Source organism: Dipodomys spectabilis, unplaced genomic scaffold, assembly GCF_019054845.1.
Source record: "Dipodomys spectabilis isolate Male_0828 unplaced genomic scaffold, ASM1905484v1 ptg000394l, whole genome shotgun sequence".
Classification (NCBI taxonomy): Eukaryota; Metazoa; Chordata; class Mammalia; order Rodentia; family Heteromyidae; genus Dipodomys; species Dipodomys spectabilis.
Window position 1 is genome coordinate 1,009,076 of NW_024871071.1, and position 72,089 is coordinate 1,081,164.

The 72,089-nt window shown below is 44.1% G+C and overlaps 1 protein-coding gene across 2 annotated transcripts; it reads right to left on the reverse strand.

Annotated features, from left to right (window-relative positions):
* Positions 1-3,674: 3,674 nt before the first annotated feature.
* On the reverse strand, positions 3,675-42,634 carry Gpt2 (glutamic--pyruvic transaminase 2). 2 transcript variants are annotated; one of them, XM_042667376.1, is made up of 12 exons: positions 42,557-42,634; positions 42,035-42,298; positions 30,711-30,800; positions 28,515-28,623; positions 26,888-27,021; positions 23,513-23,756; positions 18,261-18,340; positions 16,374-16,510; positions 13,355-13,529; positions 11,243-11,398; positions 8,965-9,077; positions 3,675-6,006 (listed from the first exon to the last, which is right to left on the reverse strand). In XM_042667376.1, exons 2-12 carry the CDS (start codon positions 42,275-42,277, stop codon positions 5,916-5,918), a joined length of 1,572 nt encoding a protein of 523 aa, XP_042523310.1. In that variant the 5' UTR covers positions 42,278-42,298; positions 42,557-42,634; the 3' UTR covers positions 3,675-5,915. The 2 variants fall into 2 exon arrangements, with proteins under 2 accessions (XP_042523310.1, XP_042523309.1); XM_042667375.1 differs by having other exon boundaries at positions 42,533-42,622.
* Between the last annotated feature and the right edge of the window lie 29,455 nt (positions 42,635-72,089).

A 72,089-nucleotide genomic window follows, 5' to 3' on the forward strand; every position in this document is an offset into this window, starting at 1 on the left:
GTGATCCTCAGATCTCAGCCTCCTGAGTAGCTAGGATTACAGGCGTGAGCCACCAGCGCCCGGCTTGATATTAACACTTCTAAGAGTAAGGCAGGTAACTTTTTTGGAGGACAGAAACCTCAGATGAGCCAGGAAGCTCATGTCTGTAATCTTAGCTACTCAGGAGTACTATCTGAGGATCATGGTTCATAGACAGTATGGGCATACAAAATTGAGAAACTATCTCCAATTATGTAATAAAAAGCCCGAAGTAGAGATGTCACTCAACAGGAAGTTCTAGATCAAGGAACATATATCCCCCCTCATGAAGTTACTGAACTATAATCTAGAAACAATGAAATCTACAACTAAAGACTATAAGTTGGGGTGTGTGTTTATTAAACTGGGGTTTAAACTCAAGGCCTTATGCTTGCTAGGTTTGTGCTCTAACATTTGAACCATACCCAGCCCTTTTGTTTTTTGGTATTTTTTTTAAAGTGTCTTGTAGTTTTGCCAGAGCCAGCCTAGCCTCCAATACCATTTATGCTTCTGGTACAGCTTAGATGATAGGCATGTGCCATCACACCTAGGTTTTATTGGTTGGCATAGGTACTTACGTAAACCACAATTTACAGACTGGCCTTGAAGCATGATCCTCTTGATGTCTGCCTTCCAAGTAGCTGAGAATCTAGGTCTAAGCCACTATACCTGGATGCTCCTGAAAATATTTTAAATATTCTGCAATATATTCCTTAAAATAGTTTGAGATGGGGCTGGGAAGGTGGCTTAGTGATAGAGAGCTTGCCTAGCATGCATAAAGCCCTGGGTACCACATAAACAGAAAAAGCCAGAAGTGAAGCTGTGGCTCAAGTGGTAGAAAACCTGACAGATAGCACCCAGGTCCTGAGTTCAAGCCCCATGACTGACCAAAATAAATAAATAAATAACTTAAGATGTATTTGTGTATAGTTGTGGATCCTAGCTTTCACTTGTGACTGCTAATAAAAATGCCAGATGAGCGGTTTCCAAAGCTCATTTTCTAGCTTTTTACTTTGATAATTTGATAATCTGACATTTCTAAAAAATTTAAGATGTTTAGATATATACCCTTTATGTTCTACTTCATCTTAAGCATCTCTAAAATTTGGGGTTCATTTTCATTTTTTAAAAGAGGTAGGTGAGGGGCTGGGAAGGTGGCTCAGTGGTAGAGCGCTTGTCTTGCATGCATGAGGCCCTGGGTTCGATTCCTCAGCCCCACATAAGCAAAAAGGAAAAAAAAGCCGGAAGTAGCCCACGACCGGACCAATATATATATATATATATATATATATATATATATATATATATATATAAAATAAAAGAGGTAGGTGATATTTTATTAGGCCATGTATAAAAGTAAAAATCTAACATATTTAAAAGGACTTCAAAAGCAATTCTGCATTAAAGAAAAGGCACATGCAATCCAGGGGACAAAAAAAAAAAATGCATCTTCTCAAGTGGGAAATGAAATTTTACTAGGAAACATCTAATTTGTGTCCCTAGAAGGGGTGTCTCGGATTGGGCATGGGGTGAAATTCAAAAGCATCATCTCTGGAAGACTTTAAGAGGACACTGAAAGATGAGTAGGTGGCCTCCACCTTCAATTCAGGAGAGAAGGGCTTAATCTCCTTTCCTTTGCTTCACCTCTACCTCTGTGTGACTGAGACTTGAACCCAGGGCTTGCACTCTCACTTAGCTCAAGGCTAGTGCTCTACCACTTGAGTAACTTCTGGCTTTTTACTCATTAACTGGAGATAAGCAGCCCAGGCTAGCTGTGAATTGTGATCCTCAGATCTCAGCTTCCAGAATAGCTAGGATTACAGTATGTCCCACCAGAGCCTCAGTGACTACATCTTAGTTTTGGACTCCCTATTCTTAGAAGTCCATGGCTCATACTAGTTCTTATAGAAGTGTTGAAGGCCTTCTATGGCTGGTAATGGCAAACTTCATGCTGAAAATAACCTTGAGTAACAACTACCATTACCAAACTACTATAAACCTTTTATCCTTCAGACAAGTTCTATGTGTTCTCATATGGGTGTGTACAGTAAGTAACAAGATAGAGAGCAGCTCCAATCGATTTGGTTATCAACTAATTGGAGGTAAGAGTCTTACAGATTTTCTTGCATTGGCTGGCTTGGAACCATGATCCTCAGATCTCAGCAGCTTCAGTAACAAGGATTTCAGACAGGAGCCCCCAGTGCCTGGCTGCAACCCCCTTTTCTATGGTCAGTAGCTTTTCTTCCCCTTCAATATTATAGTTTCACTGAGGTGATCCTCTGTGTACAGAGTCAGTCTATTCTTATGAACTACAGAGATTGGCTCAGTTAAGGACACTTAGGCCAGGACAACCAATCAGTCATTCCTCAGGATTTTTCAGTGTGTAACTTGACAAGACAGTTTGCATGTAATAGAATAAACATTAGAAGCCAAGCCAGCTTTTCCTACCTGAACAAGGCAATGTATTTCTCTAGTCTGCTTAAACTGTGCTAATGAGAATCCTAATGATTCCAAGAGTCTTAATGTTTTCCTTTGTATCCCAAATTTTCTTCAATAAAGAATTAAGCAGTTTAGTCTAGAGAGGTTTGATGTAAAAACTACACACTACAACCAATGTAGATATAGGAAACCTGGGGACAACTAACATAATCCCTTCTGTTGACATCTCCCTCAGTACTCATTGGCTTCTCCACCCCATGAAGACAATGTCAGTTTTTTGTTTTTTAGGGAAGAGGGGGTGCTGGTTATAGAGCTTGAACTCTGGGCCTGGACGCTGTCCCTCAGCTCTTCAGCTCAAGCTAGTGCTCTACCACTTGAGCCACAGCACCACTTCCGGTTTTCTAGTGGTTTATTGGAGAATAGAGTCTCACGAACTTTCCTACATGGGCTAGCTTTGAACCATGATCCTTAGATCTCAGCCTCCTGAGTAGCTAGGATTACAGGTGTGAGCCACTTCTACCAGAAAGCCACAGACTATATTCATAGAATATTTATGCCAAGGAATCCATAATCTGTTCACTTCAAGCGACAAAAGAAAATGTAGCTGTGTCATTGGAGTTGAACTCAAAGTTGTTTGCTAGAAACATATATTACAAAGAATGAAGATACTCTGGGCACTGGTGCCTCACATCTGTAATCCTTGCTACTCAGGAGGCTGAGATCTGAGTTCAAAGCTACGTCTGTCAGGAATGTCCATGAAGCTCTGACCTTTATTAACCAGCAAAAAGCCAGAAGCAAAGGTATGGCTCAAGTGACAGAAAATTAACCTTGAGAAAAAAAAGCTAAGGGACAGCTTCTAGGCCTTGAGCTCAAGCCTTAGTACCAATACAAACAACAACAACAAAAAACACAAAACAAAACCAAATCAAAGAATAAAAACATAAAATTAGTGATAGCAGGATTGGGAATGTGTCTTAATGGTAGAGTGCTTTCCCTAGCATGCATGAAGCCCTGGATTCAATTATTTAGTACCACACAAACAGAAAAAGCGGAAGTGGCATTGTGACTCAAGTGGTAGAGTACTAGCCTTGAGCAATAGAAACTCAGGGACAGTGCCCTAGATCTGAGTTCAAGCTCCAGGACTGGCAAAAAAAAAAAAAAAATAGTGATATCCATTTAATTTTTAGGTTTAAATAACAAAGTTAAACACAAGCCACTATTCTGGACATAGATTTTATTGTTTAGAAATTTCCAGCAGCGTACCTTTGTCAGATGCCTGTGAGAACTGAGACTGGAAAAGAGCCAAGGGCAGGTTGTGACTATTCTTCCTGAAAACTCCACACATAGAACAGAAACAGCCAGCCTGGCCTCAAGGCAGGAGGCAATGGAGGAGCCAAGGGTTGGCCACCCATGTGCAGATCTGTGTGAACAACAGAAACTGCACAGGTGTCCAGTCAAAGTGAGACCCCAAGTTACAAACAGCTTTCTTAGGTAGTGCCGGAACAGGAAAAGCATCAGAGAGAATCTATAGAAAACCAATCTATCGTGGTCATCATATTTACCTGAAGCTAATCTACCTGTTCTTATTATTCTTTTATTTTTAAAAGCAAACCAAGTGTATACAGTATTTTTTTTAAAAGTCATGTAAACGTTGCAAAGTTTTGTGGGTTATTTATAATCTAGAGGACATAAAAAATTACCATACTTGTTAAGATTATAAATACTAACCCTTTCACCCCCCTCCCCCAATGAAAAAAAACAATTGTTACAAAAATATAAAAAATATACTTGCTGCTCCTGTTTAACCTTTCCACCAGAAATCTCAAGACTCTGGGATATATCTGGCTTTTATGCCATACAACAGCAAGCACAAGCACAGCCTTTCTAACTTTTAAGAAAGGAAAAGCTCCAGAGCATTCCCTTTTGCTATGAGATTTGTGGCTGCTTCACAACTACTACAATGCTAATGAGCAATTAAATTCCCCTGCACAAAGGGAAAATTTATAGTATGAGGACCAATTTCAAACTCATTCTGCAACCCTTCTCATTTCTCTCTTTAGCTCCCTCAATTCCCCAATGGGACATGCTGTGTCCTCAAGCTCTTGAACTGGTCATTGCTTCCCTCACTTTCCACTGGAAAAGGCAGAGAGGAAGGAGAAGGCTTCTTAAGGAGGAGGATGAGAGTACTATCTGCTTCCTTGACATGAAATTGGCTCCACCCCAGACTGCTGATATCAAGGAAGCTGCATGCTTGGTAGATGCTAACAGTGCAGCCTGGAGTGATGGCAGATGCTTTAGGATATCATCTCTAGTGTTAGAAGGGACAGCAGGAGCAGTAAAGGCAAAATACTCTGCACTCAGTTAAAACACTTCCATCAATGTTCAGTCAGATCACATTCACTTCTCCACAGCAAGAATGTTTACTAATTAAGAGCTCCAAAATGGCCAAAATTCAGATTGAAACAATTCAAGAAACTACAGTGGCTTGCCTGCTTGTTGCTCAAGTCTTTAAGGATTCTACATCTGGCTCAGGGCCATTTCCAGTCGATTCAGCTGCCACCAGTAGGGGGCAATGTGTGAAAAGGCTTGCTCAAACCCTTGAGAAAATTGTCACTATTTTTCTACTAGGATAGATCAGAATACTATCAGGAAGAGCTCCACATAACTGTGATACTGCTGGGCTATTCCCTGTGTCCCTAAAGTCCACTGAGATCATTCAGACCAGGGATTCGGCCTAAGTATGTTCAAGAGTATAATTCACCCCAAAGCATTCAGTGTATACTGAATCCCACTACCTGATGTATTGCTTAGAAGAGGAAACTCTGCTCTACCCGAAGCCACATCCACTCCTTCAAAGACCTCTAACCTTGGCCATATCCCTCAGTGTCTACCACAACATAACCTGGTAACCTGCTCTACCCCTGCACTCCTGCTATCCCCATTCTTGTCCAAGATGGACTGCCAGAAAGATGTGGGCCCCCACTGGACCTCAGGCTCTGAAGGACTGGATTTTTACACCACTAAGGGCTTTATTTCAGATATCACAATGTTGATTACTGGATTTTCATTCTTTACCATGATGGAGCCATATATTTCGCAGCACCTGCTCATTTCTCTAGATCTGAAACACCTCACCCAACATGTCCTTGCTGCTTCTAACACCAAAGAAACTTTCCAAAAGTAACAGGTGGTTTGAGCACGTTGGCCACATCTGCTAAGCAAATCCTCTCTACTGCAGTTGCATTAAAAGATCAGGCCCTGTGAGACATGATGCATTTACATTTTCTCAGAAGAGAAGTGCTCCCAACATCAAGGCACAAGGAAGGAAGTCTCTTGGGCAAAATAACCATGAACACAACCAGCAATCTCCATGAGGTCTGAGGCAGTCAGGGGAGAGTCCTGGGTGGACATCAGGAGGAGACCCAAGGAAGGTATCTCCTCCAGGGCCTGAGGCATCCTCAGGCATACTTGTCCAGGAACTTTATATGAAAGTCCTTCACTTTCTGGAGCACTGTCTTCAGCTTCTCCACTGGAGGGAGAATGGTCATTCTGTCAAGAAAGAGAACAGCTATCAGTCTATCTGCTCTGGAAAAGGAAGAGGAATCACCTAGCAAATGGTCTTGCATTGCAAGAAGTGAGGGTAAGCCATGTGAGGAAGGATAGGCGTGCATGTGCGTGTGCGTGTGTGTGTGTGTGTGTGTGTGTATACTGGTATTGAGGCTTGAATTTAGGGCCTGGGCTAAATTCAGGGCCCTGAGCTTTTTCACTCAAATCAAGCACTTTACCACTTGAGCCACACCTCCACTTCTAGGTTCTTGGTAGTTAATTGGAGAAAGGAGTCTTACAGACTCTCCTGCCTGGGTTGGCTTTGAACTGCGATCCTCAGATCTCAACTTACTCACTAGCTAGGATTACAGATGTGAGCCACTGAAGGCTGGCTGGCTGGTCTGCTTTAAAAACTCAAGCTCGAGGGCGCTGGTGGCTCACGCCTGTAATCCTAGCTACTCAGGAGGCTGAGATCTGAGGATCATGGTTCAAAGCCAGCCCGGGCAGGAAAGACTGTGAGACTCCTATCTCCAATAAACCACCAGAAAACCGGAAGTGGCGCTATAGCTCAAGTGGTAGAGCGCTCGCCTTGAGCTGAAGGACAGTGCCCACGCCCAGAGTTCAAGCCCCACGACTGACAAAAAAAATAAATAAATAAAAACTCAAGTTCTAGGACAGTGCTCAGGGTTTATTAAAATCTCTTCCTCTCTCCTAATAGGGTCTTGCTATGTTTATCAAGCTAGCTGTGAACACCTGAGACAATGATCCTCCTGTATCAGCTTCCCAAATAGCTAAAATGACAAGCATGAACCACCAAGTTCAGTTTATAGCTAATTTTTTTAAACCAAGTAACACATGTAAATGAAAGTAATAATCTATTATAGCATTTAGAAAGACACATTCACCTACTACCACAAAAGTCCTGTACCATATTTTGATTAATGTGCAAAACTTTCTAGGGGATGACTCTGAGTCTCTTACACACAGAGAACAATATTTTACTTGTGCTACATACACATTTCTTTCTTTCCACCACTCAGTCTCTAACAGAAACAACTTCCAGTGAGTTTACTCCAAAGGCATTCCCAAGTCCACTGTTAACTAACATTTCCCTTAAGAGCTGTCAACAGGCCTCCCAACTCTAGAAGCAATCACCTCAATTTCACTTTTTTGAGGGGGGTGCTAAGGACAGAACACAGGGCCTCCAACTTGGCATATGTTCTGTTATTGGCTACTCCAATCCCAGCACCACTTTCTGAATGGGCCATGAAGTGCAGAAAGGAGCTTGACTTAGAGAAAGGAGAAAAGGCAAATTAGAAATGGTTCATCCTGCTGGGAGACAACCTATAATCTTCTTTTTTATTTCATTTGCAGTACTGGGGATTTGAACCCAGGGATTTATGCTTACTGGGCAGGTATTCTACCATTTGAGTCATGCCTCTAGTCCCTTTTTGCATTGGTGATTTTGAATGTAGGGGGTCTTTTTTTATGCCCAGATCAGTGTGGGCGTTGAGCCTTCTGTTTGTGCTTGTATAACTGGGAATGAAGGCGCATACCACCCATTCATTGTGTTGCCCACCCATATCACCCATCCATTGTGCTTCCTCTACAGCTGGGATGATAGGTGTGTGCCATTACGCCCAGTCATTGGTTGAGATAGAGTCTACAAACTTCTGTGCCTAGGCTGGCCTTAAACGACAACCCTCAAGTAGTTAGGATTACAGGACCAAGCCTGGTTATTACCTATAATCTTGATTAAGTAAGACTTCACCTTTAGTCAGCAGCTCATGTTATTTCTCTTTTTAGCATCTGCACAGGAAACATCCGAAAGAAACAAAACTGTGGGGAACTGTGGGAAGCCCACGAGGAATAGAACAGCTCAGGAGCTGAACATTCTCATCTGCATGGGAGAGGAGGCTGAGTCAGGGTGCGCCTGGGAAAGGTCTCATAAGTAAGTTAATTCCTGTCAGTGAAGCATCAGAAGGATTTGAGACTCACAGTAGTACCAGGTCCCACTGTGCAACCAAGGAGCTATGGCATGCCACCATGTGCAGGCACTGTCCTGAGCATCTGCATGCACCACTATGGACTTTAAAAAGGGCAAGGAGATAAAGAAGAAAACACACTAATAGGTGTACACTGGTGGCTCATGGCTGTAATCCTAGCTACTCAGTAGATCAAGGTTCAAAGCCCATGAGCCTTGGTCTTCCAAATAACCATAAAAAATGCTGGACAGGACTGGGAAGATGGCTCAGAGGTAGAGTGCCTGCCTTGCATGCATGAGGCACTGGGTTCAATTCCTCAGCACCACATAAACAGAAAAAGCCAGAAGTGGTGCTGTGGCTCAAGTAGTAGAACGCTAGCCTTGAGCTGAAGAGCTGAGGGACAGTGCCAGGCCCAGAGTTTAGGCCCCATGACTGACACACACACACACACACAAAAGCTGGACAATGGCATGGGAAGGTGGCTCAGTGGTAGAGTGCTTGCCTAGCATGCATGAGGCACTGGGTTCAATTCCTCAGCACCACATAAACAGAAAAAGCCAGAAGTGGTACTGTGGCTCAAGTGGTAAAATGCTAGCCTTGAGCAAAAGAAGCTCAGAGACAGTACGCGGGCCCTGAGTTCAAGCCCCAGGACTAGCAAAAGAAAATGCTCGACTAGAGGAGTGGCTCAAGTGGTAGAATACCAGACAGGAGCCAAAACCCTGAGCAACAGCACAAGGCCTTGAATTCCAATTTCCAAAAGTGATAGGACAGATGGAGGAAATAGAAGGGGAGACCAAACAGTCAAGGAAGATCTGTTTTCTTATTTCCTGGCAACAAAATAGAAGGAAGTGTTGAGATGAGTTAGATTTACTCAAAGCAGCTGGCTGCCTCACCATTCCACAGTCTCTGAGGAGCCACTCTATGCTCCATGTTAAGAAGCCCAATGATCCCAGGAGAAAGAGTAGAGGTATCATACCTGAAGTGGTAAGTGCCTTCCCTTTGTCCAAAGCCACTGCCAGGCACCACGCAGATGCCAGTCTCCTCCAGGAGTTTCATACAGTAGAACATGTCTGGAGCCATTTTATGGGCCTGTGGGAGCAGGGGAGAACTTCAGATTCCTTCTTGCCTTCACAAATACCAACTCACCATTCAAAATTCAAAACATACATAATCTAATTGGCAAATTATTGTTCCTAGGCAGGGTCCTTGTCTCTTCCCTGCAGGCAGAGCAAGACAAGAAGTTGGATTACAGCTAGTAGCTGGTGCCAGGAACCAGATACCTGAGGCTGTTGCAAGATGGCCAGTGGCTATGGCACCTCCGTCCTTCTCTAGGGAGTGCCAGCCTGTTCTCTTCATAACAGTATCTTCAGAGACTGTTCAACAGCCACTGACAGCAAATGCCTTTGTACCAATTTACATAATAATCCGAAAACAAGGCCCTTGGAGCTGCAGTGCTACTCACAAGTTAGTTTGCACGATCACCTAGGGAATCTGTAAAATACAGAGCCTCCAGCTCCACTGCCAGGGATTTTCATCCTGAGCCTAAACTCTGGGTACTTAAAAAGGTACTCAGAAGCTGGTTGCTCAGGGATCACATCTGTAATCCAAGCAACTCAGGAGGCTGAGATCTCAGGATTGAGGTTCAAAGCCATCTTTTTTTTTTTTTTTAAATTCAATCTGGGCTTGAACTCAGGGAGGACTAGGCACTGTCCCAGAGCTTCTTTTGCTCAAGATTAGAACTCCATTTGAGCTAGAGCTCCATTTCCAGCATTTTGGGGTAGTTTATTGGATTACCTATCATCCAGAGATCTCGGTTTTCTGAGCAGCTAGGATTATAGGTATGAGCCTCCAGTACCTGGCTCCATCAGATTCTTGTCTCCAATTAACCACTAAAAAGCTGAAGGGGAGTTGTGGTTCAAGTGGTAGAGCTCTAGTCTTGAGCAAAGGCAGCTGTGGGACAATGCCTTGAGTGAAAAAACTCAGGGACACAGCCCAGGCCCTGAGTTCAAGCCCTAGGATCTGTGTGCACACACATATGCACATACACACACACATACAAACACAAAATCTAGAAGTTGAGCTGTGGCTAAAATGTTGGAGCACTAGCCTTGAGCAGAAATGCTAAGGGACAGCACCTAGGCCTTGAGTTCAAGCCCCAGTAAGAGTACTTAAAAAAAAAAGGCAGTCAGTAGATTCTGGGGTTGGGTAAGGCAAATCTCAGCTCCTCAGGGAAGGAGAGGGAAAGAGGGAACAGCTAACACGAAGTTTTTAAAAGAAATGTACATATCACCCAATGCGGAAGAAAGCTGTACTGTCAAAACTTGTAAAATTCACAAACTTTACAGACCAAGATAATGACAATTTTCCTTGTGAAGGTTAAAATGTGTTTGTAACGTTAAGTATCACAATCCTACAATACTGTGAAATTTATGTAATCATTTATTCTCAATAAAAAATTATTATTTTAGGGGGGGTCTGGTCGTGGGGCCTGAACTCTGGGCCTGGGTGCTGTCTCTCAGCTCTTCAGCTCAAGGCTAGCGCTCTACCACTTGAGCCACAGCACCACTTCTGGCTTTTTTCTTTTTGCTTATGTGGTGCTGGGTAAATGCCCCAAAGTGGGATTGCTGGGTCATATGTGGAGTCTTTTGAGGAACCTCCATACTACTTTCCAAATTGGTTGAACAAGTTTACATTCCCACCAACAATGCAGTAGGGTTCCCTTCTGGCCACACCCCCTCCAGCATCTGTTGTTATTACAGAGCAGCATTGTTAACAGACTCCAGACACCACTGTCATCTGGGAACCTCATATTTGCCCCATTACCACAACTTGCCACTGTGGCTGGGCCTCTGAGACTCTTGTCATCTTTATACAGTAAATAGCATCTGGCCAAGAGGTCCCCAAAGTTCAGAACTCTTTGTTTGTTTTTTTTGGGTCCGGTCATGGGGCCTGAACTCGGGGCCTGAACTCTGGGCCTGGGCACTGTCCCTCAGCTCTTCAGCTCAAGGCTAGCGCGCTCCCACTTGAGCCACAGTGCCACTTCCGGCTTTTTTCTTTTTGCTTATGTGGTGCTGAGGAATCGAACCCAGGGCCTCTGGCATGCAAGGCATGCGCTCTACCACTGAGCCACCTTCCCAGCCCCAAAGTTCAGAACTCTTATAACCAACACCTTTACTCCCCAGTGTAGGAAACTACCCAGGACCCAATTGTAGAAAGTAAACCTAGGGAGAGACCAACCCAGCAGTGTCCCAGACCTGAGCTGTCTCCACAGCCTTGGCAGGAATGAAGATCCGAGGAAAGGCATACATGGCTCCCTGCAAGGGGTTGCAATGAATTCCTGGGACTTGATTAAACAGGTCTTCTGTCAGCTTTGCTTTCTTGGCTAGATTACCCAGGACAGACTCTTTCTCCTGAGGAAAGACAGAAAGGGCAGGAATCAGTGTCTCAATAAAGAAGGTATTTTCTTCTATATCCAGCAACTGTAGATTGAGAAAAGATGAGCTTGTTGGTGCCTAAGTGCTGAGATCAGGAAGGTGAGTAGAACAAGCCTTCTGTAGGATATTTGCCACAGCATTCTCAGCCCAGAAGACTACCAACTATGCTGGACACATAAATACATGGTGGGTTTCAGGCCACAGTGTAGATCCTGGAAGGCCTGTGTCCTGGATTCTACTCTTGCACAAGGATGACAGTGAAAATGAGCAAAACCAGCCCTATCCTGTTGAATCAACCTATTTTATCATATACCTATCCATCTCTCCATCTCTGATATGGATTAATTTTTTGACAAATATTCTGGATGTCACTAAGCTCTGTTTTTCTCAGATCTTCATTACCTAGGCTTAGTTTGTACAGTCTGATTTTTTTTTTGCTTATTAGAAAATGATTAAACATTCATTCTTACAATTTTGTTTTGGAAAAATCTTTCTAATTTAAGTCCAGTCTTGGGACCTGATAGGAAACTGTCTTTGCCAGTTCAGTTCATCTACATGAGCCCCAAACTGAGTATCTCATTGTATCACGTGCTCTGAAGCTGGGTATGGAGGACACAGAGGAAGGTGACCAACTCTTTGTGTAGAACAAACTGAAGATATTTCTAGAAGCCATGAATCTTCCAAAGATAGACTCCACCATGTCATTTGCAAAGATACCTTCCCAATCCCAATCTGTGCGATGTGTGCATAGAACACAGACTCAGACAAAGCAAATCAGTCTGGGCTGGTCCAGAGCTTATACTTGTGTCCAGCCAGGAGCAGAAGTGTCAAGGACTTCTGCAAATATTGTTGGGAATGGGACATATAGAGGGATAAGCCTGCCAATGAGCAGATAAATAGTGTCATATAGACATACAATGACATGGCACTCAGCTATCAGTCCAAAAGGTAACTGTTACCTGTGCAGGTCACACATTTTTAAACTGTTATGTTTAAAAGTGGTTTTATATACCATATATACATTTATAAATATATAAACATAAGTACATTTATAAATATATATTTATATTATCTATAAATATGTGTACATATTTATAAATATATTTATTATATATATATTATATATAGATACGTAATATCTATATATAGGCATATAAATATAATATGTAATATGTGTAATAAATATCATATATAATAAATTATATATATATATAAATGTCTTTCCCACATACTTAAAAAAAAGGTTTTGAGTCTAGACCAGAAAAGAGTTGACCTCTAGGTTACATGACTCATAGGTTCCTTGTTTTTTCATTTTGGTTTGGCTTCGTTTTTTGAGTGTCTCAGTATGTTGACTAGGCTGGTCCTAAACTCCTGGACTGTAGAGGTCCTACTGAGGAGCTTGGGCTAAGCATGTACCACCATACACAGTGTCATCAGTTTTTTCTTCTTTTTGTTGTTGTTGCTGTTAAAGCTAATCAGTTAGGTTCTCAGTGTGTATGATGGGATGGTGTCGAGCTGTGGGGATGCCTGGTTAGGATAGAGGTAAGCCCCGACTTAAAACAATATTGTGTCCACACTTCCCCTTCTTTTTCAGCTTACTGACAGAATCCCTCAATGTGTTATCAGGATGCAAGTTCTTCCCCTATAGGTGCCTATGAGGACAGGTAGAGAAGAAGATGGGTCTATCTATCCACATGCATAATCATCCCACTTAAAAATTCAGACTCAACCAACTCCTAACAGAAGATCAGGTACCAAGAAGGTCCACGGAAGGTGGATAGGGACAAACAGACTAAGAGAGAGAAACATATATTAACAAATACCAGTAGGTATATGGCTATCTAGATACAGGCAAACCATCAGATCACTCATGGTAGGAATTCACCAGTGACTTAACAGTAGCAGTACATAGACAGGTCACAGCAAACTTACCTTGATGAACTGCTCAAAGGATTCCTCTCCTGGTACTGGGGGATTCACAACAATGTCCATGGCAGCCTGTCCAGACACTGGTGGGCACAGACGTACAGAAAGCAGCTTTACCAGCTGACCCTTGATCTCAGGGTGTAGATTGATCACCTCCATGTAGCCTCCTCTATAGCCACACCTGGAGGGTTGAGAAGAGGATACACATTCACTAATTATGGAAAGATCTTTTACTTTTTCTTTTGTCCTAGTAATGGGGCTTGAACTCAGGGTCTCTGCACTGTCCCTGAGTTTTTTACTCAAAGCTAGTACTCTACCACTTGAACCATAGTTCCATTTCTGGCTTTTTGGTAGTTAATTGGGAAATTATACCATGGATTTTTCTGCCAGGGCTGATCCTCAGAGCTCAGCCTCTTGAGTAGCTAGGATTATAGGCATGATGAATATAGAAAAGTTTAGGAAAAAAGCTACATAGCACACAGAAGCCAGCATTGCTACCCAGGTAAGACCAGACAGAACAGCCAAGCAACCATTATAGCTTCTTGACCAGGCCAAAATATCTCTTCCAACTTTAGTTACACTGGCTTCCAGTCTCCCAAATGAGTACCTTCCCCATGCTGACACCTGGCATGGCACCCAAAGAATCCCAGCGGTGAGAAAGATGCTCTTTTTTTTTTTTTTGGTCAGTCATGGGGCTTGAACTCTGGGCATGGGCTCTGTCCCTCAGCTCTTCAGCTCAAGGCGAGCACTCTACCACTTGAGCCACAGCACCACTTCCAGTTTTCTGAGTGGTTTATTGGAGATAAGAGTCTCCCTGGAGGAGGATTGGTATGTATGATGCCTTAGGCTCAATTCCCCCATACCACACAACAAAATCATGAAGTAGCTCTCTCTAGGATGCTTTGCTCTGTTGTCAACAATGTGATGCCTTCTTTGATATTATAACACCAGCCAGCCGAGCAGATGTTGGCTCTGTGCTCTTGGACCTCTTGGCCACTGAAACTATGAGCTAAATAAACCCTCTGTTCATTCTAAAAAAAAAAAAAAAAGAGTCTCCCTGGACTTTCCTGCCCTGGCTGTCTTTGAACCACAATCCTCAGATCTCAACCTCCTGAGTAGCTAGGATTACAGGCATGAGCCACTGGTGCCTGTGAGAAAGATGCTTTTAATGGTAAATGAACTCATCTTTTCTTCTCAGTCTCCTCCCAGCCTCTGAGCAGGGGAGACCAGGCCTAATCCTTGGCTTCTTTGCTGTACTTACTCCATGTGAGGCTTACAGTTCCAGTGATCCAACAACCCAGAGACTAATGCCTACAAAATTACATCTCCAGCCAGATGTCAGTCCTGATCTAGATTTATACCTCCATCTCTAGCTAGACATAAACAGGCATTTGCAAGTGTAATGTGTCCAAAGCCAAACTCTAGGGCTACCTCTAGACCTTCCTCATCTGTTTGTCCCCAAGTATACTTTGCGTTTATTTTTAGGTCCAAGATAGGGACTTGAACTCAGTACCTGCAGCTTTTGCTCTTGGCTAGTGGTCTACCAACTGAACTACACCTAATCCCCTGGTGTTATTTATTTATTTATTTATTGTGACACTCCTGGGGCTTGACCTCAGGGCCTGGTACTCTTATCACTTGAACCACAACTGGTTAATTGGACTTCCCTGCCCAGGCTAACTTCAAACCACAATCCTCAGCTCTCACCTCCAAAATAGTTAGAATTACAGGTATGAGACACTAATGCCTGGCTCAAGTATATTGTGGATTTTCTCCCCACTACCTCTGGTCCATGATATCTTGAGGACTAAAATACCCTCTTGACTTGAGCCCTTGCCCTTGCCCCATCCCCTACTACAGAGCAACCAGAAGAAGTCTAGTAAAACACTGGTCAGGTGAAGTCACAGCTCCACTAAAATCCTTCAGTGGCTCCCATCTCACTCTTAGTAAAAGCAAAAAAGCAGTACACCATGTGGCCCAAGCAATCTGACTTCCTATGATCTTGGTCTCAACTTCTACCACTTTCCCTCTAATTTATCCTTTCCAGCTGCCTTGCCACTCCTCCAACAAGCCATGCATGCATCTTCCTCTGAATCTTTACATGCACTGTTACTTCTGCATGGAATGCTCTTAGCCAGGTATCTTCTTTGGGTCTTAACTCAAATGCCAACTTCACTACTTAAGGCTCATTCCGGGCATTTTATCTCCACCTCCTGGCCTTCCTGCGTCTTCTCTGAGACTTGTTCTCCATCTATCACATGTCTTCACTTTTTCTCTCATCTCTTTCCCTCCCTAGCATATCAGCTCTGTGAAGGCTGTGTGTTTACTGTTGGGTCCTCCATGTTGAAATCAGTACTAAACTCGGAATAGGTACTCAGTAAATATTAGCCAAATGAAAAATACAGCACTGAATCTGACCTTTTCATCCCTGAAGTCACCTAGCCCTCAGGCAGCCTTGGGTACAGTGCTTGGCCCATTGATTTAAATGGTATTTGTTTTTCTACTCAACCTGCCCTCCTTGGCCCCTTAATGTCAGAGTAACAGAAATAGGGAGGCAGAAAATTATCAGTTTTGGAAGCTCCTGCCAAAGCCTGCTTTCTTTTATTTTTCTTTTGTGCTGGTTTTGGGGCTCAAACTCAAGGCCTAGGTGTGTCCCTTAGCTTTTTCATGCAAGGCTAGTGCTTTACCATTTGAGCCTCAGAGCCCAAGCTGGCTTTGAACTGTGATCCTCAGATATCAGCCTCCTGAATAACTAGCATCATAGGCATGAACCACCAGCATCCAGCCTTATTTCCATCTTTTATCCACAGTCTGATTTCTTTCAGGCATGCTTGGATTTCAGTTGAACCCTTGCATGAGGGCTTCCCCTAGGAGAGGTGCAGCCTTTCTCCTCTTGATTCTTAGATCACAGAAGTAATGGAGAAGGTCTGCTTTCTTTACAGGATAGAGCAGAAAAGCAGGTTGATAAGGGACAGTAGCAGGTCCAGGCAGGCCCAGGGGCAAAGGGAGGCCAATGCCAACTTACTCGCCCATGTAACCCTTAGAGGTGGAGTGGAAGGAAGCAAGCTCCACGTTGTTGGAATACTCAGGCCCCATCTCGTAAAGCACCTTCTTAAAGGAGTGGAATCTACAGTCCGGAGAGTACACGTTGTCCTGGTATACCTGCAGGGGAGGACATGACAGGGACATTGCTTCAGAGAGCCTGGGCCTATAAAGGCTAGGTTCAGGGTGCCAAAGCCGAGGAAGGGTGGGCACAAATGCTCAGTGGTCACGGGGTAGGTCACAGGGCCCATCCCTGAACATCTTAGCCAGCCCAGCCTGAGATAAGCATTACTTCCAGGGATAAATGAGATTGTACCTGAAGGAACCTTCCAGAACAAGCAAGGAAGAAAGGTCTCAGACTAGATGCTGAATTTGACAAAGCTTAGGAGCTCACTTGGCTTTCTCCCACATTCATCCTCTCACCATTTCCAAACTTTTCCTAAGGAATATTCTACCCATGACACTGAGGATTCCCATCTTCCCAAGTACATTTTTCTTCCTAAAGCACAAAATGTACTTCCTTCAAAGATAGGAAATGTTGGCAGTGCTTATTCTTTGAACTCCCCACTGAAGGAGTTAACCTTACTGGGTTTCCTCTCTTACTTAACTAGAATCATTTTCTTTTTCTCTCCACTTCTCATTGCCAGAGCAGAACGTCCATTTTCTTCTTCCCTATCCCCCAATCTAGCACTCACAGCCTACCAGCACCCTCTCTGACCCTTGAAATTAACTTTGCACACTAATTTTTGAGATCAGGAAAAAAAAATGGCTTCCTGGGATTCTGAAGGTTAGTAGGAGGTTCAATGGGCTCCACAGGCCCAGCATTGTCCTCCCAGCTTCTTCCTCCAAGACCCAGTGGGGAGGTTAATATATCAGGTCACAAGGAAAACCATGGGCCTCTGTGCTGCCCTTCCCTCCTGTACAAATGAAGGTTTTAGAACCATCTATAATTAATTATGGCAACATTTGGTAGGTAAGTTGTTTGTGTGTTGGGGTAGGATAGGGATCCTAAGAAGCAAAGAAATGAAGGTAGTGTTCCAGAAACTACAACTAACAAGAAACTATGCAAACATGAAGATGAAATAAAAATGGAATTGGATAGATCCTCATTTCTTCCTTGCAAAACAGAAAAAGAATGGGCAGGTCTCACTTCAGAACTGGGGTTCATGAAGCAACAGTATGGGAATAATTAAGACCTTCTCATAGACTGAGAATTAAATGAGAAGGAAGCTATGGAAATAGCAGGAGACACAACTGTGCCTTATGAGGTGCAGACATCAATCATTTCTTTCATGGGGCAACCTTCTTTCCTTTTCCAGTAAAAGTTCCCCAGTTTTTCTCCTCCTCTCCCGCATTTGGAGGTTTGGGGAGGACAGGGAAGATACTATTCCTTGCTCTGAGTCTAGCCAATCTGCAATCAGGCTATGACCTAAGCTCAATCAATGAGTCACAACAGACTTCTGCTGAAACTGCCAGGATGAAAGCCCTCTTTCTTGTCTGCAAAGGTAACAGATCTGTGTCTGAGGCCAACAGAGAGAGCAGAAAGGAGAGAGCTTAGAAGGCATGTTTTGAGTTCCTGCATCTAGCAACACTCCCATGGCCCTAGCATCTTTTCTTCTTCATCTTTTTTCTTCCCAAAGTTTAAGTAATCTGTGTTAAGTTTCTGAAATTTACAATTAAAGCTAAGATAGGGATAATTAGGTTACAGAGTCATAGGTTACAAAATAAACATCTTTGCCATTGGGCCAGAATCACTCCTCAATACCTAGAAAGTTCTCTCTGGCTTCAGAACAATCAGATCTGGATCCCTTCCCTAGAAAGGAACACTTACCCCCACCCATCTCTGAGAGGGAGCTGGGACTGCTCTTACCTCATCAGCCAGGAGAAAGAGCTTCTCTTCCCAGGCAAAGTGAATCACATCTTCTATGCACTTTCTGCTTTGTACCTGGCCTATAAAATCCCCAAGAAAACCAAAATATAGGTTGCAACAATGTTTAAATTGTCCCAGGTCAGAATCCCACCCACAATCACTTAGTGTCCTGTGTTCTTTGAAACTCTAAGAGACCACCCATCTAGCTGTGTGCATGTTGGTGAAAGGTCCATCTCCAGGGATCGCACTGAAGCCAAGTGTGTGGTACTGGTTCATATCCAACTTTCTTTCTGTTCTTTCGTTTCTTTTTATTGTTTGTTTTGGCACTGGCACTTGAACTCAGGGCCTCATGTTCTCACTTGGCTTTTTTGCTCAAGGCTGATGCTGTATTATTTGAGCTTCTTGCTGGTAATTGGAGAGAGCTGCACAGATTTGTCTTCCCAGGCCTGAGAAGCTAGGAATATAGGCCTAACCCACCAATATAGGTGCCTGACTTTTGCTGTTGCTTTGAGTCTGTGTCGGTGTAGATGCATGTGTATGTTCGTAGTATTTGATCTGTTCTGGGGGATATGAAGACATTGAAATGTCATACAGAGCAGAAAAATAAAACTAAAGCTCACCCTTCCTCTCTCTAATATGCACCAGCAGTGACATAATGGGACAACCACACTAGCTAATATGGTAACTGAGTAATTTGCTGAGATTTCTGGAAACACTTTCTCCCAAAACAGGCACAGAAAAGCTCTCTAAGGCAAGGACAGGGTCTATCCTACCCCATCATTGACCCTTCGAGTTGGCACTTAACAGATATTCAATAAATATTTGCAGAACAAATGCTAAATGAATGAACCTGGACACCAGTGTTAGTGTCTCCTGCGAGCTGAAAGGAGAGCTAGACATTGTGAAAGCTCATGACAAGCATGCTGCGGTTGTCCTGGGGTGAGCCTCCTCCCCACTTCAGGACTGGAATCAACACTGGCAGGAAAGATAGCCATTTCAGAGAAACAAGTGCAGACAAGAAGCCAATAACCCAGCCACTCACAGGACAGGCCACAAGTACAAGTGAGCCAAACAACAAAGGCAAGAAAGTAGAAATAGAATCTTTCTACAATATTTTCTTAGACTTGCTGAGACTGTGGCACTGGAGTGGCTGGTATTCTCACACTATCCTCTGGGAGAGCACCTCTACCATCAGGCTTGCCAATTTCCTTAAAAAGAATGTTCTTAAGCCAGGTACCAGTGGTTCACACCTGTGATGCTAGCTACTCAGGAGGCTGAGCTCTGAGGATCACGGGCAGCCAGCCTGGACAGGAAAACTCCTTGAGACTCTTATCTCCCGTTAACCACCAAAAATCGCAAAGTAGAGCTGTGGATCAAGTGATAGGGCAAGCAGCATTGAGTGATGACCTAAAGGATATAGCTCAGCCTGAGTTCAAGCCCCAGCATAGCACCCACACACATATGCGGGCACACTGGGCTGGGAAGGTGGCTCAGTGGTAGAGCGCTTGCCTTGCATGCATGAGGCCCTGGGTTCGATTCCTCAGCACCACATAAGCAAAAAAAAAAAAAAAAAAAAAGGCCGCAAGTGGCACTGTAGCTCAAGTGGTAGAGGACTTGCCTTGAGCTGAAGAGCTGAGGGACAGTGCCCAGGCCCAGAGTTCGGGCCCCACGACCGGACCCAAAAATAAAATAAATAAATAAATAAATTAAATAAATTTAAAAAATAAAAAAAAAACGTGGGCACACACATACACACACACACACTCACGACTGATTTTAAACTAGATATATAGTATGTTTAGTATGTTGATGTATATCTTAGTGTATACATCTGCCCACATATATGCATATTTGTTATTGTATAAACATATATATTGTACTGTAGAATAGTATATAAACTGTAAAAACTGTTACCTTTTGTTAAAAATGCTTATAATCTTGTATATAAGAAAATACAAATTACTGACATACAATGTACCTCTAAGAACATGATATGATTTAGCCAGGATTTCTGACCTGAACTATTTAGTATGCTTGAACTCAGGGCCTGAGCATTGTCCTTGAGCTTCTTTTGCTCAAGGCTAATGCTTTACTACTTAAGCCATAGCTCTACTTCTGGTTTTCTGGTGGTTAAGTAGAAAAGAAGTCTCATAGACTTTCATGCACAGGCTGGCTTCAAATCATGTTCCTCAGATTTCAGCCTCCTGAGTAGCTAGGATTGTAAGTGTGAACCACCAGTGCCCAGCATGTCCTGAACTATTTATAAAACAATTTCTTTATTAAGGAACTGACTTCTCTTGACAAGTGACAGCTGGGCTTCATATTTAGCAAGTTCAGGTCTCTAGGAGGGTGTCAGGTCCAGGTTTCTTTCTTTTTTTCCTTTTTTTGTGTGTGTGCCAGTACTGGGGCATGATCTTAGGTCCGGGATGCTGTCCCTTAGCTTTTTCACTCAAAGCTAGCACTTTACCATTTGAGCCATAGCTCTACCTTCCAGCTTTTGATTGGTTAATTGGAGATCAAAGAGTCTCGTGGACTTTCCTGCCCAGGCTGGCTTCAAACCATGATCCTCAGATCTCAGCTTCCTGAGAAGCTAGGATTACAGGCATGAGCCATTGGCATCTGGCCTTGGTTTCTATGTGGAACCAGCCATTGTTCTCAGAAACGGGGGTTGGGGGGTAAGCGTGGTGGGGGGGGAGTTAAAGCTGTTTACAAACCCTCCTGGTCTTGCCCTCCCAGGTAGGTGATTGTGCAACTGTATCCTGTTAAGAATACAAGCAAGGATTTGAGCATCAGGACATATAAAAACATACCAAGGGAACCACATAAAAGGAAGCTGATGGAGGGGGTCAAAATGCCCTCAGCTTAGGCCAGGTATAATAGTATATCTCTGTTAGCTCAGCACTTAGGAGACTGAACCAGAGGACTACACAAAGGAAGACTGTCTTAAGAAATGAAAGAAAGAATAAAGCCCTCAGCTTAGTAGAGGAAATGAGATCAAATGGGGGTGAATAATCTCATTCCCACAAATGTACATATGCAAATTTGTAGATAAAGACACAGCTTAATTCTTCCTGGTGTATGAACACAGCTGTCACTCAGAGCATTTCCACCAAGCCACCAATGGGACAAACACATGAATAGTGATGAAAAGCCATATGTGTATTTAGAAAGGCCTTAGCACAACTCTGCTCAGCTGAAGGGGATATGAGATATGACTTTGATCTAGGCCTGTAAAGGGGGGAACCCCAAGAACCCCTTAGCAGAGATTGGGCCCAAAGAATTCTCCATGAACTATTGCTTGTGCCTGCTGCACAACCCTCGCTTCTGTGAGTTTACTTATCAAGGGGTATGTGACACAGAACTGACCAGTGATTTGACTGGATTAGAGATGGGCAAGTGGCCCACATTCCAGAATGGGCAGACCGGCCCAAGTATACATCCAGTCTGGGAGGTTTGGTGAAACCATGAGAGAAACTCTCTTCCAAAGTTGCTCAGTTGCTGGGCAGCTGAAGATTGCTCCAAGGACATGTCTTTCCTGAGAGGAAATACAACCTAAAGGACAGAAGAGCTGAGGGATGGACTGAGGCTCTTAGGACAACGGTGGAAATTCTGGTGGCCTGCTTTACCCCTGGACTTCACTGCTCCACCATCTAATCCTTTTAGTCTTGACTTGGGTTTCTATCTTGAAACTACACAAGAGTACTAGCTAAATACCCCAGTCCACTTTGACTAGCTTAGCCAAACTTGTGTGGTCCAGACAAGACACAGTCATCCCAGGAGGGTTTCTATTTCCTATTATCCTTCTTCTAATAGGTAATTGATTTTTTTTTACCCACAAAATTTAAGCCCCACTTTGACTAGCTTAACCAAAATTGTGTGGTCCAGACAAGATACAGTCATCCCAGGAGGGTTTCTATTTCCCATTATCCCTCTTCTAATAACTAATTGATTTTTTACCCACAAAATTTAAGCCCCAAGAGCATAAAATCAGATTCTGCCCACTCATATAGTTGCTCTTTGCACAAATTTTTTAATTAGTATGCATTCATATGACCCCCTTTACTTAAAACAGGAAAATTATTTCTTCACAGATAGCTAGGTGAAAAGATTCATGTAAACACCTGGCCAAGAAAAGTATTAATTGTAGGCTGTGGATGTGGACCTAAGATTCCCACATGACTGGCTATTCCAACTACAGTCCACCAACCTGAGAACTGCTTAAAAATTAAAACTCCTAAGCTCTACCCAGTCCAATGACATCAAAATATGCAGGAATTGAGCCCAAAATACATACGCAGCTGATTTTTATCAACTGCAAGGAACACAGATGCCTGAAACATCCCCAGGGAGCCTGGGGTAAAGCCTAGTCTTGAGATATCTCCACAACTCCCTCGTGATTCTGACCTACAGCCCAGGCTGACAGTGTGATTCTGTGTCACTTACCCACAGCATCATGAGTAGCCTTCATCCCTTCTCTGAAGGCATTGGCAAAATAAACCAGTGCCCCACCAGCTGCACCCCCTTTCTGCACTCAGAAATTCAAGTGGTGCTTTCAGTTTGTTGAAGCATCATCCAATGTTCCAGAGAAGCAGATTACACAATGAACTCCAATGCATTTTGGGCCCAGATCCAATTTATCTCAACAAAGGAGGAAAGAGAAGCCCTTGTTCTCTGCATCCAAATAGTACTGGAGGCATATGAAGCCAGCGGCCCGGAAAGATCAAAACAGTCACTCAGCACTGAGTATTTGAGGGGATGCTTTTCAACTTCTAGAAATAGGCTTTTTGTTTTGTTTTGTTTTTATGGCTTATTTGTTTTTGTTCTGGTTAGGGCCATTTCTTTTTCGAGACTCAAGGAATGACACAGCAATGATGTATCAAAGAGAAAAATGTTCACACCAACCTTCTAAAAACTGGTTCAGAAAAACAAGTGGCAGTAAAAATAAATGAAGGCGTAGGATCAATGATGACCATTTGTGCATGAATAATCTCAAGGAGACTAGTTTTGGCAAATGGGAGGAGAACAGGAAGAAGAAAAAGAACTGGTTCCAATAATAAAACTCTGCTAAAGAAACTGCCTGTGTTTACTCACTCACTGGGGCCACCTGAGGAAAAGCTGATGGTTTATTTTAGCAAATCCTAGAACTGGATTGGGAAACTGGGAGCAGAGAGGATCTCACATGATTCCGTAAATACCCAGTACCTCAGCCACCCTCACCCCCTAAGAAAGTGGCAAACGAGTTAAATACAGACCTGTGGGGTTCCCAGGGTTAATGATGCAGAGCACCTTGGGGTCACAGTGGTCTTTGGCCTCCCGCACTGCCCGCCGGAGCTCATTCACATTGAGTGCCCATTTGTTCTCCTCATCTAGGTAGTAGTTCACTTGGATGGCATCAAGCTCAGAGATGACAGCTGAGTAGAGGGGATACTGAGGGATTGGGATCATCACTCCTGTCCGTGACTTGCCACCACCAGAGACGAGGATCTTCAAGATTGTCTGCAATGAAGAAGTCACTGCTAGAGGGTTCTTTGCCCCTCTTCCAACCTTTGGAAACTGAGAACCACACAAATGTGATCAGTCTGAACCTCAGCCTTTCACCTGAAAGTTGTTTCACATCCCTGAGTCTGTTTCCTCATTTGTAAAATAAGGGCTGCTCTAAGAATAAGCGAAGTAGAACATTATAATGTTCTTGGCAGAGTGTGTGGCATTCAGTTGAACACTCAGTACTTGTTAGTATTTTTAATACTTCAGAAACAGAAGTCCTGAAACCACTCTTTCTCAGCATTAGTCTAACCTCAGCCTGAAAAGGTGCCTTATCTATAAACATCAGTTGCCCATGGTTGGAAAGACCTGGGAATACAGTTGAAATGAGATGAAATACCCATTCACTGCCACCAGATGGCGATTTGACCTGTTTTCAAAGCTATGCAGGGTTTGTGGGATTCCTGAGAATCCAAGCTGTGAGAAACCAGTGGGGTGTTGGTGGAGGTGGTAATAATTCTTTGAGTTAATAAGCCAAAACCCTCTGTAGGGAGAAGCCTCATCTTACACGTGGGCAGAAGTCCTATTTCAGGATGCTCAGTTTCTTGTTAGAAGGTCACCAACTCAAGGGAAAAAGGATAAAAAAGCACAGCAATGATGAACCCCAAGATAGAGACACAAGAGGTTTTATCTTTGTTGCTGTTCTTTCTAATGTACTTAAAATGTACTATGTGATTTTGTTTTGTTTGTTTCTTTGTATGTTCTTCCCCCATGGTACAACCCCTGTTGTCACTGTATTTGACTCTGGTGTCCTGCATCTTGTATATACATTTTTCTAATTTGGGGAGGGGAAGAGAAATAACAAAATGCTGAAATAAGGATACAGGATGACCCATTGTAACAATGAGATATACAAGACAGTATGTTGAAAACAAACTTTACAACTTTTTTTTGGGGGGGGGTGTAGTTGGGGAGGTGGGGAAGAAAGGGATGGTAGAGGAAAAATAAAGGAGGATGTAGCAATGGAAATGGACTCATTACCTTGCTCATGTAACTGTAACCCCTCTCTGTACAGTATCTTTACAATTATATATATATATATACACACACAGTACAGCAATGGAGCTCACTGGATGTTGATGAACGTGAACTCTATAACTTGTAGGTGGAGACAGGAGGGACTGGGAAAGAATAAGAGAACAGAAGACACTGTATGAAAGGCAATGTACTTATTAACTAACTCATGTAATTGTAATATATAATTGTAATTTGTAATAACAATAAATTAATTTTAAAAATTAGTAGAAAAGAGATTTTTTTTAAAAAGGTCACAAGATTGCAAAATGCAATGAAAATTTTCACTAAATCTTATGACTCCCTTTTCTCCTCCAGGACCTAGCCAATACTCTGCTTCTCAGGGAATGGAGAGGGGGCTTAACAGTAGAAGAAATGGAAGGTGCTGTCATTGGGGGCTGGAGTTTCAACATCAGAATCCCAAATGTCACAAGAATGGCACAAAGCTGATCAGCTATTTAATATCTCTGAGCCTGTTCTTATGAGCCCATGTAAGAGTTTAATGTATTTATGTGAATGGCTTTGGGGAAAGGAACCAAGTACTCAACATCAAAAATAGGAGTCTTTGAGGTCAGGAGACAAACATAACTCTAATCAGGAGAGGATCAGATAGTACATGGCTCCCTGAATAGAGAGACTAAATGAGTTAACAGCACCTAGCACTGGACTAAGCCCTAGGGAGGAAGCTGACTAAAGGAATGGAAGGATGTATATAGCTCAGTGGTAGAACACTTGCCTATCAGGGAGAGAATTGGGATTCCATTCTAGCACTGAAAGAGGGGTGGGGGGTAGAGGGGAGAAAGGAAAAGGAATAGAGAAGAGAGGAGAGAAGGGACATTGGAGAGGGGAGGGTGCACAGGGGAAAGGCAAGGAGAGGGGAGAGAGCACAACAGGTTTCCCAAGTCCAGGATTTTAGACTCCTGGAACAAATAACCACTGACATTAGTCTCCCTACCAATCCATGGCTGACCCCCAATTCAGAACCACCTCTTCTCTCAATCCTTAATGCTCCCTCACATCCCTTATGAGGCTCTTCCTAGCCAGGCCAAAGTTTAAACTTAAGAATATTGAGTCATGTAAACAGAGCGCAGTGGCTCATGCTTGTAATCCTAGCTACTCAGGAGACTGAGATCTGAGGATCGTGGTTCAAAGCCAGCCCGGGCAGGAAAGTCTGTGAAACTCTTATCTCCAATAAACCACCAGAAAACCGGAAGTGGTGCTGTAGCTCATGTGGTAGAGCGCTAGACTTGAGCTGAAGAGCTGAGGGACAGTGCTCAGGCCCAGAGTTCAAGGCTCACAACCAACAAAAATAAAATAATTCCCCAAAGTTCTTAGGACAATGACACAAATCCTGAGCATGCCCTCAGCCCCGGCAGGGCTCAGCCATCATCTGCCTCCACAGCCCTGTTTCTGTATTTGTCTCTCACTGCATGTCCTGTCACTTTCCTCCTGTCTTTCTACTTCCAAATGCTATGCTTCCTCCAGCTCACATTGATCTTCAGCTCAGAACACACCCCTTTCTCCAGTCTTCCAAGTTCCCTCTGTATCTGAGCCTTGCTTGGAAAAGCCTTCCTGACCCCCTCCTACCATACAGAGTCACTGCTGCTCCTTCTTATGGCACTTCCTCCTCTTCCAGGTAGAAGAGAAACTGAAAACTAGTGATGTGATGTTTATTTCTATGACATTAATAGTCATCTGCTCAGCACTAGTGTATAAGCAGAGCCTAAATGACATGTTTGGTTGTGGAAGACTTCTCTAGCACCTGGCACAGTGCCTGGCAGAGGAGGAACTCCAGCACTCGCTGAGTGACAGAGAGGCCAAAGGGCAGCCTTAAGTGTCCTACGATCCCTCTCCACTACCTGCTGGTATGTACTCTGGAGGGAAGTCAAGGCTGCAGTAGTAATCTGGTTTATGAAGTCTAAAAGGTCAGTACTATAAGCTATCGGGACAGAAAGACCAGTCTCCATGCCAACTGTCTCCCTGACAGCCAGCTAAATATTTAGACCTTCACATACAAGGCTGTTCTTCATGTGAGTAAACAGAAGGTAAGAATGGATCACACCCACACATACAGAAATGCCATCACTAGCTCCAGTGGTCAGGTAAATGTTGTCTGGGTCCGCAGGCACGCCACCATCTCTCCTAGTGATATAGGCTGCCACATCTTCACGGATGCAGTTGACACCCTGGCTAGCACTGTAAGATCCTGTAAAACAGCAAAAGAGCAAGTAGAGTCAGGGTGTCTGGATCTGTAGAGTCAGCAGGGGAAGAATGGTTGGGGTTGTTTAAAGTGGGGCCAAACTCCCACTGTTCTGGGCCTTATAACTGTGTCAAGCATCTCAGCTATACATCCATCCAACACGTTTTGTCCATCCATCCACCCTGTCAATATTTACTGAATACCTACTAGGGTAAGCACTAGTTAAGTGATACTTTAAGCGCTGGCTTCTTTACCTCTTTACCTCCCATTACATCAAACACAACTAAGGCCAAATCCCTCCTCTGCCTCTCCTCTGGGGCTTCTAAAAGTCTTAGGTCCATAGGGTCTTTGAGAAGCATCGTTGTTCTCTGGGTTGAACACAGGCATCAGGAGAAAAAGGAACAGGGAGAACAGGACTTTGGACTATGGGCTGCTCTCTTCTAGCCTGGGCACACAAGACACTGGCCCACAGCCCATTCAGACTGGCAGGCAGAAAGGCAAGGGGCACTGGCACTTGCCAGTGAGGGATACTACAAGGGTAGTACCCAGAGAGAAGGATGGCAATGCAACCACAGCCACACAGGTAAGCACAGGGCCCTCAATAGAGAGAGCAGAGAAGGTTCAGGGGAGGGGCAGGGAGAGAATGTGGTTAGGGGAGGGGAGGGGGCAATCCCTGGCTGAGCAAACCACAAAATTCCCCATCTTATGTTTGGTCTCACATTTCGAAACTTTAAAGCACGTGTCCTAAGAATGCTTTATGAACAACTGGTTTCCTCAGGGTGAGGCAAGTTGGATTCTGTGTGTAGGCACTGGGATAAGGAGTGGGACAAAAATAAACACAGGAAAGAAAATGAGATGAGAACAAAGGACTAGAGGCCCAGGGGTTGGAAATCCATCTTGGCAGGGGAGGAAGAGAAAATATCATTTTCACATCAAGGGGACAAGTTCCAGGACCTCCTCTGTGGGGCCCTCTGGGGCCTGGTGTTCTGCCAGAAAGCAGGTGCTGGTGTGGGCTCTCTCTTGCCAGTGTGTACTGGCAAGCAAAGAAGATTGAAGGAAGCCACAAAAGAGAGTCACAGGGATCCTGGCCACTTCCCTTTCCCCACAAGTCACAGTCACCATGGTTGGGGGCCACAGAAAGGCTGAAAATTGGAGCCAAGCTGAGCACTACATGGCCTCTCAGCCTCAAAGCTAAGGTAATCACTTGCTTATATCTTGCCTAGCTATAAATCCCAAACCCAGTAAAATGAAGTATCCAATTCCCACAGACTTAGAGCACAAGGATCACAATGAGAAGATTTCTTTGTATACACTCTATGCACCAGTTACCCCCTACATATAGACACGCAGACCCTGATACTCTCCCTCTCCCTCCCCTCCCACCCCCTCCTCTCGCCTACCCTCCTCTCTCCAGGTACAACCCTCTGTTCAAAGATAGGGCCAGATCAGATACCCATGTCCATTTCATACCCTGGGAACCCCGTGAGTTGGGGCCTTACCCAAACTGTTCCCGCCACAAGCCTGTAGGATCCGTCGAGCTCGTTTTTTAGCATCTTCTGGGAAGTTGGGGCTGTCTAGCAGGTTTGGGTAGGTGCAGAGCGCCATCACCTAAGGGAGCAGGTATAGGCTGAACCCTTTGTACTCCTACTCCAGGGTGGGTGGGACACAAAGGACACTAGGAATGATGGGTTAATGAAAACTCCCAAACCATGGCTATAGCAAGCCTCTCCACCAGGGCTGAGCCCATCAGGGCCTAGGGAGAGCAGAACATCAAGCTCTGTGGGAAAGCATTTTCAATACCAAGAGCCAGCAGACACTATGACCAGGGCCTAGGGACCAAGAATGAGCTGCCACATGAAGAAGCAAAGAAGAGAGCCAGGCTGCCACAAAGCTGCTGGTCTCAACTTGTCCATAAAGGATAGTAAGCTCAGACATTTAAGGTCTTAAGAAACAGAGGCCTTCAGATCAGACTCTAGGACTAGTGAGAGCAAAGCCCAGCTAACAGGAACATAGCTACAAAACCCCTGAAGACCATGGCTGAGACCCTCTCACCCCAGATTCCCCCTCTGTTCTCTTCCTCACCCCCTTTCTCATGCTTAAATCCTGGGACATCTTTCTTATCTCTGTGACAGAAAATCACCCTAAGCTCACAAATTAGGAGGATTAAGCAAGGACATGTGCAAAGGTACCAGCAAAGCCCAGCTCACCAGGCAAGTCTCAGCTGGCAGCTGAGCCAGGTGTACCCAAGGAGGGTGGGGGTGGAGTTCTTGGCTCACAGCTCTGACACCAGCCAGGTGACTTTCCAGCCTTTCTTTCTCTGCACAATGAACAACAGTGTGGTCTGCCCTCTGCCCTCAGGGGCACTTATGAAAATAATAGGAAACACTTGGAGGCTGGAAGTGAAAGCACCCTACAGGAAAGTCAAGGTTTGCTATGACCTTTGGCAGGACTGGATTTGAGGAAGGGTTTGACAGACAGTAAAGGCTAAGTTTTGTTTTGGTGCCTGTTTCTGCCAGAGCCCCAGGCACATGCACGTGTGAAGCCTCTGCTGAGTATTTAGCCCCTCCCCTCCACAGCCAGTGCCTGGACCCTTTGCCCTTCCCTCCTGCCTCCCTCTCTCTGGCACAGCCATTATTTGCTCTCCTCCCTTCCCTGTTTGGTCTGTTCAATTTCCCCATGGTGGGGACTTTGATATCCATGGGCAGCTGGCATGCTCTGAAGGTCAGCAGTAGTGAACACAGGACATTCCTTAAACCACTATCAGCTTTGGGTGTTTTCTTCCATTTACCGAGTCTACTCCCTCAGGTCTATAGGCTGTGTAGGTTGTGGCCTCCCAGCCCCTGCCAGCTCTCTGCCCCCCCCTCAAGGGTGGGGCAGGATTATTCCACCTCTGCAATGGGAGGCACAGGTAGAGAAAAGGGGAGTGGAATGCCCAATACTCAATTTCATTGGCTGTCCTAGCTTGTGAGCCTTAACCACACACAGGACTACGTATTTGTCTAAAACAGGCCCAGTAAAAGCTTTCTATAGCTTTCGGTAGCTTTGTTGAGGCTGCCTGCGGTATTCCCCTAGCCTGTTTTCCTTCTCTCCAAGTTCACCAAACCAGAGTTTCGGCTCATGCAGCGCTCTTGTGGTGTTCAAATTGAAACCTAGGAACCAGCTTTCTGGTGAGTGAGCTGGCCTGGAGTGAGGCAGCCAGGAGAGCAGCAGATGACAATGTTGCCACAGCCTGAAGTTCCTGCAGTCTGAAAGGTAGCCTCAGTAGTCCTCCACGGCAGTCCTCCAGGGAATTGTTTGCCTAAAACAGCCAACTTGAAACCTGGGGGTCTCTTGGAGAATGTGGTGTCACCACTCTCACACCACCTTTCAGCCCACTGGGACTGCGGTTTTTCTGTCTAGCTGCTGACTACCTAATAAGCACCCTCTCTAACCATGCCAGGTTCTTGCACTGCAGAAGAGTCTTCTTGTGACTTTCCTACATCAAAGCAACTCCAAAACAAGTTTAGGAATTTTTGACAACCTTGGAAGCTAAGGGAGAAAACTAGAGGACATCATAGATCAGTGAATGGGGCTGTTACTTCAACAGCACCTCTCTGAGGGATTCTGGTGCCTGCTATATCTGAAGAAGCCGGGTATACAAGGAGACAGAGGCTGATCCCACAAGCTATGCTCGCCCTTCCCAAGGGCTGGCTCACCTGTCGGAGAAAGGTGATAGGCTGCTGGCCCATAGCGTGGGCATCTCCAATATTAGCACGGATGACTTCAGTAAATGGTTTCTTGATACCCTAAGTAGAAAGAAGGCAACAGGTGGTTATTTAAAGGTTCTCACACCCTGGATTCCTGAGGTTAAGCAGTGTTCTCACAAGTTATTAATATGCAGCCCTATTTTGAGACTTATAAATTGTCAAGTCTTTGACATGCCTGGTCCCATTTAACCATCACAAATACCCAGGATGAAGTAGTGTTTATCACATCCTACAGATAAGAAAACTGAGGCTGCAAAAAGCTAAGCAAACATTATGTAACTGATAAAATATAAGTGCTATGATTTGAACCCAAGAAGATTGGGGTCTCAAGATTATCCTTAATCACTATGCTCCATGGCCTACCACTTTCCTGAAAAGCAGGAAAAACTTTTTTGGGTAACTAGGGTTCCTTTGAGACAGTGACAGGTCTACATCTGTCCCCTCACAGAACATCAAAAAGAAGGCTGTGCAGGGTGGTATATGGTGAGGCATGGTTGCTTAGGAGGCCTGGAGTTGGGGTGGCTGAGGAGTGAAATCCTGCCTGGAAAACAGACTAAAAGCAAAAGGGATGGGGATTTAACTTAGGTGGAGAGTATTTGCCTAACAAATGGGAGGCCCCAAGTTCAAACTTTTTGCCAGTATAAAAAAAAAACCAAAACCAAAAACAAAAGGCTTTGGGGCAAATGTAACAGAGTAACAGGGTAGCAAGAGTCAGCAGTGAAAGACCTCAGACTCCCTATCTTGCCCTTGCCCCTTGCCCCAAACATAGCCCGACTGCAGCAGCTTAAGCAAATAGCCTGATACACCGAGTAGTTCTCCCTGCTCTCCAGAAAATACTCATCCACCAGAAACTCTCAGTTATTCTTTTGCAGTCCTGGCTTTGAAGAACATGGACTATGGGCTGATTTTCACATTTTTATTAAAAGCATCAGAGATGAGAGTAAAGAGCAAAATTGAGGCCACTGGCTGCCTGAGCAATGTGTTTTGCTCAGAAAAGGATCACAGTGAGGACTTTAGAGACCCATGGATGCCCCTAGGAGGTAATTGTAAGACATCTCAGTTGCTGTAAAGGCAAAAATGAGGTTGACAGAAGGCTATAGAATTACAGAAACATGGGAAATACATACAGCTAAATTATAAATCCAAAATTAGCTCCTAGAGGAACTGAGCTAACAGGTTATAGGACCTCCCAGGGTGGCTGAAAGAATAATCTGAGCTAAAAATGTGAAAGAAGAAACAAGAGATGGCAGTCCCAAGGAGTAACCCTAGTAAAAAGGCCTGACTGACCGACCACCTTTCTTTCCTTTATGTTTGGCAAATACAGGGGCTTGAACTCAGGGCCTTGAGTTCAGGTTCACCTCCTGACTGGAGCCCTGCCTCCAGTCATGCATTTTTCTGGTTAATTGGAGATGGACTCCCTTAGACTTTTCTGCCTGGCTGTCTTTGAACCATGATTCGTATATCTCAGCCTCCTGAGTAGCTAGGATTGTAGGCATGAGCCGCTAACACCCAGCTGACCACTTTTCCATCTCTAGTTGCTCTTGCCTAAAAGGTACACTTAAAGACACAATTCTATAATTTTGATATGTTTACAATTATATATATGTATATATGTAAACATATATGTTTATGTTATATTTTTGTGGTACTAGGGTTTGAACTCTGGACATTGGGTTGGAGGACAAACATTCTACTGCTTGAACCATGGTACCAATACTGGGGCTTGAACTCATGGTCTAATGCTTTTGCTCTTTTTTGCTTTTCATTCATTGGTAGCACTCTTTATCACTTGAGACACACCTCTGAATTAGCTTTTTAATTTTTTTTGGGGGGGAGGGGCAAGACAGTCTCTTGGACTTTTCATGTGGGCTGGCTTTGAACCATGATTCTCAAGCCTGTGGGCTTGGTTAAGGGAGTAGATAGGCACCCAGCTCTGCTCTGATTGATTGATTGATTGATTGATTGGTTGGTTGGTTGATTTATGTCTCTGTGCATGTGCTGGTTGTAGGGTTGAGCTCAGGGCATGGGTGCTGTCCCTGATATTTTTGTTGAAGGCTAGTGCTCTACCATTTAAGCCACAGCCTTTGGGTGGCTAATTGAAAGTAAGAGTCTCATGGACTGCTTGGACTGGCTTTGCACTGCAATCCACACCTCTCTGTTTCTTGGGTAGCTAGGTTTATAGGCCTGAGCTACTAGTGCCCAGAAACCTCTGGGTTTATTTTGAGATGGAATCTCACTTTTTGTTTAGGCTGGCCTAGATGATTTTGGGGGGAGGGGCGGACTGGGCGCACAGGTCTGGTCTGGAAGCATAATCCTCCTGAAGTCAACCTCCTTCATAGTTGGAATGAGCCACTGGTACTTGACTGAAACTGATTTTTCATTATTTCTTTCACACAATGCATGAATAAAAAGCAACTTTAGAACATTGCTGTTTAAAAATCAGTAATATACACCTTAAGTAAAAACCAGTGGGTTTGAGAGACAAAAGCAGCTATGAAACAAATTTTTATGACCCTAGTTAGCCACTCCTAAATGAGAAGGTATTGTGGGCTAAGGAAAACAGCCCAGAAATAGCCTTGGATCTTCATAAATAGGGTTTAAGCCTTTGAACGTTATGTATCTTGTGAGTAGGAAGGTCCTTGAAAGCCTCTTATATTGAGCTTTTAAGGGGTGGACAGCATGGAGAAAGATTCCTAGGAAATCAACAGCAGCCAACAAATGCACACTACACTGGGCTAGGCTGCGGGGTTGAGACACCCTGGAGAGACTCATGCTGCAGGTGTGGGGCCCTAGGACTGCTTATCCCATAGGCAGGGAGGTTATCCAAGTTGTAACACACCTCTTGGCACTGGCCTGGGCCCTTGCTGTAGGGCCCTTCATTAGTCTGACTAAGTCACCCCAGGCTACAGGCCCATAGCTGAACACAGGTGATTTATGTGGAGGGGCAAAGCCCATTTTTTAGTAAGGAATAAATGTGTCACATCTGTGAGGGCGAGGAACCAACACACAGCTGCGGGCTCTGGGCTCAGGCCCTAGGCCAACCCAATACAGGAAGAGAATAATGCCTGAAACAGAGCCCTGGATGTTCTTTTCCTGTCTTCCCACCCCCTGGCACTGCTAGGCAAATTCAATTCATATCCTGTCAACACAGAGCCTGGGAACACTGGCATCTCCTTTCTTGGGTCGCAGTATCTACTGGTCCCCGACAATCTGCTGTGATGGATGAGCTGGGGGACAGGAAACTGGCTCCCTTGAATAGGCAAGGCAACCAGCCTACCCAGCCAAGAGCAATCAACTCAGGGGAGACTGTTCTGGGCAAGCTCCTACATCCAAGCACACAAAGTCTACTTAATGGGAAATACCAAGTAGCCCTGGGAAGACTCCTGCTCCTAGTAACTCCTCTAGGACTGGTAGGTATACCCAATGGTGATATCTCCCCCAGCCTAGCCCTGCCTCCTAAGGCCAGGTCAGAATGACTGAAAAACACATAGCATCCTCATAAACCAGGATGCTCTTACACCATGCTAGAACCCACTTGCCTAATGCATCTGTATACATCCCATCCTGAAATGCCTTCCAGTAGGGTTCTGAAGAAAAGTCTTCCCCAGAAGGTCTACCTTTCCACCATTTTGGCTCAGCAGGAGTCAGCTGAGAAGCCCCATAGGCAGAAGATGGCATATTTCAGAGGATATTAGTGAGAAGACAAAAGACTTATCAGCCAGATACCATAATACAATCCTACTTAGGAAGCTAAAACTAGGTTGATCACAGTTCAAGGCCAGCCCAAGAAGAAAAGTTCAAGAGACACTGTTGCTCTCTCAACCCATAGCTAGGTGCAGTGGTATGTAACTGTCATCAAGGCTGTGGGAGGCTGAGATTGGGAAGGTCACAGTTGCAGAAAAAGTCCACAAGATTTCATCACAGTGGAAGCTGGACATAGAGGCGTAAGTCTGTGGTTCCAGCAATAATGGGAAGCCTAATGTAGAAGATCATGGCTTAGGTGGGAAGATCTAAGTGGGAAACAAGACTCTGTCTCAAAAATAATCAACAATGTCAGGTGCCAGTGGCTCACACCCGTAGTCCTACCTATTCAAAGAAGCTGAGATCTGAGGTTCAGTTCAAAGCCAGACTAGACAGGAAAATCTGTGAGACTCTTATCTCCAATTTACCACCAAAAAGCTGAAAGTGGAGCTGTAGCTTAAATGGCAGAGTGCCAACCCAGGTGCCCAGATCCTGAGTTCAAGTCCCAATAGCAGCACATGCACGTATACACACACACACACACACACACACACACACACACACACACACACACACACACACACACACAGCTGGCACCTGAGTTGTGGCTCAAATGGTAGAACACTAGCCTTCAGTGAAAAAGCTAAGTGAGAGATCAAGGCTCTCAGTTCAAGACCCACTACCAGCACAAAACAAAAACACACCCCCAAAAGAAAAACCATAAAACAAATACAGTATGTGCTATGATCTAACCTGTATGGGAAATGTATCTTAAATAGATCTTAAATATTCTCACTCCTCTCCCCTCCCCCTTACCCAAAGTAATTTGATAATGGATACATAACTCACCATGACAGTCATTTCATAATGCATACATCAAATCATCATGTTGCACATATTGAACATATGCAATTTGGGAGGTGGGGGGTAGGCACACACTGGTCCTGAGGCTTGAACTCAGGGCCTGAGCACTGTTCCTGAGCTTCTTTTGCTCAAGGCTAGCACTCTACCACTAGAGCAACAGCTCCACTTCTGGGGAGGGGGCGGGGGTTGGTAGTTTATTGGCAATAAAAGAGTCTCACAGACTTTCCTGCCCAGACTAGCTTCAAACTGCATCCTCATATCTCAGCGTCCTGAGTAGCTAGGATAACAGGCATGAGCCATGAATATATGCAATTTTTATGTGTTAATTATTCTTCAATAAACCTACAGGGAAAAACAAGAACTAAACAGTTTCTTTGTACAGGGATGACTCTTGTCATTTCACAAGACGTACAGGTAGGATGTTTACTCCCCAAAGAACCTCCCATTTGTTCAACAAATACTCCCAATACAGGAAATAAAAAAGGAAAGGAAACCAAAACAATTATGTACAGATAACCCATACCCTGATAATAAGAAAAGAAAGTGGTTAGCAGGGGTTGGGAAAGAGGTCTGACTGGCTCCAGAAAGAGGTCTGACTGGCTCCAGAAACACTGTGTGAAAGGCCCAACTCCAGATCCCAAGTAGGCAATGGATGAGATTAAGGCAGACAGGAAGTTGTACAGAGAGCTCCATAAAGAGGTTACAGAAGCAAAATCCAATCTGAACCCATAGCCCTGACTTAGAAAAGGAAACAGGCTCACCACACCATCTAGCTCTTTTTTGTGTGTGTGTGTGCCGGTCGTGGGGCCTGAACTCAAGGCCTGGACACGGTCCCTCAGCTCAAGGTGAGTACTCTACCACTTGAGCCACAGTGCCACTTCTGGCTTTTTCTGCTTATGTGGTCCTGAGGAATCGAACTCATGCATGCAAGGCAAGCGCTCTACCCTGAGCCACCACCATCTAGCTCTGAGATAATAAGAATCTGTGTGACAGTATACATGCTTATAACTGACAAATTAGGTGAGAGCTCAAGGGACAAGTTTCCTAAGTCCTAAGCAGTGAGGGATGGGAACAGGCCCCCTGAAAATGAGGTCTGTAAGACAACAAGGCCAAGATTTGTTAGGCAGAAGTAGGGGTGAAAGTTTAGTGATCTACAAACCAGATCATTTATGACAGCAAGGCTGAGGGCCCACACAGGAAAAGCAAGCCCTGCAGCATGTTCCCAGTCCCAGAGAGGATCAGAAAATAGAAAAGAGCTGGGGGTGTGGCTCTGTAGTGAAGAATCTGCTTAGCAAGTACAAGAATCTGAGTTCAAGTCCCAGTACTGGGAAAAAAAGGGAGGGAGGGAGGCGGGAGGGGGGAGGGGGGAGGGGGGCAGGGTCACAGGAAACTCCTAGTCCCAGGCACTGGACTGACAGGTTTAGTAACCTATTGTCCAATCCAGCCCCTGCCCCAGGGATTCAGGTATTCCATCACCTGGGAAGCAGGGGCTTCACCCTTCCCCACCCTGAAGACAAGATGCCAGACCTTATATGGACATACTCAGATACAAGTTCAGGTACAAGCAGAACTTTTCCATTTAGGGAAGATACACCTCAACCTTCCATATAGGGAAATCTTAGAGGCTACTCAGAGGCTGGTGTTTCAAGCCATTTAGGGAGGTAATCAAGGCAGAATCAGAGCATTCTCAATGCAAAGCGTTCCTAAGGCTATGACATCTGCATTTCTCTGAAGCAGGGCTGGGAAGGTGGCTCAGTGGTAGAGCGCTTGCCTTGCATGCATAAGGCCCTGGGTTCAATTCCTTAGCACCACATAAGCAGAAAAAGCCAGAAGAGGCGCTATGACTCGAGTGGTAGAGCGCTAGCCTTGAGCTGAAGAGGTGAGGGACAGCGCCCAGGCCCAGAGTTCAGGCCCCATGACTGAAAAAAAAAATCTTCTCTGAAGTGGAACTCTCCTAGCTCACCTTGAGCTAAACATCTGCATTCAATGAATGGCCTCTCTTACCTATAGGCTTTTCAACACTGGGTGGAGAAATCCCTCCACACACAAAAGGCACCAGGATGGCTATAAGAAGTCACTTAGACCCATCCTCTATACTTCACTTGGACTCACCACACACAGCTTATTATTATACTGCTAGAACAAGGAAAACCATGCCTCAGTCTTCACCTTTGCCAAGCCCCAGATCCTTCCCCCAATAAAGCAAGGGAAAAAGTAGGTTAAGAACTGTCAGATCTTTCCAAATTCCTTTAATTGCAGCTTATTTTTAAGTGCTGCTCCCAATGAACACTAGGATCTGAACAATTAAGACAGGTTCCCTGAGCTGGGAATGTGGCTTAGTGGTAGAGTGCTTGCCTAGCACGCATGAAGTCCTGGGTTCAATTCCTCAGTACCACATAAACAGAAAAGGCCGGAAGTGGTGCTGTGGCTCAAGTGGTAGAGTGCTAGCATTGTACCAAAAGGAGCTCAGGGACAGTGCCCAGGCCCTGAGTTCAAGCCCCAGGACTGGAAAAAAAAAATTGCCCCCCCTCCCGCCCTTGAGTTGCTCTAAGAAGAAACAAGACTCTCTAAGAACAAACAGCTTGGGCTGGAGGAGATAGTGCTCCCTTACACTCGTTAGCTGCCTCCTCCTCCTTTCTTCCTTCAGGCTCATCTGTCACAAGAGCAGAAAGGATAAGGAGTAAGTCCTTCTAGTACCTCAAGTACCAGAACCACATATCCAGCCACATGTCAGCCAAACAATCCATACCATTTGCAGAGCACCTGCTGAAATAATTCTATATGGCAACACAAAGGTCCTAGTACTACCAGGGCCCCACAACACTTTCAGAAATATAAAGCTTAGGGCAGAGAATCCTGGGCCAGCCAGACTACATACACACTAGGGAAACCAAGGCGTAGAGAAGATATGGAATTTATCTTGTCACCCTTCTAGTCCATCTCATTTTTACCAAATCATACCCTTAGAACACTTGCCCAACTCTGATCACTACACATCAAAACAGACACAGAAAAACCAAAGCAAGACAAAAATTAATTAATTAACAAAAAGAAATGATTAGCCGGGTGCCGGTGGCTCACACCTGTAATCCTAGCTACTCAGGAGGCTGAGATCTAGTGACAGTAATTCAAACCCAGCCCTTATAAAAAGTCTCTCACAAACCACATGCTGGTGGCTCACACCTATAATCCTAGCTACTTAGCATGTTGAGATCTGAAGGATCAGGACTCTGAAGCCAGTCTAGACAGGAAAGCCATTTTATCTTCAATTAACCACCAAAAAAAAGCAGGAAGTGGAGCTGTGGCTCAAAATGGTAGAGTGCTATCTTTGAGCAAAAAAGCTCAGAGTAAAATACCAATACTGGATGCCATCTTGGCATCTTAATAGAAGTCAATAGAAGATGGGGACTTTCTGAGAAATCTAGAGGTGAGAGAAGACATTCTTTGGATTGAAAATGTGTCATGAGTTGTTAAGCTCCAGGAAGACTCTAGATAATGGGTCCCAATTGCCCCTGATTGTTCCCCTGGATAGTTTCCTTTACTTATGTGTAACAAATTGGTTAGGATAGTTTCCTTTATGTGTAACAAATTGGTTAGGAAAGTATCCTCATCGAGTTTGCTCTGGCCTACATATAAACCTAAACTACTTATAAACCTAAACCTAATTTCTTACTCTGGTTATGTGGTTTCTGCCTTTATAAGCTTTGTCATAACTGCATTTGAAGCTGCAAGTCTTTGAGACAGGAGTCCATCTGCAGTTGCCAGCTTTCTAATAGACTCCCAATTCGGCCTCTGAAAATGTGGCTTCTCTGTGTCTCAAAAATGAATTCCGATATAACAGTGGCCAGGCCCTGAGTTCAAGCCCCATCACACACACAACAGTGGCCAGGCCCTGAGTTCAAGCCCCATCTCACACACACACACACACACATACACATACACACATACACACACACACACACACACACACACACACACACACACACACACACACACACACACACACACACACACACACACACACACACACACACACACAAAGTTTCTCACAGAATAATCTTCTATAACCACCAAAAAGCCAGAGGTGGAGATGTGGCTCAACTGTTTTGAGCAAAAAAGCCAAGCAAGAGTCCAAGGCCCAAAGTTTGTCCCCCAGTACCTGCGTGAAACAAAACAAAAAAGAAGAGATGAGCCAATGACCAAGAAATCCATGATAGCCACTAAGCTATATCCCTGCTGGAAACTCTTTCTGATGACCCATGCCCAACCAAAATGCACCATGAAGCTCTGAGGCAGTCTTTTTCATCTCATTCACTTCCCACATCTCTCTGTCACATAAAGTCTACTACCAGCATTAATCCCCTTTTCCAAATCCCTAGAACTTCCCAAGGCCTGTCTTTGCTAACAACATAGCTTCCACTTAGAAAGCATTCACTTTTTCAATGCCTGCTGAAAAATCCCACCCATCCTTAGAGACTCAGGAAGGGAAGGCTGAGGGAACAATAGGGCAGTCAACCCCCTAAAAGCAAAGATAGAGCTTTCACCATCTTCACGTGGAGCCAACAAGGAAGTTGCTACTTTGCAAAAGGTAGATATAATTCCTGGAACACCTTCCAGCTCTGAAGCCAGAGAAATCAGTTGTGACATGATAAACCAGGAACATTTTAATCCCAGCTTTGTTTTAGCAGGGAGATTGCAGCCTCAAGAAGGGTCAGCTGCAACTTGCCAGATAACAAGGCGCAAAACCCACAAAGACATACTTTTTGTCAGGGCTGGTGGCTCATGCCTATAATTCTAGTTCCTCAGTGGGCTGAGACACCAGCCCAGACACCAGCCTGGGTTAGAAAAGGACATGAGCCTCTCAGCTTCAACTGTCAAAAATTCAAAAGTGGAGATGTGGCTCCAGTGCTGGAGCACCAAACTTGACAAAGAAGCAGGAGGTACATGCTCCAGTACAGGCCCCAGTACAGTGGGAAAAAAAAACATGCTTTCTTTCCCTGGCCCACCCCTGAGCCAAGTAGGCACAGAAATGTTGCTAGCTTTCTCTTAGCCAAGCTTTAAACTTAGCACTTCCAGGAGTCAGCAGCAGACACTGGACTCTGACTTGTCCAGCTCACTGTTTGGAGTCAGCAGAACTCTGTGTCCCAATGAGGACTCAGCCAGCCAGAAACTCATCAAAGTCTCACAGTCCTAAGAATGGGGGACACACGTCATTGTCCCCTTGGGACTACATCAGATGTATTCAAGAACACTATGTGACCACCTTGCCCTGGAAACATTGGGATCTGGTGTTTCTCTGGGAGCAAAATCATGAAACCTGCCTCTCCACATACATTCTGGGTCATCTATCTTAAGCCAGAATCTGGGCAACTATTTCATCAGCTCTTATATATCTTAGGTGTGTTCCTTGTTTAGATAAACCTTCTTGACTCTGCCTTCTGAATTCTACCCACATTTCAACTCTGTATCTAGCTAGACTTGGTGGTACATGTCTGTAAGCCTGTGATCCCAGAGCTCAGAGGCTTTAGTGGGAGGTCTGCAAGTTCAAGGCGAGTCTGGGTAACACAAGGCACTCCAGGCCAATATGAGCTACCTAGTAAGACTCTTATCTCTAAAACAAACAGACGTGCCAGGTGCTGGTGGTTTATACCTGTAATTCTCCCTTCTCAGGAGACAGCCCTGGAGGATCTTAGTTCAAGGCTAACCCAAAGACTCTATCTCCAATTAACAGGCAAAATGTTTAATGGGAGGCTTGGCTCAAGTGGTAATGTACCACTCTTGCCAAGCAAGAGCTCCAGGCTCTGAGTTCAAGCTCCAGTAAAGTTCAAGCCTCATCTACAAGTGCATGTCTTACTCCTACTCCTGCCACCCTCGTTGCAGGGAGGCAGAAATCACTCCTGGCAATGTCGTCCCAAACCAAGATTCCAGTAGCCACCAAGACAAAGTTCCAGGGCCACCAAATAAGACCCAAAAGGCCTCTCCAACTGATTCCCCACAGCTTGTGGCTGGCTGTCCTCTCAGAGAAGTAGCTGGTTAGTCAAGGTTCCGGAGCGACATAAAAGAAGGAATTCTGCCCCGCAGTCCTCTATGCCCCACCATCCACTACGCCCCCACTCTTCAGAGAGTCACAAAAAACAAAGACCCAACAGGCCTCCAGGCAGACAAACCTTCAGGAAAAAACTCTCCACAGCCTCCTTCGTTCCCCTCCTACCCAACAGGTAGGCTCACCACCCTGTTTAGAAACCCCATTCTATCCTCCAGTTTTACTTTTTCCAAAACACTTATTTACTAACTGATACTCCCACCACTTGAGTAGAGAACCATCCTACACTTAAGCTTGTTTCTCTCCCCCCAGGGGATCTTGGTTCCACAAGGATGGGATCGTGCAGTTCCTGGCAGCACAGGCCGCTCAATTACTGGATACAATTCAACAAGTGAACCATTTGGAGGCCCTACTTTGTGCCATGTGCAGGGCACTAGTGGGTGAAGGAATGGAAGGACAGAGTTCTGTGGTTTCAGTCAAGCTTGCCAGAATGAAGGAGCTGCCACAGGTAGGAGGCAGTCTGGCAGTAGGACCACACAGAGGTGTTACCCGCCCTCCTCCTCAGTCAGCTCCCTCTATTCATCCCCGGGCCTCCCAGCTCGCGGGCCCCCAAGCCAGCGCTCACCCGCTGCAGCTCCAGCTCGATCTCGCCGGCCTTGAGCACGATGGGTCCGCGCACGGCGTACTCCACCGCCTTCACCTGCGGGTTCATGGACTCCAGCGTGAGGATGCGCTCGCGCGGGCTGCGCTCAGACCGCATCTTGAGCACCGCTGAGGCCTCAGCGGCCGCGCTGCTCTGACTACGGCCCCAGGGGCCGGGGACCCGGGGGCGGCAGCCCCGCCGGACCAGCGCCACCGTCCGCTGCATCGCGCGCCTGCCGTAGGAAACCTTGGTACAAATAGAAAGAACAAACACGTCCCCCACAGCACAGGACGGACCCTCCCTCTCCGCTGACCCCCCAAGCCTCGCCAATGGGCTCTTTTCATCCAGCCATGCCAGCCTAACTCCGCCGCTGCTTATCCAGCTCTCAGTGACTGGCACCCTCCGCCACACCACTGCAACACCGAAGGGCTGCACAGTGGGATTTGCAAAGGCTGCATCCAGAGCGTGCATGCAATGTGCCGGTCGCCGCCCGGCCGCCCTCACCGCGCCGGGCTAAGTCGCGCGCCTGAACCGCTCCCGGGATCCGGCGGCGCCCGCAGCCGCATCCCAGCGCCAAGCCTGCACCGCTCGGCCCCGGTCCTCGCACACCCACCTCTCACGGCTCTGCCCCCTGCCTGAGCGCTACCTTCTGGGTCTTGTAGTCCTTCAGGCTCTCCCAGCGCATCCGCGGAGAGCTAGCGAACTACAAGTCCCACAACGTCTGGCGCTAGCCCGGACGGGGGCCGGGCCGGAGGCGGGAGCGGTTTTCCTCCGGGGCTCCGGACTGGGCGGGCTCTTTGTCCCCAGAGCGAGGATGGAGCACCTTTAGAGGATATAGCAGGAGTTGGGTAGGGGCTGTCCTTTCTGCAGCTTTGGTGAGTTAAGAGCTCTTTGCAGCTTCTCCTTGGACTCCCCTTCTGCCTCCCTCACTCTCACTCTCCAACACCTGCAGTGACTGGGACTGCTGGATGGTGCAGTCCTCTCCCAGAGTTTCATCATCCAGGCCACATGGGTGCTGCTGGCTGCTCACTGGCAGCTGGTAGGAAGTTAGGAGTTTAGGGTTTACCCTTTTCTCAACGTCAGTTCCTTGTCAGCATCCCTCCCCCCCCCCCCCCCAGGGTTATAAGAATGACCACATACCAAGTAGGTAAAGCTTTTCGCGACCACTGTATGGGAAACCCTCTCCCATCTCGATTACTCTTATTTAATTTCCTTCCTGGCATCTAAAATGATCTTATTTAGACACGGTTCGCTGGCTCTTGCTTTACCTCTCACTTCTGTAAGCTGGAGTTTACAGACCAGCTTTTTTTTTTTTTTTTTTTTTTTTTACATCTATTCCTAGCACATAGTAGGCCCTCAGGAAGTACTGGTTGAGGGATTGCGAACTAATAATAGGGCAGCTATTGTTTCTGGTGAGGGCATCTCCAGGCAGTAGATTCCCTGGCTTATGCAAAGCAAGTGTGAGCAAGACTAGGTAGTGAAACGACAGTAGGAACAGAAGATGTCAGGTCAATGGAGATATCAAAAGAGCAGATCGACAGCGCTGGTGGCTCAGGCCTGTAATCCTAGCTACTCAAGAGGGTGAGATCTGAGGATCATGGTTCAAAGCCAGCCCGGGCACGTCTCACGTCTAACAGAAGTAGAGCACTAGTCTTGAGCTGAGGAGCTGAGGGACAGCGCCCAGGCCCAGAGTTCAAGCCCCACAACCAACAACAACAACAACAAAAAGATCAGACTCATCAAAATCAATAGAACATGGTGAGGAGTCACTTCCCTTCTCTCTGCCTCCCACTCTTCATCTGCAAAATAAATTGGATTAAATGGCCTCTAAGTCCCTTTCTATCGTGCAAATTCTTTGAATTTAAGAATTTGGGGGCACAAAAACAACCCAGAGCTTCCACACTCCAATACATGCGTTCTCATTAGGTTTGTGAAGGGCAAAAGGAACTTAATAAACCCAGCAGTGTAAGGAAGAAGGTGGCAGGATATTTTAGTTTTAATAGAACTTGCATTCAAGATCTAGGGTGTAACTAAGTAGTAGAAAGTTTGCCAGACTAAAGGTTCAACTCTTAACACCACTACAGAAAAAAGAAATGAAAAACAAGCCTGTTTCCAGTGACTCATGCCTGTAATTCTAGCAACTCAGGAAGCTGAGATCTAAGGATCATGGTTTGAAGCCAGCCTGGGCAGGAAAGCCCATAGATTCTTATCACCATTAACCAGTAAAAAGCCAGACATAGACGTTCAAAGCCAGCCCAAGCAGGATAGTCTGTGAGACTCTTATCTCCAATAAAAAACACCAGAAAACCAGGAATGGTGCTCTGGTTCAAGTGGTAGAGTGCTAACCTTGAGTAAAATAGCTAAGAGGCAGTGCCTAGGCCCTAAGTTCAAGCTTGCTTATAGTCATTTACTATTTATCTCATTGTGAGCTTATCATTTAGCCCTTGTAAGCTACTTTAGCTGTATGTAAAATTGGGATAACAACACTTACCTCATGCATCTGTGGAGAAAGTTAAGGAGACAGCTTTGTAAAAGTCAAGGCTTAAGGTAGAGTGCTTGCCTCACATACAGGAGGCCCAGGTTTGATTCAGCACCATATAAGCAGAAACAAGCCAGAAGTGGCGCTGTTGCTCAAGTGGTAGAGTGCTAGCCTTGAGCTGAAGAGCTGAGGGACAGCGCCCAGGCCCAGAGTTCAAGCCCCACAACCAACAAAAATTAAAAATTAAAAAAGTCAAGGCTTAGGCCAGGCCACGGTGGCTCCAAACTGTAATCCTAGCTACTGGGGAGACAGATCTGATCACAGTTCAAAGCCAGCTCAGGCAAAAACGTCCCTGTGAGACTTTTTTTTTATCTCCAATTAATGACTCAGAAAAACTCTAAAGTGGCCTTGTAGCTCAAGTGGTAGAGGGCTAATCTTGAGCACAAAGAGGCTCAGGGACAGCACCCAGGCCCTGAGTTCAAGCCTTACAACTGACAAACAAAAAAAATCAAGGCTTGGATCATAATGCTATGAGTAACTCTTGTTCATCCTTGACAAAAGAATTTTCTTTTTTGGGGGGGGGGGTCCGGTCATGGGGCCTGAACTCTGGGCCTGGGCACTGTCCCTCAGCTCTTCAGCTAGCGCTCTACCACTTGAGCCACAGTGCCACTTCTGGCTTTTTTCTTTTTGCTTATGTGGTGCTGAGGAATTGAACCCAGGGCCTCAGGCATGCAAGGCAAGCACTCTAACACTGAGCCAACTTCCCAGCCCCAGCAAAAGAATTTTCTATACTTTGATTAAATAAAGGGGGAAACAAGGTGGAGAAGACAAAAACCAATGACATTTCTGATCTCATTTTAGTGCTCTTACAAAAGTTGTTTAGAGCCAGGCTGGTGTCTCACACCTGTAATTGTAGCTACTTGGGAGAAGTTCAAAGCCATCCCAGGCAGGAAATTCTGTGAGACTCTTGTGTCCAGTTAGTCACCAAAAAGCCAGAAGTGGAGTTATAGCTCAAGTGGTAGAGCAAAATGAGTACAGGGACAGCACCCAGGCTCTGAGTTCAAGCCCCAGGGCTGGCACACACACACAAAAATAATGTTTGGGCTTCTAATCTGGTAGTTCCCACTACCCCTTCTCAGGCCCAGCACCTGTGACTTCAGGGTCTACTTCTCACCCTTCGTCTCAGTGGCCTGGTATTCAATCTCTAGTTTAAAGCTTCTCATACAATGATCTTAGCAAATCTAAGTCCCAAATGCCTTCTATGTCATGTTATTACCCATTCTGTTTATTTGAGAAGACACACACATACATTTTCTATCTCTGTAACTCACTCTGATCTATACATGATCTAAATGTATTCCCTTGTTATCTATCTCAGAGTCTGCACTGTCTGCCTTGGTTCATTAGGGACACGAAAGCTGCCAAGTACCTCCAAGAAATGAATACAGTCCATTTACACAACCAGGAAAAACAGTGGCCAGCATACAGGCTACTTGTGTGGATTCCTATGTCATCATTGTAAAAAACAGTGTCCCTAAAATGTCCTCTGCCAATTTATCTCACAGTGATTACAAAAGCTTAATCCCAGCTACTCAAGAGGCTAAGGTCTGAGGATCCTAGTTCAAAGTCATCCTGAACAATTGTGTGTGAGTGTGTGTGTATGCGAGCATGTGTGTGTATGCGAGCACGTGTGTGAGCGCGCGTGTGTGCGCACATGCACACACACACGTGCACCCACACTGGTCCTGGGCTTGAACTCAGGGCCTAGATGCTGTCCCAGAATTTCTTTTGATCATGATTAGCACTCTACAAGTTGAGCCACAGGTCCGCGTTCAGATTTTTGGTGGTTACTTGGAGATAAGAGTCTCATGGGGGGCTGGGAAGGTGGCTCAGCGGTAGAGCGCTTGCCTTGCATGCTTAAGGCCCTGGGTTCGATTCCTCAGCACCACATAAGAAAAAAGCCGGAAGTGGCGCTGTGGCTCAAGTGGTAGAGCACTAGCCTTGAGCTGTAGAGCTGAGGTACAGTGCACAAGCCCAGAGTTCAGGCCCCACGACCGGACCCAAAAAAAAAAAAAAAAAAAAAGAGTCTCATGGACTTTCCTGCTTGGGCTGGCTTTAAACTGTAATCCTCAGATCTCAGCGTCATGCATAGCTAGGGTTACAGGCATGAACCACCAGTGTCCTGCCTGATCATATTCTTGACCTCCAGTTAACCATGAAAAATCCCGAAGTGGAAGTATGTATGGCTCAAATGCCAGCCTTGAGCAGGAAAGCCAAGGGAGAACATAAGGTCCTGAATTCAAACCTCAGTACCAGCACAATAAACAAAAGAAGGAAAGGAAAAAGAAAAGGTGAAAAAAGTTTCAGGGGCTGAAAGTGTGAGAGCCTGCCTATCATTCTTGAGGCCCCAAGTTAATCCCCGTATCAAAACAACAACAACAGGAAAAGAAAGCCCTCTTGTAGCATGTTATTTACTCTCTATTAATTTGCAAAACACTTTCTTGCTCAAAAGAGTAGGCAGTATTATCTCTTCTTTACATAGGCTCAGAGAAGTTAAGCAGCTTGTTCACAGGGCACACCAGCACATCTAAGCCTAGAATAGGGAGTATTAGGAACTGTGATTCCTAATCCAGTGCCACAGCAACCCTCCCCCAGCACCAAGCTTGTGTAACTCCCTGAGTGTGGAAATTTGAACTGCCTGTTGCAATGTACTGAAGCTTTAAAGTTTCTGGTGATCATTGCAATGAGTAGTGGTAACAACATGAACTTTGCTTTTTTGCTTTGTAGGTCAGATGGAGGCTAGAAGCTGGATCCTAAATATTAAAGACAAAACTTGACTGAAATGATCAGATGAGAGTTTGAATATACAGTGAATACTACCTACACAGTTGGAAAAGTTATGTGTTTGCCACCACGATGGTATCTTTCTTCTTCTTCTTCTTCTTTTTTTTTTTTTTGGTCGGTCGTGGGGCCTGAACTCTGGGTCTGGGTGCTGTCCCTTAGCTCTTCAGCTCAAGGCTAGCACTCTACCACTTGAGCCACAGCACCACTTCCGGCTTTTTCTGCTTATGTAGTGCTGAGGAATCGAACCCAGAGCCTCATGCATGCGAGACAAACACTCTACCCCTCAGCCACCTTCCCAACCCTCTATCTTGATTCTTTAGTCCAATAAAGTTGGATACCTACCAGGCATTGGGCTAAATTCTGGGATTTCAATAAGTCAGACTGTTCTTGCTTGAATAGAACAGATAGTTTCTTATCAAAACAGACATCCACTAGCTCATCATGAACACAAACTATGAAAACTACTGGGAAGAAAAAAGATGGCATTTGATTAGAGCTCAGAGAATTTAGCTAAGGTTTCCCAGGTTAACTGGCTTGTGAGCTTCCCAGGCATGATAAAGGACAGCCGTATTGGTAGACAAGGAGCTATGCCTTGCCTGAGCTCACAGTCATATGCAACTAGTGGCAAGCACAATCACTGAGCAAGGCAGTGGTGTGAGAATCTGGCTGGTCCTCTTTTTCCAGAGGCTGTATGGTCATTCCTATATCACAGATTTTTCTTTCTTTGCTCATTCTGCTTCCTCTCACTTCCTCTTGCAAATATCTATTTTGCACCCAATACTCCAGTCCAGTGACAGTGGTAAGGACAACTTCCCAGGCTAGGGACTACTAAAAACCTGGAGGTCTGAGGAACTCCAAGAGGGCTAGGGTGATTGTGAGGCAGGCAGTGAGAGAGGAGAGTGCTGCGAAAGGGCCAGAGAGATGAGCAGTCAAGATAGGCAGGTCATGTAGTAAATGGAAGGATTTTGGTACTGCCTAAATATAAGATCTGAATCTCAGAAACTACTACAAGAAAACATAGGTGACACATCAAGACACCAAAACAGGCAATTATTTTTAGGATAAGAACTCGAAAATAATAAGCAACAGCTGGATACCTGTGGCTCAAGCCTATAATTCTAGCTACTCAGGAGGCTGAGATCTGAAGTTTGTGGCTCAAAGCCAGCCCAGGAAGGAAAGTTTATGAGACTCTTCAGTTAACCACCAAAAAGCCAAAGTGGAGCTTTGGATCAAATGATAGTGCTCTAGTCTTGAGCAAAATAAGTTCAGGGATAGCACTCAGACCCTAGGACCAGCACACACACACACACACACACACACACACACACACACACACAAGCTGGGAGCTGGTGGCTCACACCTATAATTCTAGCTACTCAGGAGGCTGAGATTTTAGTATTGTGATTCAGGGCCAGCCCAGGCAGGAAAGTCTGTGAGACTTTTTTTTTTTTTTTGTCTGTCATGGAGCCACAGTGCCACTTTCAGTTTTCTGGTGGTTAATTGGAGATAAGAGCTCACGGATTTTCCTGCCTAGGCTGGCTTTGAACCTTGATTCTCAGAACTCAGCTTCCTGAGTAGCTAGAATTATAGGTGTGAGCCACCAGTGCCCTGGCTATGAGACTCCAGAAAACCAGTCCTGGTGCTGTGGCTCAAGTGGTAGAGCCCTAGCCTTGAGCAAAGGAGCTCAGGACAGCACCCAGGCCCTGAATTCAAGCCCTATGACTAACTAAATAAATAAATTATACATACATGCATATATGTATGTATACAGAAGTAGAGAGCAAGTGAGATAGAGGGAATTTGGATACTGAGCACCAAAACATAGGTAAATAGAAGGAATATATCTTGTATTCTGTAGCACTATGTAGCTACTATAGTTTACAATAATTTTTTTATATAATTTATGAAGAACTAGAGGGGAGGAGTTTAAAATTTAAATCCAAAGAAATGATAGGTGTTTAAGACACTATTAAGGGGAAACTTTGGTTTTTATCTTAAGAATAACTAGAAGCCTCTGGAAGGCTTAAAGTAGAGAAGTGATATAAAATTTATGTTTTCAATTCTACAGCATGGAGGGTAAGATACAGAGGAAAGGAGGTTGCAGTATCATGTATGAGAACAAGGGCCAACATTGGCTGATGGCTGTATGTGATAAAGTGGACGGGTTCTTCCAGTGTCCAAATATCCCTAGCCCTTGTTGAATTAATGAAGCCCATGTCTTGAGATGCTTGCAGAAAAGCAGGAGAAAGGCAGTGCAAACCAGGGATAGATGCCAAAAGGCAGACCCTTCAGGCTTGGAGGCAGCAAAGGTCATTCTTAGGTAATCACAGAATTGTTAAAGGAAGGATTCAGGAACACTGTAGCTGCAAGGACAGATACCCTACTAAAATGGCAAATTATGCTTGAGCTGGGTCCTTGGGTGTCTCTTTGAAAGGCAGCTCTTAATCCCTTGTTTTCAAGAGCACTCAGGGAGCCTTTCACTAACATCTACTAAGTGCTTTCAGTAACCAAATGCCTGACTTACAGTCTAGGGTAATAAGTCATCCAAGGATTGCCCAGGTGATTTACATAAATGCAGCTTCTACAGCATTGTCCCAGACTTGCTGGTTCTAATAGTCCAGGAACCTTCCTTTAATTTAGGTTCTGACTCATCATTCTGGTTTTATTGCTATGCTGGCATAGGACAAGAAGCCACCACATTTGTGAATCCAGTTGATTAAAAAACCTGAAATGATAATAAATTCTCTGTTGTTAACGGTGCTTATCTTCAAATGATGACATTATTGGTAACTAACTTTTCATTTTGTTTAATATATTTTCAGTTTTAAGAAATAAAGCTGGGCACCGGTGATTCATACCTATAATCCTGGTTACTTAGGAGGCTGAGATCTGGGGATCCTGGCTTTGAAACCAGCCCAGGCAGGAAAGCTCATAAGGCTTTTATCTTCAACTAACTACCAAAAAGCTAGAAGTAGAGCTGTGGCTCAAGTGGTAGAATACTAGCCTCAAGCAAAAAAAATGCTAAGGGAAGCTGGACAGTGGTGGCTTACACCTGTAATCCTAGCTACTCAGGAGGCTGAGATGGTTTGAAGCCAGCTCATGAAGGAAAGTCCATGAGACTCTTATTTCCAATTAACCACCAAAAAGCCAGAAGTGGAACTCTGGCTCCTCTCATGAGATAGAGCACCAGCTTTGAACACAAAAGCTGAGGGATAGTGTCTAGTCCCTGAGTTTATGCCCTAAGACTTGCACAAAGAGCAAAAGAAGCTAAGGGGGACATCAACCAGACCCTGAGTTCAAATCTCAAGACTGGCACACACACACACACACACACACGAATAGACTTTTTAAAGTAATGATTAATGAAAATAAAATAAGCACATAATTCCCTATGATCCAACAATTTTATTCCTGAACACTTAAACAAGAATTGAAAGCAGGTCTTTAACAGGAAGTTTGTATGCCAACAATATTCCATAGTAACATTATTCACAATAATCAAAAGGTAGAAACAACCCAAACATGAATGGACTGATGAATAAATAAAATATAGTATGTGCATACAGTAGAATTTCAATCAGCCTTAAAAAGAAAAGAAACTCTGACACATAGTATAAGATAGATGATGATATCATTTTAAGTGAAATATACCAGACACAAAATAACAAATATAATATGAATCCACTTACATAAGGGACCTAGAGTAGGCAAATTTTCAGAGGCAGTAATTAGATAGAGATTACCAAGAGCTCAGGGGAGGGGAATAAGGATATACTGTTTAATGGGAACATAGTTTACTTAGGAAGCCTCCAGTCAGGAGGTAAGACTCCTCTCTATCTGTAAACTTCATGTTGCTTTCTCTCCACTCAAGCCCTCTCCATCCTAGCCCCAATTACTATCCTTTCTATTGATCTATGTATCTAGTAAGAAATCCCGAAACTATGGGGGAGAATAATAGAAGGGGTAACATTGAACAAATGCATTGTATTCATAATGTGGCATATGGATTTGTAACTTCTTTGTACAACTACTTAATATAAAATATAAAAGAAAAAAGAAAAAAAAGCCAGGCACCAGTGGTTCACACCTGTAATCTTAGCTACTCAGGAGGCTGAGATCTGTGGATCAGAGTTCCAAGCCAGTTTGTGTGAGACTCTTTTTTCCAATTAATCATCAAAAGCTGGAAGTGGATCCATGGCTCAAGTGGTAGCATGTTAGCCTTGAAGAAAAAAAGTTCAGGGACAATGCCCAGGCCCTAGGACCAGTGTATGTGAAGGATTGACCCCAACCCAAGCGCATACAGATACCAGGCAAGCCACCAAAGATAAATGCAGACTGCCTGCTGCAGGCAGGGCCTGGCTATAAACATTCATTGTGGGCCCAACTGAAAAGCCCCCCACCTCTATAGACCTAATGGCTTTTTTTAAATTAACCTCTGCCTCCTTGCTCAGACCTCATAAAAACCCAACCCCTATCCCTATGCACAGTCTCTTAGCCCGTGGGAAGGCTGTGTCCCTCGTGGTTCTCATCTCAATAATCTTGCCTTGAAGATGGAGTCTGGCCTGTTTCCTTCCTTTCTCCTCCATTTTACTAACAGTGTGTGCACACACACTCAGACGTGCACATACACACACACACACAAACAAACTAGAAGTAGAACTGTGATTCAAGTGGTAGAGTGCTAGTCTTCCCCAACAAAGCTAAGCAAAGGTGTGAGGCCTTGAGCTCAAGTCCTAGTATGAGGGGAGTGGAGAGGAGGAGGAAAAGGAGACATGTACTTGGGCACTCAAAGTACAGGCCTTTAGAACACTGCACAAGATCTCTCCCTCTGTAAGGGGACTTTTAGGTCAAAAGAAAGAAAAACTAAAAGAGAAAGAGACCAACAATGCTTGCTGATCCCATTCTAGGAGGGTCACCTGTGTCTCAGGAGGACTCCAGCCTTTCCCACATGAGAAACCTCCATTCCTTCCCCCTACCCCCACCCCCATCCCCATGAACCCTTTACTACTCCCCATTCCAGGATTGAGGCCTACTCACAAGCTCTGGCAATTCTATTGTTGCTCTGAGAGGTAGTAAGGCTAGAGACTCCAGTTAGAATGCATACCTCCTTCTCAGTGGCTGAGGTCCAACAGTGTCAGGACAATTTAGGTAAATTCAGAAGACTGAGACACATTTGCATTTGGATCCCAAACCTCATGGTAAACTGATTTTTTTTTCTTGGAGGAAATATCTAGGAAATTTATCCTTACAAAATGCTGCATATCTATAGATAAAGAATTCTCAAAGCTGAGAGAGGCAGATTAAACATTTGCTAGGGACCTGATGTTTTATTCTTCAATCCAGCATCAGATATTAGGCAGAAGGTTAAAAAAGATCAACTAGTTCATGGACTATTAAAACTCAGGTCCTATCCAGGACCTTTATGCCTTTATGGTGTGTAACAATTGAGATCTGGCAGAGGAGAAAGAGACAGGATAGTAAGGTCCCCTCCTGGATGGCAAGCAGACTCCACCCTCCTTGCAGCAAAGTCTCCGCCCAGTACCTGCGTTACCCAGGCAATTGGCACACCTGAAGAGGTCACATCTGCATCAGCTGAGGCCACATCTGGATTTGATGTGGCCACACCTTTCCCCACCCCTGCCCTAGATAAGCCCTAGCCCAAGGCCAGACACTCTCTTTCCCAGGCTTTTCCCAGGTGCGAGGAGTGCCAACACAGCCTGGTGCCAGCCAGAACAATGAATAAACTGACCCCTTACCTGAATACCACGTGTGTGGTGTACTTCTTATTCAGCCACCTCTTTTTAAAAACCTCAGAAGTATATAGAAGAAAAGCAAGCCAGAATTTTGACAGACATGATTGGGGATATGCTCAGAAGACCCGTGAGAAGGGTGGCAATCCAGGACAGTCTCCCTACCACAAATGTGAAAATCCAAGGCATTTTACAAAGGACTCCTTAGTAGCCCTGTCAGTCCCAGTTCCTTTCTGAAACAGAAGAGGAAGCATGACGTTAGAGGCCTGACAGCTCCACCTCCTAGTGAGAAAGACAGCCAGCCAAAACCCTAGCCACAGCACCCTCAAATTTGGACTGAGTAGGCCATGGACACCCTCTACAGCCCCAAGGAGACTTTCCATCTCCCATGAGGAAACTCCAATACTTATGAATGTCCTAGGTTAACTAAATTCTATTACTTTTGATTATTGGGGCAAATTATCTCTGCCTATTGCCTTATGGAAGGGAGCTCTCTTGCCCAGTTCTCACACCATGATTGTAACTGGAGTTGATCTGTAATTTCACCCTTGACTCCCCTAGCCAAATTGGGGATCAGATTTCACACATCAATTTCTCATCATTCCAAAGTGCCTAACTCTCTGCTTGGTTGGTATATAATGAACAAGTGATTTTGCAAACCTTTTCTAACAGATCAGACCTGACTGACAAGCCCCTTCCAAACTCAAACTGGGAATAGTTTACATAGAGAAACAGTTATGTACTAAAGAGAGAAAGAAAAGTAAGGAATTTTGTACCAAGAAAAGGCCACCAAAGTAGCAAAAGTTCTTTTTAAATTTTAGAGCTGAATGTTAGTGGTTCATGCTTATAATTCTAGCTACCCAAGGCTGAGATCTGAGAATCCTGGTTCAAAGCCAGCCCAGGTAGACAAATTCAAGTGCTAAGAATTGTCTTAAAATGTCTGTTCCAAAATGGAAAAAGGGAAGAAAACAAACTCCAGAAAGTTTGAGTATGTAGCAGATGGTATGCATATGTCTTAAAAGATAGAGCTTGAGTAAAGTGGGTATGTAATTAAGTTGGCTGTGATTTACACTGAAAACTAGCATTTCATTCTTTATGTCCATCTATGAAAGTAACTGTTTATGCATGGTTAAGTTTGTCACACAAAATAAGTAGCAACTAAACCAAAGTTCACTTAAGTGTTTATGTTAAGGTCCTTCAAGTCAACATCTTTTAACTCAAATGACATTTTTCCTTGTTTAATATCTGTTTCCCAAGTAATTAGTATCCTAAAGTGCTATGTTCAGTTAAAACTAAGTAGATTGTTTAATCAGTTGCAGCTTTAAAACTCATGTTTACTGAGCTTGTCAGACTAACAGAGGCACAGGTGACTCTCAGTTTGTCAGATTTAACTTTTATTCTTCATAAGTTTCAGGTAAGCCCTGCTTAAAAACTATATTTCTCTTTGATCTCCTTGTTGCTTTAATTGGGAATAAGGAGAAATCTGTGGATCACAGTTCAAAGCCAGCACAGACCAAAAGAAAAAAAAAATCCTTGGGACTTGATCTCTCAATTAACCAGCAAAGAGCCAGTCTGGAAGCATGGCTCAAGAGATCTCAACTCTAATTAATGAACAAAGTTCTGGAAGTGGTGCTGTGGCTCAAAGTGGTAGAGTACTAGCCTTGAGCAGAAGTGCTCAGGGACAGTGTCCAGGCCTTGAGTTCAAACCCGGTGCTATCCCAACAACAAGCATCTAGACCCCCGGGACAAAAGCTGGCCCTGAAGTAAGAGGGGATTATGTCACATCCTAAATGGAGTCACCCTTTCAAAATTAATCAGAGCCAGGAAATCTATGAAAATATTTAATACACTTCCCTGCAATTGACCAGCTCTTCTGGAGCACTGGGACCGGCAGGACAGGGATCTTGGGATAGGTGGGCAAGGAGTCGGCGAAGTGACAAACAGACACAGACTCAAAAGAGTTGCATCTGAGTGTATCTTTATTGAGGAAAATTAACATTTTTATACAGTGTGTGATTGTGACATAGATTCTTTGTTTATTTAAGCACGTAATCAATTTTTAAGAAAAGCAAAGCATTAATGGATTACATGAAAATTGATGACTATCCCACCAACTGTTTAATCTAAGTGGTGTGAAACAAGTCTAGCATATTGTTTAGTAGAATGTGTCATCTATTCAGCCTTTTTATGTTTAATAATTAACAAACCTAAGACAGGGCTGTACTTATATTGTACTCTTTTTATTTTTTCCATATATTTTCAAGTCCCTTTGAAACCATCCTAAAAACCACTTCCAGGTTGAGTCAGGCATTCTCCATTTTCTATCATTTTAATCCCAATATTTGTTCACATAAATTTCTAATTGTTGTTTTAAACTATCTTGTTGTTGTTTTGATAATAAACACCATAATGGTCTAGATCTACCTAATCTTTGCATAAAATCTAGTGAGTTCCAAAATACTCTTTTTCCTTTTGCGTTAATCCATCTATTTTCATCTTTATAAGCTCCTGTATAAGGCAATGGTTCATCTGTCGGCTCAGGAAATGTGTCACTAACTTTATATTTTGTGGGAAACTACCATTTATTCTCTATAACGTAAGCTGGACTAAACTTAGTCATAACTGTTCGGGGAATCTTTCTTTTTATTATCAGGGGTCCCTTTTTCTAGAACTCTCTGTGCTTCTGGGATAACTCCTTCTAGCTTAGTTTAATTCATTAATTTTGCCTGTTGTAACATATCTGGAAATTTTAAATTTCTATATTTACTATGAGTGAGTCGCAAAACTGCTTGTGAAGTTGTAGGAGTTTCTGGAGGCAGTGTCACATCAGATGATAGATTGATTGGGGCATTGCCCACATTTAATCTTTGGTCCTAGTCTTTATTATTCAGAGAAGCCGTCTCTATTGGACTGGAACAACATGCCCTGTTCTCGGATCAATAGAAAAATAGCCAAAACGAGAATAAAGGCAACGAATGTACAGCCAAGATGAATATAATAAGAATAAAGGTAGAAGCTATAAAGGTGCAGCCAAGTGTATGGGAAGCCTTGAACCAACACTCCCCTTCCTGCAGGCATGCTTCCTTGAAGCTTATGCTTTGTCTGCACGATCTCTCACACAGACTCCGCAGGAGGTGGCATGGCACTTCCCCATCTAATGTCCATACCTGTCCACGTTCTAGCTGGACAGGTATTTACTTTCTTGCCTTTGTTACCTGCTATTTACAGGAAATGATTGAGGCCTCTCACCAGGCCCTTAACCACTCCAATCCAGCCCTAGCTTCTTACTGGTTATGACCTTATGCTCCAAATGGAACTTTTCTGGCTTGTGGCCAGGGTGTGTTTTCCTGTCATTCTTATCAACTGTTCCTACTACCTTGTCAGGCTTTTGACTGATCTCACCTTTTTCATGTTTCTCTTTAACAGGATAACAGTCTCTGGACACTACTGGGAGCATGTCCAGGCCATCCTCCAGCCACTGAGGCTTCGTTTACACCACCCTGCCCTACTCAGCACAGACTTGGACCCTGAAGACCTCAGCCACAGTGACTCCTCAATGCCCTCATGTCAACAGGAAGTAGCTAGAAAAGACCACAATATCCTTCAATTTTTTATAGTCCTTCTGGGTTTCAAATGATGGGAATCTGCTTTGTTTTCATAATTCCATATTGCTGCCAACTTAGATCACTCCTTTTATGTATCCAAAGACCCTATATGAAGGACTTGCCCCTTGGCCCATTCTTTCTATGTATCCAAAGCTAGAATATGAAGGATTGACCCCACCCTGTTTTCCCAGGTGCATACAGATACCAGGCAAGCCACCAAAGATAAGTGCAGGCTGCCTGATGCAGGCAGGGCAATCTATCTAAGCCTGGCTGTAAGCATTCAATTGTGGGCCCAACTGAAAAGCTCCCCACCTCCCTAGACCTAATGGGTTTCTCATTAACCTCCTTGCTCAGACCTCATGAAACCCAGCTTCTCTCCCAGTTCTTATACACAGTTCCAAGCCTGCAGAAAAGCTGTATCCCTTGCTGTTCTATCTCAATAAACAGTCCTTGCCTGTGGAAGATGGAGTCTGGCCTGTTCCCTTCCTTTCTCCTCCATTTTCCTAACACTGAGACTCTTAGCTTCAATCAAGCAAAAAGCTGGAAATAGAGGTATAGCTCAAGTGGTTGAGTGCCAGCCTTGAGTAGAAAATCTTACAAGAGTGAGGCCCTGAGTTAAGGTTTCAGTACCAGCAAAAGAAAAAAGGAAGGAAGGAAAGAAAGAAAGAGAGAAAAGAAAGGAGAGAAAGAAAGAAAAAGAAAGTATCCCAGTGGGGGTGGGGGAATTTTGTTTAGCTCAAAGTGACACTGTCGCAGCATTTTTTTCCCAAGTCACACAAGATATGGCCAGCATTTGGGAACTGACTACTACCTTCTTTCTGCCTGGATGCCTCAAGCATCAGGAAAGGTAGAAAGAGCCAACTAAACCTTAAAGAGAACTTTGGCTAAATTGTGCCAAGACAAAAAAAAAAAAAAGCCTAACTCCTCTGCCTTACTTCGTAACTCCTTGTCCTGGGTAGATAAGAAATACTCACAGACATAAACTTCAACTTAGCCTTTATGAAATGCTATTTGAAAAACTCTTCCTCTCTAATGTCTTGCCTTTATGAATTCTGGAGGTCTAAGGTTTAGAAAAAGTGCAAACCAGAAGAAATTCCTTCTGATACCTATTCCTGCCAGCCATTGGAGGACCAGAAATTCCTATTCAAGAAGACTAAGAGGGGGCTGGGGATTTAGCCCAGCGGAAGGGCGCCCACCTGGCGTGCGCAAGGCCCTGGGTTCGGTTCTCAGCCCTGGAAAAAGAAAAAGAAGAAGACTAAGAGATGCCAGGTGCCAGTGGCTTACGCCTGTAATCCTAGCTACCCTGAGGATCTGAGGATTGCGGTTCAAATCGAGCCTAGGCAGAAAAGTCTGTGAGATTGTTATCTCCAATAAACCACACAGAAAACCGGAAGTGGCACTGCAGCTCAAGTGGTAGAACACTACCCATGAGCTGAAGAGCCGAGGGACAGTGTCCAGGCTGAGTTCAAGCCCCACAACCAACCAAAAAAATAAAAAGACTAAGAGTTCTTCATTGATCTAAGATCATAGACCCAGGTATCCTAAGGCATCATTTGTTTTGACCTTAGTTGTCCTGGTGCCCTTGTTGTAGCACTGGATGAATGTTATATAAGGAATTGCTTATTTCCCTCTGGTTGGAATTCTTCCTTCTGCTAAATGGGACCACCTCTGGTGACATTCACCATGATGCATCTTGAAACCCTCCTCTATATAGTCTCTTTCTATTCCACTTGTAGCCCAAGCACTGCCATGAACACAATTAATTGCAATTACTTTCAATCATTCAATCAGACAGATTGCTGGGTCTGTAAGAAGGATCCAATAGGGACACTGGTTTCATCAGGCTCTTTTACCCAATGAGGCTCTAACAAAATTATTTCTTCAGGCCTTTGTGGAGGAGTCTGAGCAAAAATCCTTCCGTTTCCCATTGTCCCAATTTTGTACAAAAATGAACAAATTCTGTCAGCAGGATGGGATTCAGTAACCTGTCAGGTCTTCCATTAACATTATTTGGCACATCATTTAACATCATTTGTTCCTGCAAACAAAGCTAAGGAGGTATTTATTTATTTGTTGTTATTGTATTTTTGCTCAAGGAGCTCTTCAGTTCTGGGTATCTATTATATTTGGATCTCACACAGGGGCTATTCTTCTGCAGTTACTAACCTATCTTACCCTGCCTATCAATTGGGAGGGATGGTGTTCCTTAGCCTACTTCTCTTTGATGTGGATTTTGTTAATGAAACACCTGATGCCCATATCTATAACAGAACAAAGACAATTCCAAAAGAGGATAGGTCCAGTGCCAGTGCCCTTAATGATTGGGACATAAGGGCTAGCCAGAAGAAATGACTCCTCATATACATTAGCACAGCTTGACAAGGCTCTCAAGGAGCTATTCAATGGGATTCCATACACTGACCCAACAAATAAATTTGTTAGAAGACTTGGTTTTACAAAATAGAAGGGCCTTATGTTAACAGGCATATGTGTCTACCAGAAGGATGAATTCTGTTTTATATTAATACCTCAAAAAGGTCATAGATCACATAAGTCAAGCCTCTGATCTAGTAGACAAGGTTAACAGTTTTTTGTTTTGTTTTGGTCGGTCATGGGGCTTGAACTCTGGGTTTGGGCACTGTCCCTGCGCTCTTCAATTCAAGGCCAGCACTCTACCACTTGAGCCACAGCGCCACTTGTGGATTTTGAGTGGTTTATTGGAGATAAGAGTCTCACGGACTTTCTCGCCCAGGCTGGCTTTGAACCACGATCCTCAGATCTCAGCCTCCTGAGTAGCTAGGATTACAGGTGTGAGCCACCAGCACCCAGCAGGTTAACAGTTTATGTGGTTTGAATGGTGGGTTCTTTTACATATCAACTTCTAAAATGGTTATGGTCACTTACCATATCTGTTGCAACTTCTTAGTGATTTCATCAATAAGGGGTATACCAGGTCACAGTCATAGTAAAAAACTCTTCCTCCTATAGGGACTTCAGCCTTAGCCAGAAGTGCCTGAAGTCTTCTTAAATGACATCAGTTGTTCATGACAATAGTTCAGACATTTGGTTACTGACCATTCCTGGCTCCTAGAGACAGCACAAGATGAGAGATTGGACAGGTAAGGTCTATAGCCCCATCTTAGTGGTGAAATAGCCACAAAGAAAGGGTACTACTGAACTCCTTTAAAAAAAAAAAGAAAAGAAAAGAAAAGAAAAGAATTGTAGGGATCTTGTCTCTAAGGGGAAGTTGAAGCCAGTTAGCTACAGGGGAAAAAATGCTGAAACCAACTCCCTCTCCTAGTCTTACCCTAGCAGATGCCCATGAGTCCTAGTTCCTCACCAGTACTTCCCATAGACACTTTCATGACCTCCTTGGAGCAGAACTATTGCAGGCTAGTTCTAACCAAAGTGAAGCATCTGCATGGCAGAACCATATACATCCTTAGTCTAACCTTTGCACAACAAACTCCTACTTAAAATTCCATGCATATATGTTCCAATACCTAAATATGCTTAGAACTTCAGGATGGCAACCTTGTACATGAGCAGATCTCTTCCAAAAATCTGCCAACCTATGATCCTCATTTCCTCACTATCATTACCATTAATTCCTCCCATATTCCCCGAGCCCTAGAAAACTGAAATTTTTAACAGTCTACCTTGTTCAGGCCCACCATTGTCCTTTATGATGTACTTTCTCTCTAATAAGTCCTTGCTTTGCTACTTTGTTTTTATGTGTGTCTTTATTTAATTCATTGTTGGAGAAGGCAAAAATCTGGTATTTTTCACTTCAGCAACCACTTACCTGTAACAATTTCAGTTTGGAACAATGAAAACTGACTAGATAATGAATCATGGTGATAGTTTCACAGTATTGAGTAAACCTAGCACCAATGGCTCATGCCTGTAATCATAGCTACTCAGGAAATTGCGATCTGAGGATAGTGATTTAAATCCAGCCCAGGTAGGAAAGTCCGTGAGACCCTTATTTCCAATTAACTAAAAAAAAAATTAACTAAAAAGAAAAAGCTGGGAGTGAGCCTGTGGCTTAAGTGGTGTAGTACTAACCTTGAGCAAATAAGCTAAGGGACAGGACCCAAGCCTTGAATTAAAACCCCAGGACTAACACACACACACACACACACACACACACACACACACACACACACATGCACGCGCACACACGCACGTACGCAAATGCAATGGATATTTTACCACAGTAAGAAATGAATAATAATTTCCCTGCATGATACAAGTAAACTTAAACAGAAAAAAATGGTGTAAATCTTAGGATGTTTATAGTTTAGTTTCAGAGACTACAGGGATTTAGTCATTTACAGGGATGTTAGAAGGTAGGGATGTTAGAAGGTATTTACTTAGGATCTCCCCCCTCTCTTTCTCTCTCTTCCTCTCGTTGTCTCTGTCTTTCTCCTCTCCCATCCTTGCCCTTCATATTTTTTATCATAAGTGAGATCATAATTTCATTGAGGTTCCACTTGCTGTGAATCTCTTCAAAGCAAATCATTGCCCCTGTAACAAGCAAATATTTGCTGAGGTGAGCTGATAGTCAGGATATCTGTATCATTAACTTTCAACATGACATACAAAATAGGTTGATGATAAAGTTACAAAGACAACAGCTACATTCAATTTTTATGTAATTTAATATTGGAACTGAACAAAGACAGTTCACAGAAGTAGCCATCAGTATCACACTGGTAATACTTTAAACAGAAGCAGCCATATTGGGGTCGGTAGCACCAACTAAACTAAATCTAGGCAGTGGAAAGATGAAGGGAGAACAGGGCAAAAGAGAAGGAGCAACTGTTTAAGTGTCATGAGCAAATAAAACCTCTTTCATACAAAGTATGTTTTTCCACATTCCTTGATTTCTACCTCATCTTGCAGGGATGTATGGGCTCTTTAAATTTTACTTCTGCCATGGAGACTACTTGGAAATTATTTCAGCAGCAGGGACTAACAGAAAAAGAATTCTTAGCATTAAACTCAGTGACTTTACTGAGTGCCCTAAAACACAGATAAAAATATTAGGCAATGATTTTAAATGGTATTTCCAAATGGTTTACTCAAATTTCCCCAGTTTTTTCTTCAGAAAGCCATAGAACTTTTCATCCTGGGAAGCTTACAAAATAGTTTTTGGGAACTAATAACTTAGGAGAAAAAAAAATCAGTTGTGCAATACCATAAATCTTTATATTTTATAATTCTCAATTCTTCTAGTTTTCTTACTTTATTAATTCTCCAGATATTTCTGTGCTGTATTCAGGAGCTCCCATAACCTGCTTCCTCCAGGTTTCATAATTGACTAGGATGATTGAGGAAAGCCCTATATTCACTATTATAGTTTCATATAAAGGATACAACCTAGGAACAAAAGTATGGGAAAGAAAGGGTACAAGAGCTTCCATGCCCTTTCTGGGCACATGGATGCATTTTGTATCCCTTACATATATGTATAACCCCACATTCTAGAAACAGTAAATTTTCATATTTATCCATGTATTTACTTCTGATAGAGGACTTCCACTTTTAAATCAATTTAATTTACTGTCCAGTGCTGCTTCATTTCAATGTGAAGAACTTCTTTTTAGAATTTCTTGTAGGAAAAGATGTAATGATAATGAACATCTCTGTTTTCTTTTTTTTTTCTTTTCTTTTTTTTTTTGTCGGTCATGGGGCTTGAACTCTGGGCCTGGGCGCTGTCCCTCAGCTCTTCAGCTCAAGGCGAGCGCTCTACCACTTGAGCTACAGCGCCACTTCCGGTTTTCTGGTGGTTTATTGGAGATAGGAGTCTCACGGTCTCTCCTGCCCGGGCTGGCTTTGAACCGCGATCCTCAGATCTCAGCCTCCTCAGTAGCTAGGATTACAGGCGTGAGCCACCAGCGCCCGGCGAACATCTCTGTTTTCTATTTACCTGGAAGTGTCCTAATTTCTTCTTGATTTTTGAAGAATAATTTGCTAAATATAAAGTACTCAGTTTATAAGTGTCTCTGTCTCTATCTCTCTTTCTCTCTCTCTCTCTGGCCTGCAAAGTTTCTGCTGAAGAACTTGCTGATAGTCTTACCAAGGATTTCTTTTATATGATGAGTTAATACTTTGGTTTTCAAGATTTTCTATTTGCTAAATCTTTGCCTTTCAATGTTTTTCTTTGTCTCTGTGTGAGAAACAGAGACAGAGACAGAGAGAGAGGGAGAGGGAGAGAGAGAAAACCAGGGTTTGATTTCAAGGCCTGGGAGATGTCCCCTAGCTTTTTCCTTCAAATGTGGAACTTTTAACACTTGAGCTGCAGCTTCTGGCTTTTTGCTAGTTAACTGGATATGAGAGTCTTTGAATAAGTTTTCAGTTATTAGTTCTTCAAACTAATTCTTTTCCTCTTCTTCTGGAATTCTCATAATGCAAATACTGATCTACTTGATGGAGTCTAGGCCTCTTAGACCCTATTTATGTTATTTTCTGTTTTTTTTTTCCTGATCTTCAGACTATTTCAAGTTTGGTGATTCTTCTGTGTCTTTAAATCTATAATGAAACTCTTCTAGTAAAATATACATTTCAGTTATTGTAGATTTCAGATTTAGAAAGTCTGTTTGTTTTTTGTTTTGGATTTTGATGGTGTTGGGAACCAAGGGCATCAAGCAAATGCTCTACCATTGAGCCACATGCCCAGTCTCTGGTTCTTTCAAAATTCTTTCTTTTGTTCTCTTTTTCTTGGCAGTACTGAAGATTGAACTCAGAGTCTTTCACTTACAAGGTAGATGTTCTACACCTCTATGCCTTTAACTCCTTTTTGCATTGTTATTTTCAAGGTAAAGTCTTACTAAAGTTAGGCCAGCCTACTAGTGCTTCCTCATGCCACTGGAGATGACAGGATGGGCCACTTTATCCAACCAATGTGCTGGGACCTGTATCTGAGACCAAAGACCCTGACCCTCAGATCTCAGACTCCTGAGCAGCTAGGATTAAAAGCATGAACCACCAGTGCCTGGGGATTCTGATCCTTTTCAACAGAATTAGTTTTGCATAATAGTGAACTTCATATACATGAAAACATATAATGCATGCTCAAAACCAGCCTGAGCAGACAAAGCTTTGAGATTAGCCAGCAAAAAACGTAGAACTGGAGATGTAGCTCAGATAGTAGAGCACCAGCCATAAGGAATTCAGCTCAAGCTCCAATAAAAAAGAAAGGAAGGAAGGAAGGAAGGAAGGAAGGAAGGAAGGAAGGAAGAACGGAAAGAAAGAAGGAAGGAAGCAGAGAAAGAGGAAAAGAGAAAAATTAGTACAGAGGTTCCTTCAATGAGTAGTGGGGGAAGACACTGACAGGGATGAGGCAGGAGGAAATTTCATGGGAAAATACCATTTTAATATGCAATGGTATCTGTTCAATTCATTTAACTATAACTCAAAACATAATGCATAACACATAATATTGTATATTTTACATCTCAATTGAAAACTAAAACAACAAAATTTAACTGGAATCTTTTTTCAATGCTGAACTCAGAGTCTGGGCACTGACCCTAAGCTTTTTTCCTCAAGCCTAGTGTTCTACCACTTGAGCCACAGCTCCACTTTCAGCTGGTTTTATTGCTCCATAACTACCACTCAGGACATGAGATGGAACTATGCCACCCAATGAAGAAACCATTTATATGCTCTCTCTCATTCAGAGCCACCCTTACCTCAAAGTGACCACAATTATGAGAAAGGTTTCCTGAATTTTGTATGCTAAAGAGAAACGTGTTGTTTCTATTGTCTGAATATTACATTCAGATAGAAAATCATGGCTCACATTTTCTTTCATTGAATATTTAGTTTTCTTTCCATGAATCTTTTGCCTAGCTGACAAAAGGTCCGATTGTGTTCCTTTCCTTTAAAGGCACTGGTGGCTCTGGTCTATAATCCTAGCTAGTTGGGAGGCTGAGATCTGAGGATTGAGGTTCGAAGCCAGCCAGGGCAGGAAAGTCCATGAGACTCTGATCTCCAATTAATTTCCAAAAAATAAAAAAAGGAGCCATGGCTCAAATGGTAGGGAATTAGCCTTGAGCAAAAAAGCTCAGGGGTAATGCCCAGGTCCTGAGTTCAAGCCCCAAGACCCCCCACACACACACACACACAGGGAGAGAGAGAGAAAGGGAATGAGAAAGAGAGAGAGAAAGATAAAAACAAGAATGACAGAAAAGTGGGGCTTGGGATGTTACTTAGTTGTAGAGTGCTTGCCTAGCATGCATGAAGTCCTGGGTTTGATTCCCCAGCACCACATAAACAGAAAAGGCTGGAAGTGGCCCTGTGGCTCAAGTGGTAAAGTGAGCAAAAGAAGCTTGGGGACAGTGCCAGGCCCTGTAGTTCAAGCCTCTGGACTAGCTAAAAAAAAGACAGAAAAGTAAAGCACACTCTGGTGAGGGGAGGTGGACACCAACAGGAAGAGGGAAGGCTAATGAACAGGGTGAATTAGCATGAATATGGTTGATGAAGCATATTTGTACATATGCTAATAGAAAATTTAAACCTGTTAAAATTGTTTTAACACCAAGTGCTGGCTCATGCCTATAATCTTAGCTACTAAAGAAGTTGAGATCTGAGGATCATGGTTTGAAGCCAGGCAGGCAGGAAAATCCATTGGGCCTCTTTTTTTTTTGTCAGTCCTGGGGCCTGAACTCAGGGTCTGGGCCCAGTCCCTGAGCTTCTTTTGTTCAAGTCTTGCACTCTACTGCTTGAACCACAGTACCACTTCCAGCTTTTTTTGTTTATGTGGTACTGGGGAATTGAACCCAGGGCTTCATGTATGCTAAGCAAGCACTCTACCACGAACCCACATTCCCTGAGCCTCTTTTTTTTTTTTCCCAAATTATTATTATAAAGGTGATGTACAGAGGAGTTACAGTTACATAAGTCAGAGAAAGAGTACATTTCCTTTTGAGTACAGGAGTACATTTCCTCCTGCATTCTCTCCCAGTTTTTCCCTCCTGTCCCTACCCACAAGTTGTATAGTTCATTTTTAACATTTCTAGTAAGTACCACTGCTGCATTTATTCACTCTTTGTCCCTCCATTTGTATGTCCTCTCTTATACTCCCAAAGACAAACACATGAATAAACAAGACAGTGAGAAAATAAAACAAAAATAGCAACAAAGAAAAAAAAACTCTTGTTTCCATTTCCTGGAGTTTATTTTGATAAATATTATCAGATGCACATAGATGTTGCACCTTTATGTTCCTCTCCTAAGACTATCCTCCTTTGGTCTCACTGTGTGTGAATGCCTAGAATCTTGCATAATTTATCATGTCCGTGGGCTTTTGTTTCTGTTTTTTGTTGTTGTTGTTGTTGTTTTACCATCCAGTGTGCTTCCTTGTAGATTTATAGGCACATTCTAGCTACCACAAATGAGGAAATCATGCAACCTATGTTTCTTTGTGTCTGGCTAACTTCCACTTATCTCCAATTAACCAACAAAAAGCCAGAAATGTAGCTGTGGCTCAAGTGGTAGACCACTAGTCTTGAGCATAAAAGCTCAGGGACAGCACCCAGGGCCAGAGTTCAAGCCCCATGACCTGCACTATGTGCACACGTGGGTGCACAAACACACACACACATACTCACACACAAAAGGAGAAACAAATGGAGAAAGTGACAGATGTGGCAGGAAGTTGACCTGGATACATTCTAGACACGTGCAAATGTTACAATGCAACCCCTCTTGTGCAACAAATGTAACAAAAAAAAATTTTTTTTCATGTGGACTGCTCTAACTCCTTCTGTTCTCATCCTGTATTGGAAAAGACAGAGAACTTCCACTTGCCCCACAGTGCCTTTTTGTTTTCTTTGTTTTTTTTTTTTTGGGTCCTGTCGTGGGGCCTGAACTCTGGGCCTGGGCACTGTCCCTCAGCTCTTCAGCTCAAGGCTAGTGCTCTACCACTTGAGCCACAGCGCCACTTCTGGCTTTTTTCTGTTTGCTTATGTGGTGCTGAGGAATTGAACCCAGGGCCTCATGCATGCAAGGTAAGCGCTCTACCACTGAGCCACCTTCCCAGCCCCACAGTGTCTTTTTGTGAATACCTTTATGACATTCACTATTTCTTCCCTCCTATGTAAATGTTTTCTCCTGTGTAAATGTGGATATCATGAAAATCCCTTGGTGTTGGTGGTTGTTTCCATACTCCTATTTGTTAAAGTTTATGGAGACACCTTATCATCTGAAGGTTTTGGTTTTCATCATCTAATATTTTCCTTCCTTCCTTCCTTCCTTCCTTCCTTCCTTCCTTCCTTCCTTCCTTCCTTCCTTCCTTCCTTCCTTCCTTCTTTCCTTCCTTCCTTCCTTTCCTTCCTTCCTTCCTTCCCTGTCTCCTTTCTTCCTTCTTTCCTTCCTTTTCTTCACTTCTTCCTCCCCCCTTCCCCCTCCCTCCTCCCTCCTCCTCCACCTCCTCCTCCTCCTCCTTCCTCTACCTTGTTGTGGGGGAGGATTCAGGGAGCTTTAAAAAAAAGTACCAGCCAAGCACTAGTGACTCATGCCTGTAATCCTAGCTATTCAGAAGGCTGATATCTGAGGATCACAGTTTGTAGCCAGCCTGGGCAGAAAAGGCTGTGAGACTCTTATCTTCAATTAACCACCTGACAACCAGAAGTAGAGCTATGGCTCAAAGTGGTAGTGCACTAGCCTTGAGTAAAAAAGCTCAGAGACAGTACCCAGGTCCTGAGTTCAAGCCCTATAACTGACAGGGGAAAATGTCTTTCCAGAATTATGGAAAATAAGAGAGCCAGGAGACTTCAAGAAGCACATCATTGTATTTGTACCCATGGTCCAGCCAAGACCATGCACCAAGTTCCTGAACCACAGTTGGGAATGAATAGAAGGCAGTCCCCATGATGCTAGTTATCAGTGTTTGCCTTCAACATCTAAGGAATTAAAAATGCAACATATTCACTACAGGGCTTCAGTGAGGATTTTCACTCAAAAGTATAAGAACACTTATTTAAGATAGTCTATTTATATGATTTGTTCTTAACTTCAACTTTTAAAATACTGTCTCAGTTTTAAGGTTTGAACTGGGTTTCATACTTGCTATACACTACACAGGTGCTCTACCACTTAAGCCACACTTTTAGCCTTTTCCAAATAGGTTTTTGAGATAGGATTTTGCTTGCTTTCTGCTTGCCTCAATCCTTCTATTTATTGTCCTATGTGTAACCAGGATGACAGGCATATACCACTGTGTTTGTATGTTGGTTGAGATAGGTTCTAATGCTCTTTTTGGACAGATGAAATAGTGATCCTTCTGATCTCAGCCTCAGCAGGTATGAGCCATTGCACCTGGCTACCTCCAACTTTTTGCTTTTTTAGACACAAAATGAAATGGTCTCTCTCTCTCTACATTATATATATATATATGTGTGTGTGTGTGTGTGTGTGTGTGTGTATATATATATATATATATGTATGTATATGTGTATATTTCTAGTAGTGGGCTTGAACTAAGGGCCTGGGCACTGTTCCTGATCTCTTTTTCTCAAGGCTAGAGCTCTACCTCTTTGAACCACAGCTCCTCTTCCTGCTTTTTTTAAAAATAAGTTTTTTATTGTGAAAATACTGAACAGAGCAGTTATGGTTACATGAGCAAGGTAATAAGTACATTTCTTATCAGCATTGTTGCCTCCTCCTTTGTTTTTCCCCTACCATCCCTGCCCATCCCTCATCTCCATGACTACACTCCCCCCACCCCCCCACTCCCTCCAAAGTTGTAAAGTTTGTTTTTCGACATAGCATCTTGTACATCTCATTGTTGCAGTGGGTCCACCTGTATCCCTATTTAAACAATTTGTTTTTTCCCTCCCCCTTCCCAAATTATACCAACATCAAATACAGTGAAAACAGGGGTTATACAGTAGGGGAGGGACATACAAAGCAGCAAAAAAAAAATCACTTTAAATCACTAACATATTTATGTTAGAAATAATAGCAAGAAAGAAAAACCACTTATGTCCATGTCTTGGGTTTCATTTCACCTAACATCATCTTATCTGATCTTTCCTGCTTGTCTAAGACATATACTAGTTATTCCTGCTTTTCTGATGATTAGCTGAAGAGTCTCACAGACTTTCCTGTCTGAGCTGGCTTTGAACCACAATCCTCAGATTTTAGCCTCCTGAGAAGCTAAGATTACAGGCATTAGCCACCAATACCCAGCTTCTCCATTGTTTTTGGTGGGGGAGGGGGGCGGTGTGTGTGTGGGTGCTAGTACTGAGGCTTGAATTCAGTGCTTTCCCTTGGCTTTTTCAGTCAAGTCCTACTACTGAGCCACACCTTCACTTCTAGCTTTTTTGCTGGTTAATTGGAGTTATGAGTCTCAAAGACTTGTCTGCCTGGGCTGGCTTTGAACTGTAATGCTCAGATCTCAGCCTCCTCAGTAGCTAGAATTATAGGAATGAATCACTGGCACCTGGATCTTTTTAATTTTTAGTTTGTTTTCTTCTTAATCTGGCTAACTTTGCTTCATGGTCAATAAACTCTGGACCGTGACTTCTGTCCAGCTGAGACAACATGTTAAGCAATTTTATTGATACTGACATTAATCAGAGTTAAGACTGGTGACAAATGCCTGTAATCTCAGAACTCAGAGACAGAAATAGAAGGATCATGCATTCAAGGCCAGTCCAGGCGACAGAATGAGACCTTGCCTCAAGAAGGAAGCAGAAGAAGAAAAAGGAGGAGGAGGAGGAGGAGGAGGAAGAGGAGGGAGGAGGAGGAGGAAGAGGAGGGAGGAGGAGGAGGAAGAGGAGGGAGGAGGAGGAGGAGGAGGAAGAGGAGGGAGGAGGAGGAGGAGGGAGGAGGAGGAGGAGGGAGGAGGAGGAAATAAACATTAACAGGAGTTAACTTATTACAAAAGTAAATCAATTAAAAGCAGTTTTCGTGGATTATCTGTGCAGTTGCTATTCTGTTTATATAAAACTGTTAAGATTGAAAGTGGCTGAGAATTTTAGAAACATGTGCCTGGTTCTCTTTTCTTTAGCCAGGTAAGAGCCTTGAGTTCCAGTCTCATCTTTGATCAGAGAGCTGACTGTTCCATCAAAGCATTGCTATCTAATGGCTTTTTTTGGATTGGTTTTCACTAGTTTATGGAGGTTCTTTTGATTGGAATGGATTATGATTCAAGTAGAAAAAGAAATCCTATCCATATTAGCATTTAGAAAAACATATATAGGGGCTGGGAAGGTGGCTTAGTGGTAGAGTCCTTGCCAATTCCTCAGCACCACATAAACAGAAAAAGCTGGAAGTGGTGCTGTGGCTCAAGTAGAGTGCTAGCTTTGAGCTGAAGTGCTGAGGGACAATGCCCAGGCCCCTGAGTTCAAGCCCAACAACTGAAAAAAAAAAAAAAAAGATATACATAAGGAGGACCCAAGATGGCGACAAAACAGTAGGGAAACACCACAACTCTCTCCAACCAAATAGTTCAAGTTCAAATGCTCAGCTTTCCCAAGAGATCGACAAGAGCAAAACGATGAACAACCAGAGAAATACAGGAACTGAAAAAAGAAAAGAAAAAAAAAAGCCTCAGAACCTGCACCAAGACAGAAAAGCATGAAGACCTTTCCCACACCCCTCACTGGTGTGCGCCAAGCCGAAAAAGCAGCCCGGTCCATGGCTGCCTGGGGCTTCAGAGCCACAGTGGTCAGTAGAACTCCAGCTCAGAAAACTCCCACAGCACCAGACCTGGACAATGTAAACAAAGAGACTGGAGACAAGGTACCATGAAACCCAGACCCAGAGCTCCCACCACCCTGCCAGCACATAATCATAGCAACCGAGTGCAATGGGGACCAACGATCTACAGCACACAGATACAGCAATCTGCCAACACCACAGGACAGCCCTTAACCTTAACTTATCCTTAACTAGGATAAGTGAGTACCGCATGGGGGATCCTACCTGCCCCCCTCCCACGAAAGACCACTGCTGGCAGTAACCCCTAGAGTTTGACCCGGGCCTTTCGCCTGAGCTACTGGTCCCACTGAAGCTGGGAATTGTGAAAGCGCTCCAGTACACCCAAGCCTGCCAGGCTTGGCCAAGAGTGCCCCTGGGAAGGAGCTCGAATGAGGCTCGTCTCTGGCTGAAGTCAGGAACTGCCTGTGGGATCCAGAAGCCAGCAGTGGAAGGATCCCTACCTTTGTGCCTCAGGCGGGAGACCTAGCAGCTCAGGTCCCTGAGGTCCTGTCTGAAGTCGGGAACTGCATTCAAGGGCTCCAGCATCAGGTGGCAGAAGGAGCCCTTCCTGTGTGTCCCAGGTGGGAGACCCAGCAGCATAGGTCACTGAGTCCCTGTCTGAAGTCAGGAACACCTCGTGGGCTCCAGCAGCAAGCAGAAGGAGCCCCACCTCTGTGCCCCAGGCAGGAGCTTGAGCAGATTAAACCTAGGGTACCTGGCTGAAATCAGGATCCGCATATAGGCTCAAGTGGTCAGTGAAGTACTCAGCTTGTGTAGGATGAGTGTAGGATGAGGCCCGAGCTGCAGCCCATTTAAATAAAACCTTAAAACAGCTGTAAAGTCTGACTCTCAGTGGTCTTCTTGGTGGGGGTCCTGCGACCTGGGCACAACACTGCTGAAACCAAGGTTTTAGACCCTAGACCTTAAGTCTCAAACTAGGTTCAGCCACTCACCCACCTTGTGCCAAGTAAAGAGACATGGTAAAGAGCAGAGAAGGTTTTATACAAAGCAGCCATTGGAAAACAAATTCAATGCATCTTAATTTGTCTTCTAAGGTATAGATATTAGCTTTAGGTTCAAAAGGGAGAGCTGGGAGTAGGGAATAAGAAAGGTGTAAGGTAATGTAAGCTCCACTCTTGGATGGTGAGCAGACTCCACCCTCCTCGCAGCAAAGTCTCCACCCAGTACCTGCGTTACCTAGGCAACTGGCACACCTGGAAGAGGTCACATCTGCATCTGCTGAGGTCACAGCTGAATTTGATGTGGCCACACCTTTCTCCACCCATACCCTGATAAGGCCTAGCCCAGGCCCAGATGCTCTTTCTTAGCTCTTTTCCTTCTCAGCTCTTTCCCAGCTCTCTAGCTCTTTTTCCCAGCTCTCTCTCTTTCCCTGCTCTCTTTCTCAGCTCTCTTTCTTTCCCACCTCTTTTCCTAGCTCTCTCTCTTTCTCAGGTCTTTCCCAGGCCTTTCCCACCTGTGTGGAGTACCAACCTGGCCTGGTCCCAGCAGGTCTACTAAATAAACCTACCCCTTACCTGAAAGCCACATGTGTGGTGCTGTTCTTACTCGGGTACCTCTTTTTAAAAACCTAACAGGTAAATTAAAGTAGGTAGCTGATGAATGATGACACCATATATATGCAT

Bases quoted from the DNA above. Each gene is read 5' to 3' on its own strand.
- Gpt2 (XM_042667376.1), bottom strand. From the start codon at position 42,277: ATGCAGCGGACGGTGGCGCTGGTCCGGCGGGGCTGCCGCCCCCGGGTC. The intron at 30,801-42,034 runs GTGAGCGCTGGC...CTTTCTACTTAG, and splicing joins TCGAGCTGGAGCTGCAGCGG to GGTATCAAGAAACCATTTAC. The intron at 11,399-13,354 runs GTAAGTTTGCTG...GTCTTTCCTCAG, and splicing joins CCTTTGAGCAGTTCATCAAG to GAGAAAGAGTCTGTCCTGGG.